We start from the raw sequence: 64,698 nt of genomic DNA on the forward strand, positions 1-64,698 counted from the left end.
AATAGCATGTACAAAATATTCATCTCAGAATTTTGATATCGATGACCTAAGGTCAGGTCAATTTTGCGACCTCCCCATTATAAGTCAATGGGAGAAAATTGAAATGCGCCTCTTTTGGACAAAAGACATTATAAACACTCCCAAACACCGAATTACAAGTGGTTTAGACACACTGAACATGAAAATGGTGTCCGTGACCCTTGTTTATGCCCTGAGGTCATCTTAGGTCACGAATGGTATCTAACAGTTTTTCGCAAATAACTTTTGATAGAGGCGTGCTAGAGCGATGAAAACGCCTTAGATGTGTTCAGCTCGACGATACGGATCGACTGATATGCAACATGACCCTTTCCGGTCAGGTCATGACCTTGACCTGAGGTCAAATTTTCAAGTTGACCTTTCAAGGTCAACTTATAGTTCATTCGATGCGTCTCGACGAGAGGAACACAATGCCGGTAAAAGTAAGCTCGTACAAGGCTTGGGTCAAAAGTTATTGCAGAAAAACTGTTTCCGAAAAAATCAGCTATTTTTGCAGTTTTTGCCCCCTGCAGGCAAAACCGTTGACGTTAGGTCAAATCTGAGAGAATTACTCAGAAAGGGCTTTAATAGGGCTATCGAATGCGCTTTTCCGCGGCGCTGTAGCTCTATTGGTTCTCGAGTTATGCGTTGGCTTCTTGGAAATTTTCGACATTCGACCAGGAAATCGGCGAAATTTTGCCTTCAATGACCTCTGGTGACCTGACCTTTGACCTGACCAAAAAATTGACCGAAGTGATTTCGTCATTATTTTTGACGCTCTTTCGAACGCCGCCTTCCGCGTATCGCTACGTGGCCCAGGAGCCGAGTTACAAGGGGGGTGTTCAAACCCCCCCCCCCAGCAGGGCGTGGAAATCCAGGACCCCCAGCCGGGCGCGGGTTAATGGGTTAAAGGCCAAGATGGGTCCTCAGAGGCCGATTCGGGCCCTTGGAGGCTGGTATTGGGTCTTCAGAATCCAGTGCGGGGGCCTCAGAGGCTAATGTGGGTCCTTACAGGCTAGCATGGGCCCTTAGAGGTCAGTGTGGGGCCCTAAAAGACCGGCATAGGCCGGCGTTGGACCCCAGAGACCAGCGGAGGGCCCTCAAAGACCAAGAGGAGCCCTCAGAGGTCGATCCGGGCTCTTAGTGGCCGACATCGGGTCTTCAGAATCCAGTGCGGGGCCCTCAGAGGCAATTAAAGGCTAGTCTTGAGACATAAATGAGGCCACCAGAGCCTGTGTAAGGCCCTCAGCCGCCGGTTGGGCCCCTGAGACCGGTTTAAGGGCCCTCAAAGGCCAGTGGAGGGCCCTCAGAGGTCACCGTGGGTCCTCAGAGGTCAATGTGGGCGCTTGACCGCCACTGAAGGGCCCTCAGAGGTCAGTGTAGGAACCTCAAAGACCGGTATGGGATCTGCTAATATGTAGCTGGCGTGGGTTTCTCGAGCCTCGTGACAATCGAATACGGGCCAGGGCCCCATACCCATGGGGGCCCATCGGTTGTTTGGGGGGGGGGGCAAATGATATGATGGCCCCCTGATTTGCCTTTGGGAGGGCATGGCCCTGATGCCCCCCCCCCCCCCTGCGACCGCCACTGCACCAATCTGAGGCTGTTGACAAAGCTGACATCTGGCGAGCAGGCTGAAAACCAAAACTTTAGTCCAGACAAAGCGCGCCCTTGAAGAAGTGCGCCTAAAGCGGTCAAAAGGTGTCGTCTGCCGGCGCAATCGTTGAATTTAGAGTGCGCTCACGTCACGTATAATGGCTGAATGCCAAATCGTTTCCAGACAAAAATATCGATCTTTTGAGTTGTTTCTTGTTGGACATGAGATTTAGAATATTTATAGAGGTTGTGTCAAAGCGGTGAATGGCAAAAACGGTTCTAAGCACCTTAAAAGCCTTTGTAGATTCAGTACTTTTTAAGCGCACCATGTTGTGTATCGGCGCAGTGAAAAGTCACGTGACCCGACCTGGTCACGTGACTGCGCTTAAAACCGAAATCGTGATCAGGGCAGCGACCGCGGCCGGTGGGGAGGAGCAGCCGCGGGACAGCCGCGGGACGGGTGAGGTCGCGGCGCGGTGGGACAGTGGTGGGTGATGGGTGATACTGGGACGCGGCGACAGCTGCAGCGGGGTCTGTCCCGCCCACAGGACGCAGGCTGCTCCTCACACACCTGTGTACTGCGGCGACGGCGAGCGGCGCGGCGAGGAGGCGATAGGTGGGGCCGATTACTCAGAACATATTTATCACATTGTGCTGTTTCGTAGTTTTTTTGCCTACACTTCTCCCAATGTATCACTCCATAAAGCTCTCTTAACTCGAAATATCTCGTCTCGGAAAATCTCCTCTGTCCGAAAATATGCCGTTTCCGGCCAGCTAAAATGCCGACTTCAATAATTGTCTGACACAGTGCGGCTGGTGAGCTCAAAATAGCTCCAACGATCTGCATTTCGAGTGGAAGCCTAATGATATCCTTTCCACCGTGCGAACACTCGCCGGCCGGCACTCACTGGAGTGATGTGTGGGAGTGTCTGTGGAGTGTCCATTCGTCGAATATTTGTGGTGGGGTGGGGGATGTGCTTTAGCTGTCGCCGAGCAAGATTCTAAGAAAAGACGGAGTGCCGCGGGACAGCCGCGGGACTGTGATGACTAATACTCACAATATTGATGAAGATAATTGAAGCGTCACCTAAGCAAGTTTCAAATACGATGCGTATCATACTATATACACATCACTTTCTGGATTGTAACAAAAGCACGGAAAGCAAACTTTAAATCTCTCTGCTCATGTAAAAACAATACAATATTCTTTTGATTCGACTGGTTAGATAATAGCTCGTGTTGTCCAACCTCGCCAAATAAAAAAGGCGGTATCGTCAATCAAAAATTATCTTCTGAACACCGCGCTGCGGCATATTCTCTTCTTCAGCTTGGGGGCGCCGATTGAATTGATGTTTACTGCCAGCTTTCGAAAAGAAGCGTGGGTCAAAATAGGGTTATTTATCTCGAATCGCTTCTCCTCCTTCGAATGTCTTGACTCGCTCCTTTGACGGCACCATTCAACCCGGAAGGCTTGGTCCGGCATTCATGTAAATCTTTGGCCGTTTCTGAAATGCGCGCTTTGCCTGCGGCGAACCGAATACCCTTCGTATTCAATAAGCTAATAACACTTTCTTCCTCGCCTGCGGGATATCGCCGCTTATCCGTCCGAGGACTAACCATTGATCATCTTTATTGGACAGCAATTTTCCCTCGGAACTCCTATTCCCATCAGCAAATAGCGGCCGATAAAACGGCCTTGAGCGGCCCGGCCCGGTCGGGTCTCGCATAAGCCACACACACCGTCCCTTGCGTCGCCTAATGAGGAAAATCATAGGCCTAGTGGAAAACATAATTTGTAACCGTCCTCGACCGAATGAAGTTGTAGCTCACACTGAGGATCGGCCTGCTCCGGGAGAGAGCGCCGGGTCGGGTCGGAGGGAGGACCTGTCCTCCCCAGCCATCCCTGCTCGGCGGGTGGTCCGCTCGGTCCGTCCGAGACACAGACGAGACGGACCGAGCCCCGCACAGTGCCGGCCGCGCGTGCATACAAATGTAACCACTCCACGGCACCGACTAACGAACGTAATGACTCCGACCGTCACTGTCCGGAGACACGCCCATCGGCAACAGTGCGGCGAGGGCTTGGCCTGAGGAGGTGAAAACTGGGACTTTTAGAAACGTGTGTCGCATGTCTAAGCGTTTCGTGGGAACGCAAGGACGACAATAAACTTTGGATTTGTGGTCATGTTGGTGTGACTGAGACTGAGATGCTACGATTGACAGGTCAATAATTCTCTTTTTACAGCAGATTCGGGTACACTTTGCAGCTACCTACAGTAAGTAATACAGCTAAGAGTTGCGTACAAATAATTAACCCTCGCCCTGGCAGGGCATTTTTCATAACACGGCCTGGCAGGGGGGGGGGGTCGATGCGACCCCCCCCTCGCGATTGGCTCCTATGGCACCTAGAAACACCAAATTTGGTAGGTAGGTGGGCCCCCTGGAGTTCTCGCCCCTGTGCAAATTTGGTTGATCTAGGTCAATATTTAGGGGGTTTTGGGGGGTATAAATGTAAAAAATTCGCTAAAAACAGGTCAAAAGTTTTTCGCTTATAACTTTTGATCTAATTAAGATAGAGCAAAAAAAAACCAGTGAACTCAGCACGTCAAGGCGCGTCGATAGATTTACTTCTTAGCTTGCTTAAGTGTACTTAAAGTTTTTTCTTAATTTTTAAGTAAACTTAAATTAATTAATTAAGTTCAAGTTAACCAAATTGCATCATATTGCATATCATTCGATTCGGCTGATCACCAGGAACACAATGGTACCATTTTTTAAGCTCTAGCGTCATTATGTGCCAAGTTATTGGCAAAAACGTCATTTGACCTCAGTTGACCTCATTTGACCTGACCCATGGATAAGTACACAAAACAAAGAAGCCCCAAGTGACCTGCTGTTAAGTACCGTGGTTTCAAAGCACAAAAGTTATAGAACGAAGCGGATATCTCCAGTATTTTCCGAATTTAGTATTTTCCCATGGGCTTAACATTACGACGTAATGACCTCTAACTGACCTCAGGTCAGTGACCTAAAAAACCCGGAATATATGTTATACAACTCGGTGAACTTAGCATATCCTGAAAGTTTGAAGGAAATCAGTCCAAAACTGTGAGTTGGACAGGTGCAAAAAGAAACTTGAAATTTGACCATGACCTTGTACCGGTTTTTCTGACCTGGTGACCTGACCCAAGGTCACCCGGACCTGAAATTTTCAGGTCATATGTAAAAAGATTGCCCCATAGCCTGTGCAAAATTTGGCGGCGCTGCGCGCCGCCGTTTTTACGCTATCTTCGAAAAACCTTAGGGGGGGGGGTCGCATCGACCCCCCCCTGCCAGGGCGAGGGTTAAAGGAAATAGTTCACTTTTAACATGGGGTTTTGAGCTGGAATAGCAGTTTCGTAGCTTGAGCTGAGACTAGCACAAATCAGGAGCTTTTACGGCTCAACGATCACCCTAGACGAAGATATTCCATTTCTCGTTCCGAAAAGAGTGCCTTGTAGAGGAATGCGTGCCTTGCACAGGAATGCAGCCACGTCATCGTCAGCCAATCAGCGTGCTGCTTACAGCCAATGCAGTATGCGTAGGTTTGAGCTACGCAATATGATTGGTCAATGCGTAATAAGCTTCCGCGTCAAACATTATTTTACATATAATAGTTCGTCCTATATTAAAATATAGAAAATAATTGTTTTTACAAAAAGGTTTTATTTTTTTCATGATTATTTTGAGCATAAAAAATCATAAATCAATAGCAAAATACTGATTTCAGGAAAGTGGACTGTTTCCTTTAAGCACACAAAACATTTGTAATCAACGATATGTAAGTAATTACGCGGTTACGTAAGAGTTAGTTCGATATTTAGGCTATAACAGCTGCTTTCACGTCGGGTTATCTGGCGAATGCACCAAGCTTGACGAAATCTGCACCAAATGTCTTTTGTTACAAATATCCTCAATCCTCATATCCTGAAGTTACTTCAGTGTTTCAAACATAATGTTTGATAATGCGAAAAATCAGGTACATATGCAGCCTTGCAGCACAAATCGATAACTTTTAAGGAACACAATACACCTTGTTCCCGCCTGCGCTCCTCGCGTCGTCTTAAACGCATCGCTGCCTGTTCGTGATACCAATTTATATTCTCTTCTAATGCGATGTCAGGCAATGCAATGCAATGCAATGCAATGGTTTCTGGAAAAGACCAGACAATCGTTACAAGATACAAATGAACTCCGAGATAAATAAACAAACCGAGAGGAAACAAAACAAGAGCAAGTCAACGCAATGATACAGCATGAAGATTTTAGTAAATAAAAACAAGTCCTTACCGACTGTATCGCAAATCACAGCGCAGACAGGACGTGGAGATACCGCTTAACAATGTAGCGGCCAAAAACGGACATATTTACGTTAATCGTTTAGACAACCTTTTTAGCGAAATAAAGCTAAAATTACAATTGACAATCAAACTTGATGAAAAACAGCTTTTGGCACATTTTAGCTGAACAACAAAAACAACTTTCTGTTAAATGGCACAATAAACGCAAAATGCACATGATTGTGACACCGACGGCGCTTGCACCCCGGAGTCGTGCGCATCTTCGGCGCCTCGGCGCCGCTACACCCTCCCCGTTCGGTCTTCAAGGCCGAACATACAAAACGAGAACACAAGGGGAACATGAAGAGGCAGTGCGCACGTTTGCATTTCCCCAAATCAACAAGTACCTTGCGCAACGCAGATTGCCTCAATCGAACTGGCACAGAGACCATCTGGCACAGCGTCCTCGCTCAGCTGGCGCCTAGCACAATGACACCAGCTTCGTGACTGGGCGCCACATCTCCCTTCCTTTCGTTTTCACCTTAACACTTCTCACCAGTCCGTCCTGGCTAGCACGCCTTTCTATCACGCGACCCAGTGGTCGCTGGATCCTTTGAAGGCCACTGTCAGCGATCACAACAGCATCTTCAGTCTCCAATGTTTTATCTGGCTTCAACCACGAACTTCTTTCACCACTGGCTTCCGCAGCCTGCCGCAGAGCACAGTCAGCTACTCCGGGTGAGGACCTGGCGCCGAAGGGAGAACGTTCCTCAGGCGTACCTCTGGCGGCTGAACTGTGTCACCGCTCCGCCATCGAGGATCTTCAACAGACAAGTGTCGTTCTCCAGTAGCCAGGCTCCCGTCCAGATGAAGCTGCTGGGGCTCCACTTTGATGCGATTCGTGGTGCTCTTCGGCTGCGTCGGTTTCAAGTATCGAACTCGGCCTTGGACCATCCATCCAAGCCTGGTTTTTACCGCGAAAGGGCCGCCGTCACGACTCTTGATGAAGTCGACAGGCTCCAGAGCAGCGGGGACGTTTACGCCAATCAAGAGTCCTACGTCAGCGTCTATGTCAGGCGGGACGACTTCCTGCAGGCGTGGCCAGTCAGAGAGATCGTCAACTCTACAGACCTCCTCCCGGCTGGCTGGGATGCTTCCCAACGAGAACACTTCAGGTAAGTCAACGGGGTCACTTTCGTCGATGCCACATATCGATAAGCCCTCAACGGGAGCCGTCCAGACTTTGAGCGGGTCCCTGGCCATGGTGATGACGGAGAGTTTGGTCTTCGCCGAGGTGGGCACCCCCAGCTTGTCCAACAACAACTGACTGCAGAAGGTTGATGAGCTACCGCTGTCGAGAAGGGCGTAAGTCTGTACAGTAGTCCCACCTTGGTACTTCACTTTCACCGGAACAATTGGCATCTTTACACCCGAATGTCCTGCTCTTCTAGAAGAGAGGACGTTTACTGCTGCCTGCGAAGCCCGCTGGTCACTTAATAGAGTCATCGGCGGGCTATCGTGGCTGACCGTCGCCGTCTGGTATCTATGGAGCACAGAGGGTGGCCCTTCCCGCACACCATGCATGTCAGACGGGACTTACACCATCTGGACCTGTGACCCGCCTCCAGACATCCGAAGCAGAGCGCGTGCTGACGAACAAGCTTCTCTCTTTCCACCAATGTTTTCTCTGCAAAAACTGGGCACGCAGACAAGTCGTGCTCGTGCTTGCACAATACACATATCTTCTTTTCGGTTTCAGCGTCTTTGGTTTTGACGTAATTACACTTGACTTTGGTCTCCTGAGACTTGTCGGCTCTTGATAGGTCTTTTTTGAGAAAGACTTGACGGCCGAAGGCAGCGTTTGAAGCGATTCTGGCTTCTACTTCCATCAAGCTGACCAGATCAGAGAACAGTGCAGACCTTCCCTCTCCTTCTGCCAGACGGTCCACTTCTCTCCGCCATTTTTCTTGAATTGCGAAGGGCAGCTTCTCCAAAATCTTCTTCATTGTCTTTGGATGGTTCAGCTCATGGCTGGCTCCCATCAGACTGTCCACTGCGTTGTGACAGGCTCTCATCTCCACCGCGAGCTTGTCGAGTCCAGCGACATCATCACCCTTCACAAGTGGCCAGTGCACCAGACGGTCGATGAATGACTCAGCCATCCGGTCAGGGTTGCCATACCTCTTCATCAATAGCCTCTTCGCTTCCTCATAGCCACCGGTCTTCATGAACATGCATCCCCGTACGATGTCTCTTGGTGTACCAGACGTAAACTGCTCCAAATAGCGAAGCTTCTCTTCCTCATCGACGACCACGCTAGCGACTCGTCCATCAAACGCTCTCAAAAACTGGTGGAATCTGGCAAAATCGCCTGAGAACACGGGAATGTCTGGCTTTGGGAGAACACACGAGGTGAGCAACTTCTTCATCAAGCTCGCCTGATGATCCTCGTTCTCGGTACGTCTAGCTTCTGGTGCCGGAGGGGGAGTGGCCGGTCTCGAAATGGGCGAATCCTTTCCTGGGTGCTGTTACCGGTTTCCTCCAACAGCCGTTGAAACAGTCGAGTTAGGCCCGCTTTCTGAAAGCGCGGCTTCAAAGGCTTCAGATTCTTCAAGGGCTTCACGCAGCTTCAATTCCTCCTTCTTCATCTTCAGTTCCTGCTCACGAAGCTCCAGCATCTGCCTTTCTTTTAGGAACTTCATCTTCACTTTCAGAGCAGCTCGTCTAGCTGACTCCTGGGCCTTCGTCGAAGCCAGTGATGATCTTGCACTTCCCCGAGACAAGACGGACCCACCATCATGGGCAGCACTGTCAGCTGGCCGCACATCTTCATCAGGACAGACAGCCGGCTGGTTTACCGGGTCCCGAACAACGTCCTGACCAGCAGCGGAGGCCCGCAAACGAGCACCAGCACCAGAAATCTCAATGCAGCAATCCTCGGGATCTACAGCGTCAATAGCAATATCTGATTGGCTGGGCCTCGAGCCTCCGTCGACGAGACTGGTCACGACAGGACTGGTTGCCGAAGCAGCTGACTGACCTACCTGACGTTCATCATTCTGACCCTCCCCGGTCACAGAGTTACCGATTAGGCGAGCAACAAATAGGGTAACATCAATGCCTTCCTCTTGAAGAGCTTCCCCTAACCTTTTTACAAGTACAGCCTTAGTGCCTTTGGCATTACGATTTCTAGCCAAAAGCTGTGCCCTTAACAATTGCACTGTCAGCCGCGACAAATTCATGATTCAAACGGTACGTATGATACAAGCGAAACGTACCTTTCAAACACCAATGCGATCGGCAATACAAGCCGCATTACATGACAAGACACAAGCCTATCGAGCTCAACAGGGTCACTGACCCCACTCAGCCTTTTGCACGAGAGCCAACGTACCGGCAAGCCGAGACTAGCGTTTTTCAATCCCTGACTTGACGCTGCAGCGGCGGCGATTCCAGGCCGACATCAGACAGCCGCCGGTACGACGATCCACTAGCGCCGAGACGAATGAAGTCGAACGGGTCTCGGGCGCTGTACAAACGACAGTCATTTCAACGTAGACGAAACTGTCATTTCAACTTCTTTCGAATAGTCGAAAATGGCGCATCAATGAGACGACAGTGTCGACCCAGTCGAAACTGTCACTTCAGTGTGCGACAGTCAAAACTGTCGACACAGTCGAAACTGTCGCTTCAGCTGACAGTCACTTCAACCTGCTCTTCAACATTCAACGAGACATGCAGTCGAAACTGTTTTCGACGTACGATCATCGACACTGTCACTTCAGATGACAGTTACTTCAGTGCGCGACAGTCGAAACTGTCGATGCAGTGCACGACAGTCCAAACTGTCGACACAGTCGAAACTGTCGCTACAGTCGAAACTGTATGTAGTTTTCGACATACGACTTGTCACACTGTCGATACAGTGTGATACAGTCGAAACTGTTCCCGCCTGCGCTCCTCGCGTCGTCTTAAACGCATCGCTGCCTGTTCGTGATACCAATTTATATTCTCTTCTAATGCGATGTCAGGCAATGCAATGCAATGCAATGCAATGGTTTCTGGAAAAGACCAGACAATCGTTACAAGATACAAATGAACTCCGAGATAAATAAAACAAACCGAGAGGAAACAAAACAAGAGCAAGTCAACGCAATGATACAGCATGAAGATTTTAGTAAATAAAAACAAGTCCTTACCGACTGTATCGCAAATCACAGCGCAGACAGGACGTGGAGATACCGCTTAACAATGTAGCGGCCAAAAACGGACATATTTACGTTAATCGTTTAGACAACCTTTTTAGCGAAATAAAGCTAAAATTACAATTGACAATCAAACTTGATGAAAAAACAGCTTTTGGCACATTTTAGCTGAACAACAAAAACAACTTTCTGTTAAATGGCACAATAAACGCAAAATGCACATGATTGTGACACCGACGGCGCTTGCACCCCGGAGTCGTGCGCATCTTCGGCGCCTCGGCGCCGCTACACACCTATTGTGACCGAATCTAAACCAAATCTGCACCAAATGTGGACCAAATATGTACCAGGTAGCCGTCGTGAAAACGGCTAATATCATGGGATGCGTAACTACCAGAGCCTAGCTCCCTTATCATTTTCCCAAAAATAAACTAACGAAGGAAGAAGTTCAAGACAGGTGCAACTGCAAAACCGCTCTGAAAATGCGCACATTGTACTCCGTTTACTGGACTGTGTGGCAATGAGTGGCCGGTTTGCCAGTTTGCATGGCACTGAGTGCGTTCCCATGCCCACACATCCGTGGCGGCCGAAAGGCTCTTAACGCAATTCTCCCCAGCGAGGTCATCACCATGGCAACGGGCGCGCGAGGGGCGGCCTGCGAGCCTCCCTGCGTCTCGTGTGGGCCCCACGCACGGAGCCGGCCGGCCCGGCACGGCTGCTGCGCTCAATCAAATCCACTGCAGCTCAACCGTGCCATCCCGGATAGCGGACCGAGAGGCAATGTGCTCAGCCGGAATTATTGGAGAAGTCGGAAAAGCTGGGAAATTGATTACAGACGAGACTGGGAAAATATCCCAGAAATGAGGTGAATAAACCAAGTAACTCGCAAACATATTAGTCAAAGCACCTGCTTGGAAGGTGCGAGCATAAAAGTTAGCCCGCCAAGCTGGCTGTTTTCTGAATATATCGAGGGAATTATGACAAAATCAACCAAAAGCAGTCACCGTACAGAACTGTGCAAGCATCGGAAAACTCCCCCGTTCCCTCCGCGTGTGCGTGTCTGTTCTGCACGCAATATTCCAATAACCGCCATTCCATATACAGTCGGCTGCCCTGACCGAAAATAACTCGGTGAGCGAGAAGGTATCTGCAGCTGTTTCAAGTGTCTGTTACGGTTTGCGCTGGGTCGGCACGCTTTATTATTGAGAGTTCCTAGAGCATTGTGCTTCGCTGGTGTAGAAAACGACACTGAACTGGGCACCCACTGCTGTGTGTGTGATTGAAATGTCAGTCGCAGGTAGCGGCAAGCTGAATTGTGCCATTCAATCGAATTTCAAGCAGGCGAGTGCGGAAGCTTCAACTTTCTAAGGATTACACAGAGGTACCCGGAAGGATGATTCTGGGATGCCTCTCCTCTGAAATTATTTTAAAAGAACCTTCCCGAGCGTACGGCACTTACATTATATCTCAGAGTACGTAAGCGTATCACAGGGGAACAGTCGAACTTAACCGAGGCATTCGAGGAAGCTGAATGCCTTCATATATTCACGACATGTTCCGAATTCACTTCCTGGCTGCAATACCTTAACAATTTAAAACAGTCATTCAGCCACCTTGGCGACTCAGTGCGCCTGTACCGCACGACTGAAGTATAAACTCATAAAAGGGCTTTAATAACCGATAGATAATATTCAGTGCTTCGTTGTATCAGCGGCTAGGTTCTCGAGAATGTAAATAAAAGCTCATCCCACATAATTCAGTTTATCTCTGACTTTCTTCTAACCCAAATCCCAGTCTTATTCGTATCTGTGAATGTCGCGGTACTTAGATAAATGATAAATGAGGTATTCTATACATAATTCAAGGCAAACGTCCCACTAAACGTTTGTGATCGTGCACTTACGACGATAATGGTTGTCGTATAAAGGACATAACTTCTTGCTCTCTGCAGCTTAGAGACCCGAACAAACATCCCGGACATATTGGTTCTATGAATTGTCCATCAGCCGGCAACTAGCCGACGCTGCCGTCTTTTATTAACCCTCGCCCGCACATGCCATTTTCCCATCCTAGAACGCACATGGGGGGGGGGGGGTGGTGGTTGCCACCCCCCCGCGCCATTTCGTTCCTGTTGGAGATAGAGCTTAGCGGTAAAGACCAAAAAGATTCTTTGGGAAGAGACGAATCCAATGATACCCAGTTTTACCTTCTCAGGTCAGTCATTGACCTTCCAGGTCAGGTCAAACTAAAAAATGTTGCTGTTTTAGGTCACCGTTGGATATCAAGCGCGCTGCTTGTCATATACCGATGACGATGCCGTTTTCTGGTGCCAAGCCAGCTAGAACCTCTTTGTCACACTACTCGACCAGGTTTTTGCTGCTGAGGTCATCTCAGGTCAAGTTAGGTCAAGGTCAATAATATGTGTTTGTATGTCTGTGTGTGTCTGTGTGTATACTGATGTGTGCACCGATTGTTTATGTGTCCATATTACATGAAATCATGATCTGAGAAGCTTTTACCAAAAATGTAGTCAAAAAATTTCAAAAAAAGTAAATTCAGCTTGCCTAAAACGCAATTATCTTAGATGACCTAGGTTGACCTTGACCCTGACCTTGACCTCTGTACATCGTCGAACAACATGTTTCATGATAGATGGGAGGTAGGATTGGCATAAAAGGCCGAAATCAAGTTGTCAAAAGCTCACAAGGCCCATAGCCAACGCAAGATGTTGAGAATTGGCCATTTGGGTCATGACATGACCTGAAAAACAAGGTCATATCTCCAAAACCAAAAACCACAGAAACTTGAAATTTTCAGTGGACATCAAGAAAGGATAGAGGAGCAGCTATACGAAAAATCAGCCTTCTAGCTCTAAAAATGTTGAGTGCAGAGCAGAAAGACTACCTGGGGGGGGTGGCAACCACCCCCCCCCCCCCCCCATGTGCGGGCGAGGGTTAACGGTGTTACGTAACCTTCAGTCGATGGAGAGCTTCATCGCGACACGTCATTAAACTCGCCCGGATTGTGACACAACTTGTGCCGTGGCCTCTGGGATGATAGAAAAAGTCCCAGAATCCGCCCGTGCACGAGACATACATATTTACAGGAACGCAGGAAAAGTTCAGAACTCAATTTGGGATGTGCTTTGAGATGCATTCGTCAGTACACAATGAATACAGATGTCGTGTACGGTGTAAATGACGTTTGAACAACCTAAGCTCTAATTGCAACACGACACGATAAATTATTTTTTACCGGATGCAGACCCAGTTTCGTTGAAAAGTCTTGTATGTTCTCTCTATTAATGTGAAAATTACGCAGCTCTGACAAATAACTTGCGTTCATTTTAATAGGTTGCGATCTAAAAACCAGTATAACGCCTTTTGGGGCGACTAACGGAGCGAGCGAGAGGGTGAGCCTTGCACGTGCGAAATTTCGAGGGGGTACCTCCAGCTGACTTGTGCAGTGTGCACGGCACCCTACTAACCGGTCTCTAGCGATGTGCCAAATTTGAGCACAATCGGCCCAGCCGTTCTCGAGATCTGGGAGCGGCACCCTGCACGTGCGCACGTGCAAAATGGGTCCCAACTGACTTTTGCACGGCACCCTACTAACTGGTCCCTAACCGTGTACCAAATTTGAGCGCCATCGGTCCAGCCGTTCTCGAGATCTGGAAACGACCCCTGCACGTGCGCACGTGCAGCAGCACCCCAACTCTGGCACATGGATATGCAGTGCCTAGTGGGTGCCTACTTACATGCCAACTTTCAGCGCAATCGGCCAAGTAGTTACCGAGATATTGCACCAATTACAAAACTGACACCTCTTCGTTTTGCACGTGGCACGTGCATAAGGGGTCACCTATATGCATCGGGAATAGTCCAATACTTGGTAGAAGGAATGAAGTTACCCTACAAAAATTACCGCGTGTAAATCGGTCAAGTGGTTGCTGAGATATAAGCCTCGCAAAAGCGTCCGCACGGCCGGCCGGCCGGCCGCTCATACTCAGAAATTTCCGTTAATCTAAGGAAAGACTTCGCTCGCTTCGCTCGCTCCGTAATAAAAAGAATAGGGTAAGCTATGCAACGGCAAACAGACCAATAGGTTGAGTGACATATCTGATGTCAAAAGCAATACACAGACACCCCAACATCACGGCTTCTGTCACGAAAGAGGCAACATGGAAAAGAACAGCACACATCCGTCGTTGCATGTTCACCTGTTTGCCATCCAGTTCCAGCCTGTCATGTAACCGTGCTATCTTGTAAAGATCGTTACCTGCCTGTCCCTCAACCATCGGTCTCGTCTGTCGATCGGTCGGTCGGGCGGTTGGTCTGTTGGTTTGTAAATCTGTCGGTCGAGTTATTTGCTCTCTCGGCCCGCCTCTAGGAGCCGCAGTCGGTCGATCGGTCGGTCTGTGTGGGTCGGTCTGTCGGTCTGTCGGTCGGCCGGTCGGTCTGTTGGGTAGGCCCGCCCCAGAGCCGCGGTCGGTCGGTCGGTCTGTCAGTCATGGTCTGGAGTAGTTCGCTCTGTCTGCCCGCCCCAGAGCCGCGGTCGGTCGGTCGGTCTGTATGTCTGTCGGTTTAGAGTTGTTCTCCCTGTGGGCCCGCCCCAGAGCCGCGGTCGGTCGGTCTGTTGCACTGAAAACAATTTCACCCAAAACTGGCGAGTAAACCGGTGCCTCGCGGGTACCCCTATCCGCAACCATTTTTAACCACCCTCCCAGGAGTCAATTTAGGACATAACACTTTCGCAATTCACTCTGGAGAGTAGTAACCCTCCACGACTATTCGCGCACCAGTGGCTCGCGACCCCTCCATCGAAAGGTATTCATCGACGCCTACCTGGCAGCAGCGCCCCACAAACCCCTAGGAGAGGAGGTTACCCTCCACGCCTACCCTTCGCCGACCAAGTCACGAGGGCCAAAAAAAAAACTCCCACGCTTGACCATATTTGCGGGAAAATATATATTATGGCAATCTAACACCTAGAAAACATCGGTGAGAAAGTTTCACATCGGTGGGAAAGGTCAAATCGAATTCCCATAGAAATTCCGACATGACTCAGTCACCGGCAGTCATGCAGACCGCCCGAAATCAAGAAGATGTGTCGCCACTGCTTTCGTGACCTATATAAGAATCAAAATGGCTTCACTTGATAGTTTCGGAAGAAAAAGCGTTGCCAATCGTCCCGTGATGAACATTGCAGAGGTTTTAAAGATGCACCCTAACAATTGTACTTTCGCCCCCACTTGAAAACCGCCAAACAATGTGCCAATATATCATTGGTTCAAAAAAAGTTAAAAAATTGCTGTAATACAAAACTGTATGAGACAGCGCCATCTAGTTGTAACAGTAGATCCAACTCCTTCAGGGCAGGTTATGTAAAGGTTCGCCATCCACGGATACGCGTTTTACGATACCTCGAGTAGTTCCAACTCTTTCAGTGAGGGCTGTGCCAATGACTCGACACCCGCGGGGACAATATCCGGTGCTGGGTAGCTACCTTACTGCAGACTGTGGGTACAGTGCATATTTACGAGTAATAAGGCAGGCAAGTCTGCTTACCCTCTAGCTAGAATCTGGACATGGCGAGTTAATACACATATACCACCCGCAGAGCAACGCTTAATTCGCCAGCTTCGGGTGAAATTGTTTTCAGTGTGGGTCGGTCTGTTGGTCCGTCGGTCTGGAGTTGTTCGCTCTGTCGGCCCGCCCCAGAGCCGCGGTCGGTCGGTCGGTCGGTCTGTCGGTCTGTCGGTCGCCCGGTCGGTCTGTTGGGTAGGCCCGCCCCAGAGCCGCGGTCGGTCTGTCGGTCTGTTAGTCATGGTCTGGAGTTGTTCGCTCTGTCTGCCCGCCCAGAGCCGCGGTCGGTCGGATGCCAGGTTGACACAGGACGCCGCTGATGGGGAGATAACGCCGACCGACCCGCCGCCGCCCTCCCCTCTCCTCCGTCAGCCGGTCAAAGACCTCCCGGCCTCCCGGCCCGGCATCCCGGCGTCCCGAGATCCTCCCACGGAATCCCCAGGTCAGAGCCGCCATTTGACCAGGGTCTGGTCATTGGAAAGAGACCTTCACCTCTGATACGACCGGCAGGTGACCAAACTGGAAACTTCAGTGCATGTGATCCAAATAAGAATGTTTTTTTTTTGCCTGCCACTGCGAGTCACTTCTTTTATTGCCAGCGTGACAGGGGTAATTGATTATTAAATTATTTGATACATTTTTCAAGGAAGGCTTCTCAATCTTTACATTTCAGCTTTACCAACTCAGGACATCACAATTTAATGTCTATTATTGATCATTATAGACTGTTCAAAGGCATTGATCAAACATTCATTAACGTTATTATTTGTTGTGTTGTGGTGATCCATTTTAACGTTATACTGACATGATTGTAGCCATTATGACCATTAATTTATCGACGGATTGCGCTAACTGGCTGGTGAAACGTTCAAAGGACAAATTGTGGCACCTCTCTCGCAGCTGAACAGCCAGACTACTGCAGCCGTAAGAAGTGATGTGTGTTGAAACAAAAATGGCGCTGGGCAACCAGCATAATGGAGAAATGTTTGATCGAAATTATAGAGTGGTGTGCTCCTTACCTCTTTTATTTCTGTTACGTTTCTTTACTTCATTAGCAATTTTCACGACGGCCATCTGGTACACATTTTGTGCACATCTGGTGCAGATTAGGTGCAGATTTGGTCAAATTAGGTTCAGTGTGTCTCTTAGTAGCTATCAGCTAGGTTTGCATTAATTGCTTATATGCCTGCTTTGTCATAAGAACAGAGAGCATCATCGATTAAAACACTGAAATAAATTCATAAAATAAAGATATTTGCTGTAAAAGAGATTAAGTGCAGATTTGGTCAAATTAGGTGCACTCGCCGGATAGCCCGTCGTGAAAACGGCTATTGTTTGTTCGACAGAAAGGTTTATAATTATTCGTACTACTTATCGGATTCGAACCACCTTACTCTACCCGTACACCGCCTCTCACCTCACCTCTCACCCCTCTGGCGCAGCTCTCTCACCCGCCGCCCCCGCTCTCTCACCTCCAGTTGACATGTCACAGAGCGGGCCGGTGCGGGGTCATTATCGCAATGTCATTAGGGTCGTCGCGGGCGGCCTCGCGCTAATGAATAGCGCCCTTCCTGCCCGCGCGATCGTGGCGAGATAACGATCTGGGCCGGCGACAGTCGCCGCCGCATCCCACGCGAATGTGGCGCACCGGCGGCAGACGCGGTGGGTCGGACGCTAACGAGATGCACGCGCAGCGCTGACCGCGGCGGCGGCGCGGACCGGGCCTGTGGTGGGCAGCGCGCACCGACAAACAATCAGAGTGGCCCACAGACGGCTCGGGGCTGGCTGCAATCCCGGACAACGGCTGCTGAAAGGACGAGAGAAATGAGATTTTCATCGGATGGTTTCCCTCTAACCTAAAATAATTTCAGAATTGGAAGCATAATCCTTTTGCGAGCACGTATGCTTTCAGTGAACAACCTAATTTGGTTATCCTGAATAGGTCGCTTTGACGTCACTCGCTTTTATTTTCTTAGTTATTTCTTCAGCCTTTTTATTTATTTTATAATTTAATTCGTTTTCGCTGCCGTGCCATCTGTACTCTGTGATAAGTTTTATGCTTTTAGCATTAACCTGCCAGTATTCTCGTGCAGACATTACACGAGCTCTTACGAAGCATCAATCAAATCGTTTATTTCTTAGTAAAGAGAATCATTAAAAAATATAATTACTTAAAGGGACCCTCCCACCTTAACATTAGTTTTGAGTTGAGATAGCCAAGTTTGCGGCCAGGCTCAGAAACCACCATTTATCCTGGTCGCAACCCCCGCAGCTTTATGGTGTTCAAGAAATTTCTTCCCTTTACTTGCAGGGTGGGACCAGCGTGGTCCCTATCTCTTAACCATTACGGGAATCTGATGACGTCATCAGGCTTTCGAACGTCCGTTAAATGTTTGACTAAAACGTTTTGTAGCACGCGGTGGTATATGCAACTTTGCGCGCAACAAATGCCGCACTTTCAAATAAAGTCGCTAGGAACAGCGGAGATCCCAAAAAGTAAACAAAAGTAAAAGTCTAATATCTTGAAAATCGGTGAATATTTTTCGATGAAATTTGGTAGATATTCGTTTTTGCTCTTTCTGAACCGAGCGACATCACTTTCATGCCAATTCATTAACTTTTTTGAAGGTGGGAGGGTCCCTTTAATTCTCTCACCTTTTTCTCCTTCCAGGGCATTTATTTTTCAGCTCCCTCGTTAGCGCTGCCAGTTCCCACTGATACCATGGCGGTGCGCGGCGTGCCTTAGTGTCACTCATCCCCACCGGTGACCGCCCACCCATCACCGAAGGTGTGCCACCCTCCCACGGCGCTTCCGCCTCACAAAAAGTTCCTAACACCCTCACAGGACCCGCAAACCGCTCCGACACCCCTGGCTAGCACCTCCGGCATGTCACCGTTCGGGTCGGCCGGCCGCGTTCAAAGTAACGCATTCCTGCCCGTGTTTGTCGCTCATTATCCGTGCTCCCACGGGGAGCCAACGGTCCGATTCTCCACGCGTGGGCTCCCCGAGGGGCGGCCGACCCGGCGCACCCCGGTGCACCCACCCCCTCTGGAGCGCACGGCCCGGCAGATTTGAAATCCCCACCGCGGCCGGCGGGTGGGGGCGGCGGGCGGCCGGCCCGCCAGGCTCCGCCCTCCGCGGCACTGCGGCACAGCATCGCGGCCGGCCGGCAGGGGCAGCGACACAGGTGCTCGGCGGCGGCGGCCGCCCAAATCAGTGCGCGCACAGATTTGGTGAGAGGGGGTGCGCGCGGAGCGCCGTCCGACAGAGCAGCGGAGTTGTGGGCGGGGTGCGTGTGCGGTGGAGAGAGGAGCGGAGCGCGGTCGGCCGGATTTCAATGGAGCGAGTCAGGTGAGTGCCGGGCCGAATGGGAAGTGATGTGCCGGTGGCGTGTGGTGGTGATGTTAATGTGCCGCTGATGACACCGGTTCGTTAGATTTAATGGTGCCAGGCTCCACGAACACTGCTCCACATGTCACGGCTCGACTTATGTCAGCCCAGAGCCATTTATACCTAAACCCACATATTTAGTGCAATGACTTCAATTCATTTCACCGTAGGTATAATTAAATAAGGCTGATGTGCATCTGATCCTCTTATCTTTACAGAGGCCAAAGAACAGTCCATGTTGCAGTAGACAGCCCTGATATTATATGCAAAATGGCTGCGAGTTTATCCGCTCATTTTCCGTCAAAGTGGCGAATTGTTTAACGGAAATAATAACGCCTCACGACGGAACTTGCTCACCTTGCCCGAAACGTGGCTACCTGGGTGCACCTGTAAAATTCGTATATGATGTAAGATAAAAACACCAAAACCACCCAACGTTACGTGTTATTCACTTTTTCAAGGGTGATATGACACATTTTACCATTGACCTATAATAAGTATAGACAGACTACTCTGGCTTAATCAGCGCCTGAAGGCCGTTCCCGCCGAGCGACACTAGCGCCACCGTACGTGTAAGGGCACGAACTAATGACACAATGCTTTGTCTATGGGAAAAACGCGAAAGTTTATCAACTTCTTTCTCGTAAATAACACGACGGAACGGAACGAGACTACGTCTACAATGAAGAAGCGTCCAAGCTAAATCACCTGAACATAGCACAAAGTCATAGGTTGAGGGGCACGGCACGCGCCACGTGCCAAATAAGTGGTGACAAATTTGTTCGATCTATGTACAATAACTTTACAACGACTGGGTTGATTGAGCTGAAACTTGGCATGTCGGTGGACACGCAAATGATAATGCATTTCGACGTGTCACGGTTAGGGTGCTGCTGCACGTGCGCACGTGCAGGGGACGCTTTCAGATCTCGAGAACGGCTGGGCCGATTGCGCTCAAATTTGGTACGTCGTTAGGGACCGTTTGACAGGGTGCCGTGCACAAGTCAGTTTGGGTTCAGCTTGCACGTGCGCACGTGCAGGGGTCGCTTCCACATCTCGAGAGTGGCTGGGCAGATTGTGCTCAAATTTGGTACACCGTTAGGGACCGTTTGACAGGGTGCCGTGCACAAGTCAGTTTGGGTCCAGCTTGCACGTGCGCACGCGCAGGGGTCGCTTCTACATCTCGAGAACGGCTGGGGAGATTGCGCTCAAATTTGGTACACCGGTAGCGACCGTTTAGGAGGGTGCCGTGCTGAAGTCCTTTTGGGTCCAGTTTGCGCGTGCACACGAGCATCTCGAAAGCGGCTTTGCCATTGCGCTCAGAATCATCATTTATTGATCCGTTAAAGGAGCATTCGGCTTCCCTATCACGTAGTTTGCATGTCTCATGCGCGTTTCTCTTCATGATTGCGAATTCGATTAATACAGTATGTTAGTTGATTTAACAATATGTATTGTGTATTTAAGATAAAGCTCAGCAGTAACATTCATGACATCATCAAAGCATCATCAAAGCATATGAAGATAAATATAATGTTCATGGTAGTAGAGACTGGGATGAGTGAAGAATACTCATACCGATCTGAGTGCACATAATGATGCATCATTTCAATCACCCATGAGCCTCTTTAACCCGCGCCCGGGAGGGCCTTTCAGCCAACTTCGCCATGGAGGGGGGACGTATTTGTCCACGCCATATTATCTCGCAAAGGAAGAAAGGTAGAAAGATTAAAAAAAGGGCAGGATGTAGCTCGCTATAAGAACTTTGAGAATCATCAAGACAATTTTTCTATCATGTCACCGCTAAAAGTCACTGGTGATCACCAAAAGGTCACGAATTCTGGTTTCCGATTTTAACAACGTTCCACAAATCAGCGCACACACAAGTAAATGAGGGGCCTTCTGCTCTTGAGCACTTATGTTGAGGCTTGCAAGAGATATTTAAGCCATTAGCAGGTCACACTTGGTAGGCATTTCGACTGTTGCAGTCTGGCTGAGCTTACATTCAGTTTTCTTGACGGCTCCAGCCTCCACCGTGTTTAATTGCAGTAGCAACTTACAACTGAAGTTCGTCAATCTTTTTTACTTTATATGTTGGCCATAAGTCGGGTTATGTCTGATTCAGCTGGCAGATGAATTTCAGCACACACCAGAAGCCTTCTAGCAACGGGAACATGGGCAGGTGCCTTCTTAGGTAGACCTTGGGTAGACCTATCATCATCATCATCATCATCATTTATTTAGCATCGCATTGTGCGACAATTGATAACAATAAGTAATAACAGAGTGTAACACGTCAACTGCACTCTATCTTTAAGAATCTTGGGTAGACCTCTTCCAAACCGTTTCTTATGACATTTGTGAAGATTGCAAGTGTCCCTCAGTTTTTTTTTCTTCTCTTGACTCTATCCATTAATAAATATGATAAAATCATCAGTGTCTGACTGCTCTAGCAAATAACCAGGATAAATTTAAATAAAATGACATAAAATGCTTTAATTACATAAATGCCAAATATCTCAGAACACACTTCTTGAAATGCTTGCTGTAATAACGGAAGTCAATTTTATCGCATTGAAATGATTCACTTATCACGTGCAATATGTGCTTGATATTTGTTTGTGCTCTTTATTGGTGACAAATCATCTTTTCTTGTTTAATATGCACCGGACTGTCAACACACCTTACGCAATTTGCAATGCGGCATCAATAATTAATGATGCCGAGGACTTTGTTTATTCCGTTACCATGGAGACGATTTTCGTGAGGCTTGACTTCAAACCATAAACGTTTAAATAAATGTTTTGTAGTAAATGTTAGCGTTCTGTTACACATTTTAAAATAAATTAACGCTAAATATTCAATAAACTTTTATTTTTACGTCCGTGATTAAAAGTTAGGATTGCCCTTATCCTGCGCTGTAAATTCAGAAAACAATTTGCTTCTTTGGTCGACGAGGAACGCCGCAAAGACGCGAGTAGTTCGTCTATACTTATTATAGGTCAATGCATTTTACCTACAGAGTCAAGTACGTTTTTTCGGTTTCGTTCGAATATAGCGCGGGCACTTTTTCACAAATTTCCTCTGCCTTGCATGACATATTGACATATACATACACACATACTACAAATTAACGTCTTTCCTAGCCAACAGAGCAGACACCGAAGCTAGTCTGAAGAATCCACTCGAAGTGTTCAAAACATCACCTTTCGCAATAAACGCCGCTTCTATAATTCTCCGCTGGGTTTTAGAAAAGTTTTGATCCACATGTGTAGCCCGCGTCCAATCAGGTAAATGCCCTTCTTTCTCAGCGTGAATAACAAATGCATTAGAAAGTCTGTGATTACGTAAATCCCCCCTGTGTTCACGGACCCGTGTTTTGAGACCCCTACCAGTTTCCCCGTAGTACACCCGCGGGCACCCACCACATGGAATTTTGTAAACTACGCTGTCTCTGTTGCGAGGCTGTTTCCTTTTTTTACGCATTATCCCACCTATCTTCTGCCCCCCTACAGAGACTATGCGCAGCGCAGGACCTATCAGTTTCTGAACCGTTTCATTCAAGGGAGAATGCGGAGCTATTACCATTGGTTTGGTTTCTGCCACAGGCTGACCAGCTACAGCTGAGGGCTGGTTATCTGAGGTGACAGATCGGGACCTGTAAAGCTTGCAAATTGTTCGAAGCTAGCTTTTGACATTCATTTGCAATCAATACAAAGAGATAAATGCTCAGTTAAAATTTGTTTGTATCCTAACGCTTATGATTACGCCTGATCCGTGGACAAGCGCTTTAGCCCGGCAATTTTTCATCATGTTTTCTGTTTGTTTGTTTTTTTTTTTGCTGCCCTAAAATCTGATCAGCACGGGACGATCAATTACTTATGTTGCTTAGGTAGTAATTTCAGTAGGAATGGTAAGTTTCGCCGAATACGGCTATGTTGCGATGAAGATTGCCCGCATTGATACCTAATGAAAAAGCATCTCAGGATTTTCATTTTTCACTTCTCATATTGTGGTGCAATGTAGATTGGTTACCACTTACCTTAATAAGTATTTGAACTTGTAAACGACAACTTTTATGAAGCCTAATTTATATGACAAAGCACGCCTTTATTTCCCAAGCGATTTTAACTTTTAGCAAATCCAATTTCTAAAACACACTTACAAATGCAAATCATGCCAAACTATGCGACTCTTTTCTAATGGAATCATCAAAGTGATCGATTCGTCTTCAGTATGCATTTGTATTCTATTTATGCATCCCATCCAACCGAAGAATTCTGAATTTGGCTACGAAGGTCACTCGCGGCGCAATGTGCGTTCCTGCATGCCCAAGCCAGGTAGTGTCTTCAGCGCAGTCATTATGCAGGGCGCACCCCGCCTGTCTGTCAGCCTGCCCCTTACCATCTAAAGCCATCGGCTGCCGTTCTGCCCAGGGTGACCGTATAGTCTCCGAGCGATTTGCTGCTCCCCTGGGCTGCGCCATTCTCTGAGCCTCTAGGACATTTCAGACAATTCTGCAATACCCATGCAGACGGCTCGTGACAGTTTTATCTGCGGTGGGGGCCCATCGAGATTGCGCTCCGCTGGGTTTTCGGCCTGCCTCGCGGGGCTCAGGCCGGACGGTGTGGTGTCGAAGTCAAACACGGAGGCAGTGAAGGTGATGACCGAAAACCGTTGGAGTGTCTGATGAATCGAGTAGCTGGTGCCGGCCAATTCAGCGGGCAGTTCTCACGGTCTCCATTATGGGTGCTATTAGGGCACGAATAGCGCGGCAAAGCCCGACTCACGACCTCGACGGCAGCCTTTTCTCCGAGCATCACGCCAGCCCTGCTTCCGTGCGGCCAACGGCCGGAGTGCCGGTGATACTTCAGACTGAAACCGACCCTCGAGTCGCCCGCCAGCGCCCGCAGAGCGGCTGGGACGGACGCTGAGAGCACCCTCCACTCGACAGAGGTCTCAGCCGGGAGACCCGCCTGCTGGAGACGTAACAAGGACGGTTTTAGGAAGGAGCGATATAATGCTCAGTCGAGTTTCTCTTTGTTCTATAAAGTAACTCTCTGCTCTCGCGATGTTCGTCGTGGTTATATCACGTTATTTGTGTGTGTTCTGGTGGTCTGGCTCTCTGAAACGACTCGTCGGCCGTCTAGCTCCTCTGAATGACAGACGAGACGGAGTTGTACTGTCGTTACCTGATCTGGTCGGTAATGAGGGCGGTACGTGTACGTCTCAGTAACGACCCATACACACCGTGTGGTGTCGGAAAAATGCGCCTCTGCCGCCTCCCCCGGCGCCGTTTCCACGGATGTTCGTTCTGTCTCCGTCCTCATTATAGCGCAGAAAGAACGGGCCGAGACGGCAGCCAGATCCAGACGAGATGCCGCGCCCAATAACGCAGAATCCGCCGCCCCGCGCCAGCGCCCGTCCTGATACGGGCGCTGCTGTTTACCATGTTTGCTTGGGAAAGCAGGATTCCGAAGAAATCATTTTGAGATCCAGTGATTATACCTTCTTAGAATTGACACTCCCCAAGCGCTCCATGGCTACTAAGACTTTTTTATAGTCCAAGTCAACCTGACACCTACATATATTTAGGGACATTTTCCTTCAAAATGTAGACAAGTACGATGACTGAGGACTGAAGAGGATGCCTTTGACGATTTTCTCGCTCCCTTTATCACCCTCTTTTTTTAGGTACTCTTCTTTCCTCTCGCCCTCTCTCTTTTCCTCTCTCTCTCTCTCTCTCTCTCTCTCTCTCTCTCTCTCTCTCTCTCTCTCTCTCTCTCTCTCTCTCTCTCTTCTCGTTCTGGTTGATGCGTATGCATGCATCGCTTGCAACTGCTTCAATCCAGTGCAATATTGCTGCCACGCTGGCACTAAAACCACAACATTCTGAAAGGATTTAAAAACGTCACTCGCTGGCAGCTTCTTATGAGTTGAAAGTGCAGTCTGCTGCTGTGAGTGAGGAAAACACATCTATTCTCTTTATAGGGAAAAAAATATTATGGTCAGGTCCAGAAGGCGAATAATGGGAGCCTGAGCCCAGAGAGGTTATGAAATCCCGATAGATATGAATGATTCACATTTGTTTGGCTTTACGGAATATATGGGTTTGCATCCATCTGTATCATAGGTTTTCGGAGCTTGAAAGAAAAACATCGAGCGAAAATGTCCAGAGCGGACAGCTTCAGCTGTGAAAATTAAGAAACGAATGGCACCTTATCTTTCCTAGTCTACTACTGCGCCAAAATATTTTGAATAAAATTTGTATTATCTTCAAGGTATATAGCAGCATACGATCAAATACTGCGATGTATTATTCCTCTATCGGATGTATTAACTGCCCCTTTCACTTCCACTTACCCACCTGTCGGCGTTTTTTTTCTCTGAGTGATTCGCCTCCCGTCAGCTCTCTCTCCTCTCTCCATCCGCCGATCACACCACCACTAACCGCTAAATCAATCACCCGTTACCGCTGACAAAAAGCACGGCCCGTCCAGCCCTCCCCGCCGCCGTGTCGGAGCTGTCGGCCGACAAATTCGACAGGTGTCAGCTGTCGGCTGGTTTCGGCTGGTCGGCTGGTAGTTAGCACGGGCCGTCCCGTCTCACGGCAGGCGCTTCACGCTCTCCCAACGGCTGCAACTTCCGGCACCGTCGCGGGCGGCGGGCGGCGGGCGCTCAACATCTGCCGCAGGGCGGAGGGGGGGGGGGGGGGGTCGTCGGTCATTGTCGCCAGCTGGACGGCGGTCCGTGGACCTGCCATTGACCGCAGCCAGTTCCGGCGACCACTCTCTCTCTCTCTTTCTCTCTCTCTCTCTCCGACAACCAGATGCACTGAGCCGCACTGATTGCTGGGCTGAGTGGCCTGAGTGGGACCCATTGAGTCGGACCCATTGAGTATGACGCGTAGAGAGGTTATTGTGGGGAGTGACATCGGTGTGAGATGATGACGTTGAAGCACAGATCATTGGGTGGCACGAGGCCTGTGCTGCATGACACGACATCCGGCTATGGAAAATTGATGCGGTGGATGTCGTACAGGCTATGATGGTCGTCATAGCGCAGGTATTTCAGCAAGATTGAGAGAAGACGTCGGGGATCAACACCATTGCTGCGACATTGCACACATTTACCTATAAATAAACAGTAAAGAATGAAGCCGAATGATCAACATCAAGGTTAGCAAACTGATCCTACAAACGTTTTCCACCAGGACCACAGAAGTCAGCTTTCGCTCCTTGTTGACGTGTGGAAATTCCCGCCGATCTTGAGGCCAGGACTGCTCACTCGGCGTCCTGTCTCCGAGTCTCCGGTTTCTGTTAGCTATAAGAAGGCTAAGTGGTCGTGATGTGCCACTGTCCAACCGACGCGGTTCTTTGTTCACCCTAACGAATAGACTTCAAAGGGAGATAATGCCTTTTGGGGATGTCACGCCCGCGCCGGTCCCAACCTTTGGGAACTCTGTGTCGGAGGAGATGGCAGACAGGAAATGATCAAGGTCAGCGCTGGCCATATGGCGTTCGAACCCCTAACAACCGCAGTTAGTACGGAAAAACGTAAATTGCCCACCGAAGTCGCGACGCTGGCGCCTTCGGGCGATTTTTGTGTGCCTTCCTGATCGCAGCATTCGCAAATGACCGAGCCAAATGACGTGGAGAAGCATTGATGGTTCGGAATGTTATAAGCGTCTTATAAATGTCATGATTTGCTGGTCAGTGGTAGTTATTGAAAGCGAAAGGAGCAATTTTGATAATGATGCTTTATTGTGGGTATCAAGTCATCCGTATGGGCTTCTAAATCTACCTGCCTAAGTATTTTATGAAGTCATCCACCAAGCACTATTCTGAGCCTATAAAACTTTTGATAATTGGCTGAGGACGCTAACTGAGCAGCTAGCCAAGATTGATGCAAGACGACTTGTCCAAAAAACATTCTGATTAAAACTGGTATTAATAAAACGTCCTCCTGCGCAATTTTGTCGATCGATAGCCGCCCAATCCATCATTATAATTGATGTGAAATATCGTCCTCCAGGTGTGTGACGTTTACCTCCCCGAGTGCTAGGGCCGGGGAGCAGTCCAGTCCCAGGACCAGATCGTGGGCTGGACCAGGTGTAAGAGCTGCCCTACAGGCCACACCTGTATGTGCGTGCTGGGCGGGGCCGTCTCCGCCACCCGCCGCACGGGTCCTCAGTCCGGGGACACAGGCCCCGCTCAGTCCGGTCAGTCTGTCCGCGCTCGGCCGCCGCCCTCCCGGCTGTCAGCGCACGGGACCTTCCCCCGGGTCACACTCACCTGCTCTGCCGGCTACCTCGCCGGCCTACTCTGTATGCTAATTCCGGTAATCGATAGGCAAACTGCGGCTCCGACCCCAACGGACGGCTGTCGTATCTCTCGATAAAATACGGCGGGCACTCAGCCACCACCAAACACGGTCAGTCGGCTCTCTGCTCGGCTCTCCGCCGCTCCAGTCTGTCTCATTACCTGCGCGCTGCGGCCAGCTCCAGTTTACGGCCAACGATAGCCGCTATTGTTACGCAAATACCTGCCGTCCGCCAGAGTTCAAACCGCTCCCGCAGGCGGCCGGCAGACCGCCGTTTCCCCGACCGCAGAAAGCACCGAGCGCTAAACTCGGAACGGCCTCTCCGCTGCACCGCTGCACTTGCATGGGATCAGGGAAGAAACGGTTCCGGCTCGACGGGAAGTGAGAGGAAGGGAGGGAGATAAGGAGGCGGGAGGAGGAGAAGAAGTGAGGGAGATAAGGTAGAAAAGGAAAGAGATGGGGATTTCATTTTAGTCTCGCTTATTTGCGCGAACTCAGCGACGCTGTGACGGTATAAAAGTCTGCCAGAAGATGAAGAAATTAAGCTTCGGGCAAATAGGAAAAAGTGCAAAAGATATGAAGTGAAGACGAGCTATGTTTTGATATCAGAGGCCAGAGCGGCAGTTGCTGACAAGAGAGAAGGTAAACACGACTGAGTGAAATCGAAGCGGAATCGGAATGTCAGGTGAATTTGAAAACCTAATAGTTGGCTGAGCCGAAGTCGGCAAGGTGACCGCTACGACCGAGACGAATGCTGTGCGCGTGTTTACGACCGAATTTCCCCGCCGGCTTCTCGGCGCAGCGCTATTAGCGTCTGCGTGATGACGGCCTGCCGCGAGAGGCAGTCGCCGGCGGATGACGGCCGAATGACGCGGCTGATGACGGTGTAATGACGCGGCCTTCAGTGACGCGGCGTCAGCCGGAGGGAGGGGGAGGGGGAGCGAGAGCGACAGTCATCGTCATTGATGGTCGATGTCATCGGAGGGTGATGATATTGCAGGTCCGTGGAAGTCCTGTCGTCAGCAGGTAGTATAAAACACAATTTATGATTGAACGATGGGATAGGAATCCTATTGCCTTTTGATATAAATAAGTTAGCGTTCAAGGAAATACTCTAGCGACAGATATACTTAAACTTATGAATAATAAAAGCCAATTTATGAGAAAGATAGGCTTATGAAGGACTTTTTTAGGACTTAAGGACTTTTTTATTTAGGCATTTTTAGTGTGTCTTGACTGGGGATGTCTGTCTCCAAATCCACTTCTTTCGCCGCCGCGCCGGTCGATGTCAGCCGTCGGGCCTCGGGGGCAGCACACCGCCCCCCGCCGCTGGGAGCCCATTACCTCTCCGTAAAGGTGTGAGCGGCGATGACGCGCGGAATCGGAGCCTCATCAGCGGCTGATGACGCGCGGCGCCGGCACCGGCTGCTTGTTTTAATAATGACGCCGGACAGGAGCGCCGGACGTGACCGGGGAGCCGAGCTCGGTCTAATGACGGCTGTCAATGGGTGACCGCTGCACTCTCATCGAGGGAAACGTCCATTAGAAACCGACACCGACCCTGCCGGAGGAGTGAAACGACTAAATTAAGTGCAGAGCGTGATTACGCAGAGTCCCGTGTGAGGCCGCGTTGCAGTTCGTGGCGCCTTTGATGCTGTAAAAGTTGGCATGAATTAGACGGGCCGCCTGGGTCATACACAGGTAGCAGCCAGTGGGTATGAGGTGTTGCGCTCTTATCTAGTTATTCTTTTCTGGGTAGGCGAAAGTGTTAAGTAATCTTGGGCGAACGTGAGCCTGCAGTCACCATTTGCAGATCTATTCTTTACCATAGACACTGAATCATAATGAAACGTTTAACAAATTTTAGATGAGTCATTACTCGATGCAAGCATATTGTGCATTTATCAGGAGTCAAAAGGCATATGCCAAATTCGTCCATTGCAAACTGGTAGACTAATGTTGAATGTCAAGGATCAGAGCTGGTTTGCCTCATTACTGACTGCTACTGAAATCGTTACGTAATGGTGAAGAATGGACGAGCTATGCATTATGCATTTTCCACGGCGTTAATGTCAGCTGTGCGCCGTCCTGCATTTATCACCGACAGACGGTGACGGGCGCCGTCAATTCTTCTCCGCTCGGACAAACTTCACTACGCACCTCGGGGCAGCTAATTCTTCCTTTGACGTCATATATCGGCAGCCAATCAGCGATGTTCAATATTAATGCGGCTGAAGTGGACCATTCTTCACGTCTAATCGGAGCACGCAAGAAGGCAGGCGCGCTTGACGCATAAAGGGCCTCGCGGAAATGGAACGCCGAAGACCACGCCCACCGGCCGAGGCATCTGGTCGTACGCTGAACATATTGCAAAGGGCCGTTCGATAAGTTGCGTGTAATATGTGCGCAGGTCGCGATAATGTCTACCACCGTCATTTATTTCATTTCTGCATAATTTGAATATAGTTAGTATTGTAAGTGCCAAGACATATTTGTATTTGACCTAATGCAGTTTGTAACCCCGTCTCAAAAGTTACACATATCTAAACTCACGGCAGCAACTTCCTTCGTGCCCGAGTTGCCATCAATCAGCCGACCTCGGCCACCTTTCTGAGAGCCGCCGGCCGCCTCTGATCCCTGATCCATTAGCAGGGCGGCTCGGAGCTCCTGCCGCAATCCGGGATTCGGGCGGCGCCTCTGGGCGGTCCCCGGTGGCAGCGCGGGTCACCGCCGCCGTGCGTGGCTCCCCGCCACCTCCCGATGATGGAGCAGCGACTCCAGTGGCCTCTCGGGACCGGTCAATTACGTTACAGAGCGCCGCGGCCGCGCCGGCAGCTCCTGCAGGTCAGCCGGGTCGACCCGGGCGCTCAGGGCGCGCCGCCGATCGTATTTCACGGACCTGGGGGCCGACCGAGATTGGTGAGGTATGGTAATGCCGCCGCCACCGCCGCCACCGGCGCCGCCGCAGCGCCGCCGGGGGTGCAACGAACGCGCCCATCATCTGAGAGACGCATCAACGCGGCGGGAGGAATCTCAATGGTCGCCGGTGCGCTCACGCAATACGCAGAGACGCGCTGGGGGCGGTCAGCAGGCTGGTGCTGGCGAGCTAGATGGTAAGAGAGATGGTGAGCGCGGGGGTTCGAACTGGGCTCAAACCGAACGCTGCGGTCGAACTGGGACCAGGCTCATTTCTCAGCGAGCGGCCGGTCCTCGCCCGCCGCCGATCTGACATCGGAATGTGACACGTCAGACGGATGGCCGCAGCTCGCAGATGCTGTCTGCCGGGAAGCGCCCGGTGCAGCCGCGCGCAGAGAGCGGCGGGGCAACTCGTCACGCCCTGCGAGCCACCGGTCGGCTTGTACCGGCCGCCGCAGCACCGTGTACCCTGTCCGCCCTGTGCGCGATGCCCAAGGTCGTGTTGGGGACAGTGAGAGATGCGCCCTGTCGGTCGGACGTCCCGGCAGGGCTGCTGCCCGCGACAGGCCGGTTCCCAGGGAAGGCGCTGGTATGCGGCGGCGCGCAGGGTGGCTCGGACGGGAGGACGCGGGCCGGACTCACGGACGAGGGACGGGTCGAGACATCGTCCGCTGTTGGTCCGGGGTCGGCTGTCAGCTGGTGATGTGAAAGTCGGAGTGACAGCGCGCCCTGGTATATCCTGAAGCAGTGCACTTCCATAAATAGTCCTCTCCAGACTGCCGCTTCGAATGAAGCTGCTGAGTTGACTTTGATGCGCGCAAGACGGCCCTGAACGCTGGGACGACATCGAATGTAATGCTTTATTTCATTATTACAAAGCTATTGTATGCCTGACGCTTATCGACAAACAAGCGAAAAACATTATTTTCTCCTGTAGACTGCTGTAGGCACTTTGCACGTAATAACACCACGATTCTGTCAATTGTCATTAATATATATTCCCGACCGGGGCTGGGAAAATGCGTTTTATTCACCGAGGTTTTTGTGCGGAGGACCGAGTGCCGGTAGGCACGAGGTCCGTAGCCAAAAACCGAGGTGAATAAAACTGCATTTTCACAGCCCAAGGTTGGGAAGAGATTTACCACATGCCGTACCGGCGCAACAGTTAATATATTTATAGTCACCGTTATTATTTTTTGTGTTTTTCATTATTGGGCTGCGTTGAGCATGAAAGATGAAATTCCTACTTCCCCCTTATTTAGGGTTTGAAAAAGCTGAGGATGAAGATGGTGAAGCGCCAGAAGTTAGAATAAAGATATGGAGTCCAGCAGGAGTGAGGAAACCGTGAGGAAAACTGAAAATTGGGTGAAACGCTGAATCAAACGCGTCTTGGATCCCAGCCATGGAACAATATCAAATGTTTCATTGTGGCGTTAAATTGTTCGTTTTTTGCGTGCATTATGTAGAAATAATGATTATTCCGACCATGTTCTGCAGCAATAAATACATTGGCATTGGAACGATAACCTTGTTTAGTTGAATTACGTTGACAGCAAAAGTAAGTTAAATACGCAGTCACTTACTTTTGCTGTTGCTGTTAGTGAACACACAATCCGTAAATATCTTCTTTGAAATTGGTTCTTCCGCTCAGATTATTCAGTAAAATTTTGTCTGGGAAAATCAAAAAGCCCTAGGGCCGAATCGTTTCCCAAATACCTTCAACATTAGCCGAGGCGGGCCGAAGCCATTTCCCAAATGCACGTGCTAATGTTAAAGGGATATCTCGGCATGTGGTAAACTTTAAATATGTTCCTTGATAAAAGTTGCATCGTTGCAACAGCTCTGTAAACCTTGTGTTGCCCAAGTTTCACCCAGATAAACTGCGCAGAAGGATCCCCTCGGTTTCTCTTCAATCATACTTTCTCTCGGAGATCAAGCTATTCGCTTCAGTTCAGTGTGTCTTGCTCGTGCAGCTATTGGCATATAAAACAGACCCGCATATGTCTCAGTCGGGAATAATTCACATCTATTCCAGCTGAAATGAAAATCCATCTATCCGGCGTCTGCCAGCGGAAAGTTTGGCGTCGCAGTGATGATATGACCGCTGCGTGCTCCGAGCGGACGGCTCGGTAGGAGATCGGGCCGCCGTACTCATGGCTGGTTATTGAGACAACTCCGTGCGCAGCTACCGTGTTATTAGATGGCACATCTGGAGATTTAGAAACGCAGTGCCGCTCGGCGCTCTGAGGCCTTGACAGAATATCTCAAGCTTCGCAACCGCCGAGTAAATGAGTCGTCTGTCAACATCTTTAAGTGCTACTTTTGTGAAAAGTTGAATTAGTTTGCTCTTTTTCGTCCACAGTCTTACACACCGTCTCAGAGGACGCGATAAGTTTGGGCAAAAGTTATCGCTCGTATAACTAGCAAATAACTGACTTTCTCTCCTGAAAAAAAAAACTTGAACCAAGAACGTCAGCAAAAAATAAGACAACCATTAGGGATCTTATCTTACCTTCAAGAAACGTCACATAGTTTCCACATTTTAGCTCAAACACGCTTTTTATCATTCCTGCCGTCATCCGTATCATCAAACGATATCAAAACATACCTGGAGAGGAATCCTTTCTGAATTCCCACGTCGTATCAAACATGCCAGGAACGCACAAGCCATTCGTGTATTAAGCCCAAGTTTCTGTAAATCTCAGACCTGGATGGGACTGGGTGAGGCCAGAGGCGCACTGCAGGACCGGGTGTGTCTTGTGATGAGACATGCGCGTCTACTTCTAGTCTTGTGCTTCTTAGTCTAGTCTAGTCTAGTCTTCTAGTCTTCTAGTCTTGTAGTTTAGTCTAGTCTCTTGTGCTAGCCGTGCAAGACGTGCTAGCCGTTACTGACGAGTCTGGGGTTAGGAGTACGAGTCGATCAAGAGACTGGTTGTTGGTAGACGAACCAGACGTGCTGGTTTTCGGGGACGTGCAGTCTCTCAGGGACGTGCTCGGTCGCTCACCAGACGTGCCGCCTATCCCGGCCCGCTCAGAAGTCGGACGAGCCGGTCGGCCTCTCCGTCTCTCACCCCACGGCCACGGCTGGCGTGGCCAGTCTTCTATGTACCGTGGCGTGGCCCCGCCGCCGCTCCATGGTCGCCGCTCTAATCCGTCGGGACCTTTGGTGCGCACGCGGACGCACTAATTTGGCGCGGGGCGGCACAGACGCATCCAACACGATAATGGCCCGACCCGGGCAGACACAATGGCCGCCCGCTCAGCCGCCTGGCAGAAAGGAAACTACCGATTCCGCGCTATTTGCCGATTCTTCCATGTGACGGACGACTGCGGAGCATTTCGAATGGTCCAAAGGGAGTCTAATTTGAAGACGGCGCAGCCGCGCACGGTGGGTGAGAGCGAAACGAACAAATTCGAATTTCGGGAGATGCGGATGAAACTGCGGCGTCGGGAGTTGATTCGAGTGGGCGATGTGAGAACTAGGTCTCATCGGACCAGCCCGCGAGACGCCTTAGTTTGCAAAGTGAAAATATCAGGGAGCAAACATCATCCACTTGAAAGCCGACAGGGCGTCAGATGGCTCTGACACACGCCAAGCCAGGCTTCCACACAGATGACACACACAGACACACAGACATACAGACAGACCGACGCACACACACTCACCGGAACCGTTGACAAAAGACAGACAGAGAGGGTACCGGCGAACGGTCCGCTTTGTTCAGTTATAGTGGCGGTTGGCGGCGGTGGCGACCGTGGGCAGGGACACAGCGACTGGTCAACGGTGGCCAATCGAACCGACGACGGGCCGCCGGTCTCCATTGGAGTCGCCGGCCCACAATCGTCTGGCCAGTGTCCACTCTCCTCCGTCGCCGCCGCCGCCCGCGCCGGCCCCGCCTGGGGTCCCGGCTGCGACACGGTTTTTGTTGTAGCTCGCCCATTTTATGACTGTCATTATTCAGCGCTCTCGGAGCCCGACTGCGGAGCCCCGGGCCGACCGGCCGACCGCGGGCCGAAAAATACTGGGGGCAGCCGTCCCGCGGGCCCAGATAGATCTACCTGCGGACAAAAAGGTGTGTTATGGTCCACCAGCCTTCCAGGTAGATTTAGAGCCCGTTTCGCCTCGGTCCGGGGTTTCGTCCCTGGCTGAAAGGGGTGGTGGCTGGTTTGCCGTTTGAATGCGGGCCACGTTCTTGCGGGGCAGTAAAGACGTTCGCTCCTCCGCGCCGAGATTTGAAGACGCGCCGCTGTGTTCTCACCCTGTCAGTGCTGGTGACATCAAACAAAAACAGATGAAACAGGTACAGTGGATCTAGTAAGGATCTCCAGACGAAACTAGATGGCGTTGAGCCTCAGTCGAGTCCATGTGAGATTCAAGGAGAGGTCACTAGCGAGCTGAGCCCGGTGGGGAGGTGGGGAGGGAGGCGGGGCGGGGCGGGTGGCGAGGGCACGGTACGGGTGACCTGTCAAACAGCCCCGGCGCGGTGGGGCACTGCCGCAGGCAAATGGCGCAGTCCAGCGTTATTCCATATCGCGGTGGTGGGCCGGGCGGCCGGTTAGTTTGGCAGTTGGCTGCTTGGAAGGAAAGGATAATGAGGCATGGGTTTGCTGTGGCCGGTTCATCTACTGTCAACTATGATGAACCCAAAGTAATGCGAATGTTATGTTGGTATAATGCAGCTGGCAATGCAATGCTAGGGAATACTCCGGGCGCCCAGTAGCTATAAGGATTATATTATTTATGTCTCCTGAAATTTTCATTCAATATAATTCAAGCAATAGAAAGATCGTATCGTTCGCCAGTTTTTTGACCGGCTGGCGTTTCTTGCGTAGAGCGCCCTTTGGCAAATAATCATCACGCAGGTGATTTTTTACTGGTAAGATTTAAGCCTTTAAGGTCAAATCAAGTCGCTAAGAGAAGATGAGGAAAAGTAGACGAATGCCACATTTTTGTGCATGAAGTCTCGAGTCAAAAAAGGTAAAAGTTAATATACGTGTAAGCTTAAAACAATAAGATCAGTTAATAAAAATATTTGACCCGAAGTTAGCCTCTGTTTTGTCTGACCATGATTGCGTGTAAGACACCGGTCCAACCGGGTTCAACCCGGCCCAACCTGGTTGGGCTCCCCTTTTATAATATTAAATTTGGCCCGAACCCTTTGAATGAAAGGAATCACAATGACAGAGTCCCCGCTAAGCTGAGCTTGTTGCGTTGACCCGGCTCTCTACCTTCCGATCAAACAATTCCTGGTCTATGGCAGAATTAGAGTCAAAATTTTAACGTGCGCACATAACCGCGCACGGCCGGTCCCCTCACTGACTTCGCCTGGCAGCGGCCTGTCACCAACCACAACCATGTTACCATACCCGTCAGGAGGCTCAAAAAACGTCAAACACACGTCGCGTTTCGAACCCGGACTTATGCAACCGGGACGTGCGCTCTCACCACATGGCACATGGAGTCCAACGCTCTACCGACCGAGCTACCGGGACGGACATTTACCTTGCGGTTTCGCCTCGTGACATTGACAGACGTCAGACACTTTGGCCGAACTCTAGTCGAAACACTGAGCAAGCTGCGCAGGGCGATAGGTGCTCGTAGCGTTGAGGTTGGGTAACCTGTGAGCTGAATGCGATGTCGTGAGTTCGAGCCCCAATCCGGGGTCTGGTTTTATCTCGACACGAACCAAAATCTTTCCTTCTACTGCAACACAGATAAGCACGATGACATCTTTCCCCAATATCTTTCCCCAATATCCTCTCAAAAAGTAAAAGTTATCACTTATAAATTTTTAGCAAAGTTTCATTTTTAAGAAAATATTTTTGGACATTTTTCTGGAGCCATTTCAAATCTTTTTTCTTTTCTGATTCTTTTCGGCCCGATAAAACCCACCAAGACTGAACGTGCCAAACGAAAAATATATAACTCAAATAACAGTTTAGAACAGCCTCATCATGCATCATGAAAAGTATCATGCAACTATCGACTGAATAGTTGCATGCTATGAATACGTCCTAGATTTCAATTACTTAGGTATCATTGTTCAACATTTTGGCTGGAACTGACGCTGCTTCTGGCATGCCCGTTTGTTTGAGATAATGATTCCCAGTTTCAGTCGCATTTTTGCTGGTTCCACATGAACAGGATACCACCATACCGGAGTGAACGCACCCGCAACCACCATCCCCTCCCCTCAGCCTCGGCGCAGTGGCGGGCGGCCCTGGGCGGCCCACTCCAACTCCCGGCGCTACGCACGCCCCATGCGCCGTGATACCGCGTCACTCCCCCTCCCTCCTTCCCCCACAATGACCGGTGACCTCACTTCCCTCGGGATTTGGACTCGCCCTACCCCGACCGTAGCGCCACGTGGTGGCTCTGGAGATCTTAAATAGACCCACTGTACAGTGGCCGGAACATCGGCGGCCATTGCATCGGTAGGCCGTGGGCGGTTTGTACCATTTCGCCGACTCGCGACAGCGGCACTGTCCTGGCGACAGAACACAGTCGAAAACATCCCAGTAAAGCAAAATTGGGACCAACTGGTATACTGCCGACGGCCAAATTGGCTGGTTTGCTTCGACAGAAATCCCCTGAGACGCGGATTCCCAGGATTTGTAGGATGTAAACAGCATCAAACAGTCTCCTCTGCCGTCACAGTTCCGATTGCACCTTCAGTAGCAGGGATGTCGGACCGACCAAAGCGGCGCCAACTACGAAATTGACGAGGGGAAGCCCCTGCTTTATTTTTACACTTAAAATGCGCATATGCGCATATACTGCTACCGAATGCTCAGTTATTAGCGCACACAGTAGAAAATTCTGTCATGCCGAAATAATTTCTTTTTTTTCGCTTTCATACGCTTATAAACGCTGCGATCGTTTCCTCAAAGTCTCCACTTTCAGATCATTATCATTCTGTGTGCCATCAGCGAGGTGCGCGCGCCTCGAACGGCCGCCCGGATGGCCCGCTGCCGTCGCCGCCGTCCCCGTTCTCCGGTCCAGCCAACGTGCCAATCTCCGTTAAACCGGCAAAGCTCGGCAGGAATGCAATATTCCCGTGTCGGCCGGCGCTTGACACCTTCACCGGCCCCTCAATGTTTCCGAATTTCGCGTCACGACCCCTCAGCTGTCTGATGGTGGTGCCAGTATGCCCGGCACGCGCCCGCCATCGTGACCGGCTCCCGGCTGGTTCCGCCCGGCGCCCGAGCGGCGTCCTCTACGGAGACGGATGCCCGTTTATGCATAGTGGCTGCCTGCGTGCCTGCATGTATGAATGGCGATGGGAGCTTGGGGAGGTGTCGGTAATGTCGGAACGGGTTATGGTCGGCGGCGTATGGTGCACACTTAATAACTTCGGTGCCGTCTATATATAAATAGAACGAGGAACAATGTTAGACATGAATACGTCGTGCATATGCTGTTGGCAGCTCATATGATGCTAAGTAGCATCCGCGAGAGTTCACATCGTGTTCTGTCCATGTTTCTCTTCTAAGGACATCACCATCCTTTGACATCAGAACATGGCCACAACATTTCGCCGGAGTGTCAACATGTGATACCTACTACACCGAACCTTCTGAGGGACGTGTAAGCTCGAAGTTACCCCAGACCACCCACCACCGCCAAGGTCCTTCTCGCCTCATCGGGTATGCAGATGACAACGGATATGTCATGTGTCACCTGAGCTCCGTGTCGGATGACAGCCCTGTGATGAAGAGGAGCGGTGGGGCGCACACGTGCCAAGTGAGAAGATAGGGTGACTGTGGCAACTCGTAATAAGTTCTGGAGGTACTCACTTTACATGCAGGAGTGTCATGATATAGGTATCATACCAGAGGGTGCTGACTGCTTATGCCATCCACCCGCCGCTGCAGAGGTCGGTTCACACTCGGCCATTCAGTCAGTCTGCTGACTCACCCTCGAGGCTCTTCAGCAGCAGGGGCAGTGGCCGCGCACGGCTCGTGCTCGGGTCAAGAAGCGCCAGAGATAAATCAATGTCTCCGGCGCCAGGCCAAGCCTTTTTTACCCGGCGCCCAGTGATATTACGGCGCCGCATCTGAAGGGGCTCCTGCCGGGAGCCGACCGGCCCGGCGTGCAAAAACGCCGCATGGCCGTAAGCAGCCGGACACTATCGCGCTGCGCATCATAATTGCGGCGATGACGGCGCAGCGCCCGCGCCACGCTCGTCTGCCGTGTTTAGACAATTATGGCGTTGATGGCACAGCCCGGGGTCAACTCTCTCCACGGGCGACTTGTTGCAAAAAACAAGTACGTGGAAGAAGCCGTCCCGTTTTTATCTTGGTAGGTACGGTTGTGCCTCCAGGGCGCAGGCAGCAGTGCCGCTCTATCTGAAATTGCAACGGAAGAGGCAAACACTGGCAAACCGAGACGCAACAATCTTAACATGAATGCATGTATGTAATTAAATAAGATAAGATAATACAATTGGAGTTCATTATGTTCACTTGAAAATCCATTACGGTTCCGAGGTTTGGAAATAGCAAGGGTTATAAACGATTCATACTTAATGAATTATAATTATTTTGGTTCAGTTTTATTTTACTGCTAAACTAGGGACAAAGGGACAGCAGAGGGACGGCAGTAAACTAGGGACAGCAGAGGATCGCAAATAGCCACGAGTAGCTTGACCGAGGCTGAGCTAAACCACAATGCAAGCTAAGCCCATCGGAGGTCCAACCAGTGACAACGTAATACCAAAGTTTTCAGCCGTCTTTTATGCTTCTTTTCTCACGTTGCGGGTAACGGCTCAATACAGTTGAAACAAATGCCCAACCAGCCATTTCATGTCCTTGGCTATATTTTATTCACCTCTTTGAAACACTTCGCTCGGGCTGCTGGGTCGCCAGGGGGCCATAAAAACACACTCGACAACAGCGCTCGCACAACATCCCACGCCACGTTACAACAACACGCATTCGTCACGAACCCTTTGAAGCGAACCCGTCCTCGCGACTGGCTGCCGCCCTGTCTGTCCTGCATTGTTGTTTGACTTTTTACGACCGTCCCGAACGTATCTCCGTCACCATCACTGTTCCACTGTCACGGTCGGGCCTTCCGTGGTCCGGCGACAACAATGGTGCGCCGGGTCCGCCCTGACCGCTGACACCCCCTCTCTGTGTCCCGCAGGAGCGCGCCGAGATGCTGAAGTGGACGCTGAGCAAGAGCGGTATGGACCGCACCTCCTCCGACAGCGGCTCCGGCAGGTATCAGATCAAGCGCGCCTCGGTGCGCGTGCTCAAAACCGAGAACGACAAGGAGAACCCCGAACACCTGTTCGGCAGGTGGCTGCACCGGGACCGGCGCGCCGCCGAGCCCGTCAAAAAGGAGGCCGTGCGCAGGGGCAAGGTCAGGTGCAATCCGTTTGACCCGAGGAGGATTTTCGGTAAGGATGAGCCGGAGAGCGACTCGGGTAGTGTGTATATGCGATTGGAGCGGCTGCCGGCGGCGGTGGACGGTCGGCGCCGCGCCGCCCCCGCCCCAGACCCCGCCTCGGGCGGTCTCAGGGATGTGACCAACACGCAGCGAGGTGACGGGACGCGAAACCCCGGAGATGATGCTGCGTGTGGTGTGTCAGGTCGCAATCAGATGGCTCTGGGCCGCGTTGGACGCGACTCGACGAGAGACGCGAATCGAGCCCCCACTCAAAATTTGTCCCGGGACGCGACTCGAAACTCGAACCGAGGGCTGAGCCGAGACACCGCAGCACGAGCTTCTGGTCGCGGCTCTTCCTCTGTCGGCGATGTCATCAAAGAGTTCACCAACAAACCGGGCGCCGGTCGTGACCTGCGGAGACCTGTGGCCCTGAAGGGCGACTCACCCGAGGCACAGCAGCTGACGGAGGAGAAGAGGAGCGAGCGGCAGCTGACGGCGGCCAGGGACGACGGTCGAGATGTCAATCCCAGAGCTGATGCCTCGAGGAACGAGGAAAGGATATACGGAGTGATTCGTGACTCGTCGGCAACTCGCAGCGACCAGCGGAAACCTGTGAAGAAGGCGTGTGTGAGTGCGGGTCGGGGCGCACCATGCCACGCGCACACCACCACAGGTCAGCACATACACCACGACTACGGCCAGCGGCCAGTGTCCGGCGCGCTGCAGCTGCGGCTGCCCACCCCGCGACCCACCTGCGCCTCGGGGCACCAGCCAGGTCACGGCTCGGGTCACTCCTCCGGCAGCGTCCCTGTCAGTCAGTCGGGCCGCGCCCTGTCCGTGATCCACGAGGGATCGGAGCGGACTCGGCGACCCTCGGGGACCACCGAGGCCGCTGATCCTGCCGCGATAGCGACCCGTCACAGCCGCGCCGCAGGATTCCCGACGTCGCTGGCGGCGCGGCGGACGGCCAGCAGCGTCTCGGCGTCGGGGGCGGCCGCCGGGCAGGGCCGCTTCACGCCACCGCCGCCGCCGTCGTCGGCTCTGTCCCTGACGGAAGCGGTGCGGTACCACCTGACGCCGCAGCTGGCGAAGCTGGACGGCCAGCACAACACGTCCAGCGAGCGGGGCGACAGCGGCATCTCGGAGGGGCTGGTCAGTCCGCTCAGTGAGTCGCAGGACTCGCACGAGTGCTGGGAGGAGGGCAGCGCGGCCAGCGAGGTCTCCCGCGCCATCCACGCCCAAGGACTGCCGTCGTTCTATTTCAGTCGACCGGGGCACCTCAGGACGGACCCCTCCCTGCTGGAGGCGGTGACCGCGCCGTACCCCGGGTACCCCCGCGGAGACCGGTCACGGGCAGCTCCGACCCCGCGCAGGGAGCGGCACGCCCGCCGACCGCGCAGTCACGTATCGGTGGCCGACGTGCTCTCGGCTCTGCAGCAGCAGCAGCGCGTGGTGGCGAGTCTCCCCGGCGACACAGAGTGCCCCCAGGGGTCGCTGAGGAGGAGCAGGAGCTTCTCCGACGTGTCCACCCTCTCGAGAGACGACCAGACCAGCGGCGGTTGGGGCGAGCAGTTCGCCGAGAACAGCGCCAACACGGTGATCGAGCGGACGCAGAGGCCACCCAAGTCGGTCCGGTTCGCTCTGGACTCTGACGACCCGATTTATCACGAGGTGAACGGGTCGTACGCGGGTAACGACAGCGACGCGCTGCGCCGCTCGCAGCTGTACCGATCCTACCAGAACATCGGCGCCGTGTTCGTGGGCATGGAGAGCTCGACGCGGCCACCGCCGCCCTCCGCACGGCCCCAGCCAGAGGACGAGGAGACTTATCTGGTGATGCGATCGCCAATAAAGCGGCCCTCGGGCCCGGCGCGTGCCAATATCGCGGAGTCGTCTCGCCATCAGCCGACATCCGGCCACGTGCGACCACCGTCTGCCGCGGCAGGTGGCTCGTGCGGTGCCGGAAACGGCAGCCGGGGGACCAGGTGCGCCGAAAAACTGGAAACGTCGGAGTCTCCGGCGGTGCTGGAGCCGCGGGGGCCCGGCGGACGCCAGCGGCGGCAGCGCGAGACAGTCACCCGGCTGTCGCTGCTGCTGGAGGAGCGTCCGTCGGCCATGGAGAGCGACGAGTCGGCCGACTGGTCTCTGGAGGCAGTCATCAACGACACGCTGCAGCGGGACCTCTCCGAGACGGAGACTGGAGACGCCGACGGCGCCGAGCGCGACGCGCCGGGAGGGGATGGTGTCAGTGGTGGTGACGGACAGTTTTGGACGGTGGAGAGCGGCGAGCCGTGCAGCGGGGACAGTGGGACGGAGAAGGAGAACACCTACTGCTCGCTGGCGCCGCCAGTCAGTGATGTGAGCACTCTGGACTCGTGGAGTTCTCACGCGCGGCCGCGCATGAAACCTCCGCTGGCGGCGCCCCGGGCCCTGCCGCCCCCGCCGCCACCGGAGCCCACAGAGCCGGTGTACGCCCGACTCGACCCGGCCAAGCTCAGCCCGCAGGTGGATAAGGTGACCTGGCACGGGCCGGGTCGGCCGACCGTGCGCTCCGTCAAGAGCCGGCACAAGTCGCCGGCGGCGGCCGGAGGTCGCATCTGGAGGCACCCACGCACCTCGGCCGCCAGCCACTCTACCCCGAGGAAGAGGACGGCCCGCCACCTGCGCGACGACTCGAACGACTTTCAGCTCGGCTCGCCGGGCTCGGAGTCGTTCGCCGAGACGCTGGGACCCGGCGAGACGTACAGCAACCAGCTGCAGTTTGCGCGCACGGCCGACTCGAGCCTGGCCACTACCGTTTGGCTCGGACTGATGGGTAGGAAGAGCCGACGGGTAGTCAGCACACAGCTCAAGACCAGAGACCTGTTCCAGCCCAGAGGTAGGTCACAACCCCCCCCCCCCCCGGGGACGGGGAGGGAGATCAGCCGAGCGCTGGCGTTAAAGGTGAGATCTGCCCCACTCATAACGACTGGAGCAATAGTTGGCTCTGGTCAGCAGAAGTGAAACGCCGCCGGCTTCTGGTAACCTTAGAAAGTGAGATGGCGGCTAAATTAGCATGCATGAATATCAAATCAGATGAATACCTTCGACTGAATGCCAGTCGGTGGTGGCCTTTCGACTGTCGATGCCCGTCGGCGCCCGGGGAGGCTGAGTGGGCGGCTGGGGACAGCTTCTTCCCCTGGGTGTGGACGGCTGCGGTCCCCGTCCATAATCAGACGCTCGCCCCGGGGGCACGCGGCGGGCGTAATTTGAATTCATAGCATTTACATGCGGGGATGATAGGCGGACGATACGGCGCCGATAACGACCGACTCCGACCGGACGTCGCCAGCCTAATTGTTTTCCATGCCGACAGATAAATTCCACATGTGATTAGCATAATTCTGGGGCGTCTGACGGATGACAAACGTCCGGGTACACCGTGTCGCAGGGGACAGACGTCAGAGGCCGCAGCAGAACCTCCGGCGGTGTGACTATCAATCGCTGTTTGCGACTCTACTGCTGACCTTGTCCCCACACCGGTGTTCGGCTGTCTCCTTACTAGACATCGGAGTGTGTTCGGAAACTCCCAGACAGGTGACGGGGCTGCGGCCGGCGATGCGTCAGACTTCTGACGGGCCGCGCGCGCGTCCGATAAAAACCCGCCGCCGGAGGGTCGCTGATAAACCGGCGGCGGAATGCCGAGTATGCTGCCGGGTTTGTGAGTGCTAAGGTTTGTAGAGCGCCAATAAGTCGACTATGTGTGGCCGCATGCCATGTTTGGTGATATACTATGGAATAATGGACACACAGCATTGCTTGTGGTGATAAGCGAAATGTGTTGCCTATCTTTTTTCATTAACCTGTTCGAAGCCGATCAAAAGCACCAATAAGAACGCACGAAACATATTGCAATTTCAGGAAAATAATTGTTGAACAGAAGCACTGAAGTGCACACTTTCCGAACAGTTTCCGGGGTCCTTCTCAGTTTGCCAGTATCAAGCTTTGCTAACTTTTAATGGTCCGGTCGGAATATGTCAATTGCCGAGTCGCAAATGAGGCTGTCGGCAGTCGGTGGTGACTTGTCTCAATCAGGCCAATGCTGTGTCGGCGCTACAAAGGTCCAACAAAGTTAGTCCAAATGCGTACTGCACTAATTGACTAAGTTGGATTCATGGTAACACGGTTGAAGGGATTATTTGAAAGTCTGCTGAAGTTGTCTCGCGCTACGAACAACTTCTCAGATAGCCCATGTATGATTAAGTGAAACTTACGACTTACTGGAACCTGGAAAACTAGAAGCGTTTAAATTGAAAGACAGATTTAATCTCTTCATTTCTGAACAGCCATGAAACACTTCTAGAAGATTACCTTTGAAAAGGAACAGGGACTAACTAATTATCTACTACCGACGAATCCATAGGTAGGTGTGGTGGTTTCCACAACTTACCTTTTCATTAGGTCGGCCAAGTACGGAACAATAGTTCTCAAAGCATCTGAACAAATGTTGTAAACAGCTGCCTTTATTAAAAGTAGCACAGACACAGAGTACATATATTGAAGTTCAGTTTTCCGCCTGACATGTTCGTGCGTCACCGAAAATCGAGCCCGCTCACCTCCGGGTAGCAGCTGAATTATGTAGGCGTCCTATCGGAGACGCGCGTTATTGGATGTAATCGAGATAGGGATTGATCGCTGCGCATCCACCGAGGATAATTGATCGGCCTTTATGAACCGCCAAGATATTGGAAGCGCTACGCAGAAGATAGGCGTCAAGAGTCGCTTACGTCAGTAAAACGCTATTTTCCAGCGTTAATAACAGCGAAACAAAACTAAAGATCCATTTCAGCTACAAAAATAAGTTACTTTATTTCGATGATACAGCTAATGGTGAAGCCTGTAAGCACACCATCTCCCAGTTGGCTGGAGTCTTTCTGATGACCTGCAAGGTATTTGAGATACATTGCCATTGTCGCTGAATTTTCTCGTCCCTGTCTGAAGCTATTTCTTTTTCTCAGCTAGATTTGCTAGTGTGGTTTTGTGCAAAAGCCTCGTACCTAACAATGCTAACATAATGTTTCATGAATGGCGGAAAAACTGCACTGACGCATTTGCTATTTGCCCATGACCCGCAACCGTATCCGTGCTGTAGATATGAAGACTATCGGTATAAGATCAATGGGCGAGGACCCGATGACCACGGCCAGCCTGATCGTCTCATGCGTCCATGGAAGAAGAAGCTATAGGCTTTTCGTCTCTTCTGGCAAAAGTTCTCTTATTTTGGGCGCTGGCGCCCATGAGTTTTCCAATACTCTAGCTGACGAATTCCCGGAGAGTTTAGCATAACACCCGACTGCGCAGCATGTGCTTACTTTGATTTGAAAATGTGACTGGGTACGACATTTCATAACCGCACCAGGCCGTGTGAATCCAATTGCACTCTCATTTCGAGCCCGCCCTCGGCCCCTATCCCAACACGGCGCGGCCGGGCTCAGTGACCTTTCTTACTACCCACTCACCATCCGTGACGGCCCAGGTAGGCCCAATGACCCTTCCTTTCGGCGCCATCCGGACGAGTCCCATCCCGGCGCTAACTAACAGAGCGCAGTCGCCGGAACGGCCGGCCAATTGAGGTCAGACGGGTCACCGCCGGCCTCCCATGACTTCCTTCCTCGGCCGGAGAGGCGCTCACGGCCGAGGGCCATTGTTTCCAGAGCAGGCCAGCCTAATTGGCGGCGGCGTCCACCGATGTGCCGGCCGCAGTGCCGGTCGATCGGAGAGGTGTGCCGCAGATCGGCGCACGTGATCCAGGCCCGTCCGACGCCTCAGAGAGATCTGGAGAGAGACCGGCGGGTCCCCATAGACCGCCAGGTCCCCAGAGAGACCGATCACTAAGAGAGTAGCGAACGCCGTGAATCCAGACGAGCCGACGAGGGGCTCATCAGTACGATTTTAGTACGCACTCGTCGTGCCGGTTGAATTCGAATGAGGCAAGTGGGTGCACGGTTAAATGAAGCTTTCTCATCAAGGGTAACTGAACTGAAGATGATCGAACTTTCAGTTACTAGCGTAGCGTTTTAATAGTCCCTCTTATAACGTTCTAGACTTAATTTCCTATTTTTAGCCATCCAATGCACTATTCGATAATTCAGCTGATCGGCAACAGTTGAGAACCACAAGGGAATCTTTCTTCGGGCCAGACAGAGAGCTAAATTCATCTGCTCTCAGCTGGGTCGCTGATGGCGCAGGAGGAGCTAATCGATACAGACGCACTCACAAAGCCACAGGCGGACGGGTCGGGCCGGCCGGGACCGCAGGGATTGGAACGGCCGACTACACGAATTGGCGGTGACTGTCACAGCGAGGTTGGATGGTGGATGTAACTACAGATCTGTTGCTGTCTCGGTGAAGCTCACTGTCGCCTGTGGCTACTGGTGGCTTCTCTCGGCAAGTTTCAGCATAAAAAGGACGTCTCGTTTCAGAAAAAGCTTAGCAGTCCGTAGGCGGGCCACCGCGGGTGCAGGCGGCCCCGCTCTGACCTTTAGCGATCCCCCATACGGACAGCATATGGGTCGGGCGATACGATACAGCATACCTACCTGAAACCACCGTCCACCAGCCGGTGGTGGTCAGACGGGACCCGCACCCCCAGCGCGGTGTCCGCTACTCAGACCTCTGGACAGGAATCAGGTTTTTGTCCGCCTCTGAGGGGCAGTAAACAACCTGGTGGGGAATTTATCGCACCAACACTATCACAAAAACGGTCCGCGAATTCCGATCAAACGAACGGCCGCCGAAAAAGCGCGTGCCTGAGTTTCGCCCCCGAAGGTGCACTCCGCCCCTCGGTCGGGAGGGGAAGGGGCTGTCGGACCCGATGTCAGACATGTCTGGGAAGGGGGAGGTGGTGGTGGGGGGGGGGGGGCTGGGTGGGTGGAGGCATCCTTCACCGAACGGCGGCCAGTGAGAAGCGTCCGGTAAAAACACCAAACACCACCCCTCCCCTGTCTGGTAGTTGGACGTCTTGATTGGTGCTGACAAAAGTCATTTATTCACGACTTCTTATCGTGTCCGGTGGGCGGGAAGAGTTCAGCGGCGCCGGCTTTAATTTGTCAAACGTCAGACAGCCCTGAGTGAGTGGGTCCTGTGGGGCTGGACACAGCTCTCCGCCAGCGAGGGAGATTGTCGAATCGCCACAATGATCCTCCAGTCATTCTCGCTGAATGGAAGCACGCAAAAACATCGTGACTGACGAGTTTTATATTTGCGATCTGCTCGATCACCCCAGCAGAACTAGCATGCCAATTAGGGCCATTCAACGAGCTTCAATAAACCGGCATAAATCACCGGTAGACTTCGACTACTGAACGCATACTGATTGTGTCTGCACGCAGTGGTGCAGCGTAAAATAATTGCAGCTTCGATGCGATGCTAAATAAGAGCCCCATGCAATTACTGGCGAGGGTTGGCGATCAGCTATTACACGGTAATCCAGTATCGGCTACTAAATACACACAGATACTGTAGAGAAGATTTATTGTCTTGTAAACCCGTGCGCTCAGCTCGGTAACTCGAAACGGAAAATAAATCATTTGGTATGCCGTGCAGCGAAGCAATTTCGCTCTGAGATACTTTGTGCATGACCAGGGACTTGCAATGTAAATGAAGAACGCTGGAACGCTGCAGCGTTTCACGCGAAATCCACATTCGCTGTTTTGTAAGCTAAACGCTATGTCCGAGAAGACCACCCATGAACAAAGCAAACGAGTTCATTAGTTAATGTGGGGATAAATCTTTTGTAAATTAGACATGCGCCTTGCTTCATTGCTCCTAATAAAGGAGCAATGAAGGAAAGTAATATCTGCCGGCTACCGAAAAGAGTTACAAACTACAGTCCTGAGCAGACGATTTCAAATCCAGTATCGCCGACAGTGCCGGTTCCAACGGATCCGTTCGAGGAGCGTTTCACCTTCGGCGCAGTGTTTTTGAGGCGTTGCGAGATCTCGGCTGCCGCAGGTGTGACTTTGTCACCGTCCAAATAAAGTCGCCGCGGCCGCCAGGGACAGTGTCCAGCCTCCCAGCTCCGGACAGACCATTAATTACAGAGAGAGCCAGAGTCGGTCTCTGCGGAGCGGCTGCCGGCAGCTGGTCGCTCGGCTCTGTATCTGCCGGTCCCGGGCGCGGGTCCGCAGATCCATCGGCATTAGAGACAGATACCATCGGCCCGGCGCGCGGCGGAGGCCGTTTTTCACCCGGTCCAAACCTATCGCGAGCATCACACCTTCCCGACAGTGCCCGCTCCGGGGAGCCATTTTTTATCGAGACTCATTGTCGGCATATCAGTCACCGAATCGCCCCGGCGGTTTTTTATCGTCGGCATTGGGTAAAATTCGTCGTTTATCAGAGGTCGCTTCTGAGGGCAGGATAACCTTGATCGTGAACCTGGTAGAAATATTTGTGGTATTGGGCCCGCTATGTGGTTCTCCCATGACTACAAACCTGCCGGGAGCGGCGAGAGTGACACGGAGCTGGACAAGACCAGACGCGAGTGGATGGTGAGAGAATCAACTCTGGCTGGCATTCCATTCCAAAATAGCGCGGCACAATGGCCCGAGTGGCGCGGCGGGCGACGGAGACGAAACACAATCGCGGCGGCCGCGCAGAAAACGCCGCTGTGCGCGGCATCCCAATGTCTGGAGGAGACGGGAGTCGGGCGGAAGGCCGGCCGGTGACGCTGGAAGCCGCCGAGACAATGGCACCGGCCACCGGCTCCGGCCCCGTCTCCGCGGGTGACACCGGCGGCGTCTTCGTGTGCGGTCCGCCGCATCTCCGGACCGCCGCGCTCGGGGGCGTGCGTTCGAAACAAACGGCTCCCAGTCACAGATGAACGCCTCCGGTCACCGGCGCGAGAAAACAGCACTGACTGCAGACAGATGGAAACATGGGAAACGCACGCACAGGTGACAGGTACCGCGCGTCCAATTACTTGAGCGAGAGAGGAGGGAGGGGAGAGGAGGGAGAGAATAGAACCCCGAGACACCACGGACCAGCGCGAGGCCTGGGTCACTCCGCGCCGCCTGAGACCTCGCGGCTCTGCCTTCTATTGGATTGCTATTTCAGCGGTGCATTCTCCGGCGTTATTTAATTAAACTTCTTGGCGTCTCGCCAGGCCCGGCGTTGATAAGAAGCGACGGCGTCTTCCGTCCCATTGCGCTTTCCAGTGGTTAAATGTGGCTATCATATAAATGTTACGCTGCAGGCGAGGCTAGAAATGTACTGAAGCCTATACATTCGCGCATCCATTTATACCGATCGGCACATTTGAGATAGCATTGCCATTTGCAGCACATTTTTTCCCTCCGTCGCGATACCAGCCATTTCACTGAAAGCTTTGTGCTCCCATCTCTGTAGCACAAACTCATATCCGGTGATATTAGTGTTAGTCTGATGCGGTTACATTTTACATTTTCACAAATATACATTATACGCTAAGCGTGATACACACCGGTCTTTCGGTGCCTAAATTTAGCCCCAAGCATTCTCTTTTCTGCAAAGTTCAGCCATTATTTGGATTCAGTTTCGTTCACTTCCCACGCTTCAATGTAACGCTTATATGTATGTATGTATGTATGCATGTATCATGTATGTATTTACGATCGGATCGTGGGCGATCCACACATGGCGTGGCGATTACTGCCCCCGTGGTCCAGAATTAGGAGGGTGTGAGTTTTGGTTTCAGCAGTTCGAGTAACTTCTCGTGGAGGGCCCACATCTGCAAACACTCCCTGGGCGTCAGAGATAGCGTTATAGACTTCCCAAACCAACTGGCGGGCGACCCACAGGAGATACGTCACTTCCTCCACCAATTTCACTGTTTGATCGAGCCAGGATACCGCGGGTCTGAGTAGGCCACCTTCGGTTACCTCCCGAGGTTCTTATAGTGCAGCATTAAATTTCCTATGGTAAAGTATATTATAAACGTATTATCCAGATTGCGTGTTTAAATACAAAGCAAATAAAAGATGCTTGACGCTATTCAGCCTGCACTTTTAAGCGACTTGAGAAAGTTTTCAAGTAATATCACCAATCACCATCCTGCTCCTGAAGCGGCCTGTCGTCACGCAGCTCCAGCCCAGCCCTGCCCTGGCCGTCCTCGGCTCCTCCTCTCGCGACGACACCGTTCACTTCCGCTGCCGCCAGCGGCCACCCGGCCGGCCATCGGATGAATTGATTACACCCGCGGCCGTGTAATTTCGATCAAACGCCGGCGAACCCAATCTATTGGGCAGGAATCCGACGCCACCGGACGGGCGTCCCGACTCGGGTCGCGCCGGAGTCACGAGAGGTGACTCGGGAGGTGACTCGGTAGGTGACTCGGGACGTGACTCGGTAGGTGACTATGGGAGCTGTCATGGAGGGTGACTAAGGATAGATTAGGAGGCGATTTGAGAGTTAAATTGGGGATCACCGGGAGCTGAATTGGATTGCTAGGTGAATTAGAAAATGAATTGGAAACTGGAAAGTGAATAGGAATTAACTTGGAGTTAGCGTGAGAGCTCGAATGTGATTCAAGTTATCACCAGAGAGGCTACCCAGTAGTTAGATGAGCTTGAGCTACGCTGCTTATGATCTCGAAGGTTTCTTGAATGAAGACTGGAGAAAATTTTAATGATGGCTTTGCATTCGAATCGGCTATAGATTGCTTGGAAGTTGGAACATCATATAGACGGTGACTTGGTACAGTCGTGTACAGGTTGATGGTCCGCCACTCTTTATCCACCGGGTTCCTATGGCTCAGCATTGGCAGCAGCCGCCTGGTACCGGTAGGCTGTGCCGCATGACCCGAGAGTGAAGCGGCACAGCCTACCCACACTGTATGACACCGGCTCGGGTCGCCTGGTAGAGCGATTTGACCGGACGCTGCGTTACACCGGCTGGGGGGAGGGGGGGGGGGGTAAGGGTCAGGCCTGTCTATTTGGCTCGGCTCGGTGGATGAGGCGGGCTGGAGTGTGGTGTGGGGCGGGGGTGATGTGGGGAGTGAGTGAGCGGACCTGGGGCTGGGTGTGTGTGGTCACTTGTCGCATAGAACCGATCGTAAACCACCCTAGTCCAAAAATTCGCTTTAGAGATATTCACAAAACCCAGGGGGGTTCAAACACCCATCTCCCAAGTGGAGTGCGGAAGGACAGGTAAGGGTCCATATGGCCTCCTCATGAATTGCAGCAAAGAAAGAAAACAGACCTGTCACCAAATAATCTTTCTGAAAAGTGGACTAATCGCATAGCCTCGGACACAGAAATAAACATCCAGCACGCGAAGCGTCTCGAACCGGGCCTCTCACTACCGGTCAGTTTGACAGTCTAGCACTCCTACGCTGAGCTACACCGGATGGTGGCCACGGCTGGGGCAAAGTCTGGCCGGGCGGGCGGCGGGGCCGGGAGGTCGGCAGCAAAGTCAATGAATGTTTTTGTGGTTCCGGGTGCCGGTCGCTCTAGCTTGGTGGAATGATGATGGATCATTGGCAAAACTTTCAACGTGGAGTCCCGGTTCGAGCCTCATCGGGGCTCCGGCTACTTTTCCGAGTTAGGATCTGGTTTGATTTTAGTGGTTGCGAGCCATTTATACGGTTTTATATCTACATGTCGATTGTCGATTGATTGATTGATTCATTCATTCGTTCATTTAATACATGTCGACATTTAACATACGAATTGACATCCAGGATCAATCCGATCAATCTACTATTTTCATAAGCGTATTGCCTAAATATCATGCATATATGTGGCACAAGACCTATGGTTGCCTCGATACCGTGCCAAATCACGTTTTGCACAATGCACAAGTAAATTATATTCGCTGGGTCTTCCGTGCATTTTGCTTAGCAAAAACAGGAATGCAATTGTTAAGCGACGCAAAATGTGCAATGCAGCAAGTGACCACACACACCCGCCCAGCCCCCATGGTCCACCAACACGCCCCACACCACTCGCCAGCCCACGCCAACCACCGAGACGAGCCCCTCCCCCCGCGCTGGTCTGACGCGACAGCTGGTCTACAAAGCGCTCCACCCGGCGACCCGAGCCGATGTCAAACGGCGTGGGTAGACTGTGCCGCTTCACTCTCGGGTCATGCGGCACAGCCTACCGGTACCAGGCGGCTGCTGCCAATGCTGAGCCATAGGAACCCGGTGGATAAAGAGTAGGGGACCATCAACCTGTACACGACTGTACATACCGAGGAAGTGATGGGCGGCATGGGAAGCGACACGAACCGTGCCTTTGAAGGTGACACGTGTAACAGCTCGTCGGTGTCCGTCGCATGACTCATTGGTGACTCAGTAGGCCGGCGGCGGAGTCAGACGCGAGGGACGTGCGTTCGATCCCCGGCAGGAGCTTATAGTTCCCGCGGCCGCAGGACGTGCCGACCGCACCGGGACGGCGCTGGGACCCGGCGGAGACCCACTGGAGTCGTCGTACGCCGGGATCAGTCGTCCCCACTGAACTAATTGACGTGTGGAGCGGATAATGGCGGGTGTGGAGCGGGGAACACAATTCGGCGGCCGGCCGGCGAGGTAATTTGACTGCACCGTTAGCGGGGACCGGCCCGGTCCCGGGCCTTTGACAGAAAACGGCCGAGAGGATTTTGAACATTACAGGTAGACGCGTGGAACCAAGGGCGACGAACTTTGTGATTTGTGTCGATGCGTTGTGGGTGATACGCAGGGGCCCGGGAACGATTTTCAAGTTGGGGGGGCGAGCCTAAAATGCCTGACATGATGCATATGAAACAGTGGCATAGCTAGGGGTCTAAGGGGACACGTACCCCCCCCCCCCCCATCGGGATAAAAGGGACCCTCGGGTCCGAGGGGCCCTGCGGCGCCATTTGACCGCTGGCCATATTTCTACTCAGAAGGGCCCCATGGGGCTCGTTAGAGCAGCTCAATGGCCCTAAATAGCCATATTAAGATCTCCATAAGGGCGCCACGCCGGCTTCTCAGAGGGCCTCTTGCGGCTTTTAAGGGCACCTTGGTGGTCTCCAAAGGCCCGTTACTGGCCTCTGAGAGGTCTTCCCGGCCTATGAGGGGCCAGTTCTAGGGGCATTTCCCGCCTGTGATGGTCCCACACTTATTTTTCTGAGGGCCCCATAACGGCAACTGTGGGGCCCTCGTCGGCGCCTATGAGGGCCCACACCGGTGTCTCTGAGGGTTTCACACACCCAATTCTGAGTGCCTACACCAGTGCCTATTAAAGCCCTATCTATGTATATTGGCGGCTCTGAGGACCCAACCAACACCTGTTCATCTAAAGGCCACCCACTGGTGACTTTTGAGGGCCCCACACCGGTGACTAGTGAGGGCCCCACCGGCGTCTGACAGTACCATGCCGGTCTCTAAGGACCCCACAGGACTTCTTCTGCCGGCCTAAGGACCCCTTGCCGGTCACTGAGACCCCCTGCCGGCTTGAAGAGAGTTCGCTTCAGCAGCGCTCTAAAGGCCCCACACCCGTCTGTAACGGCTCCACACCAGCGGGCTATGAGGGCCCACAGCAACGCCTGTAAGGACACTCATCGGCGCCTCTGAGAGAATCACACTAGCACCTCTGAGCGCCCACACCGGCACCTGCATGGCGGCCCCACACCGGTGCGTCTAAAGGCCCCTTACCGGCGGCTCTGAGGGCCCTACGCCGGTGATTCTGAGGGTGCTACCGATAACCGAAGACACCACACAAGTTATTAGTGTCGCTGAGCTTTAATCCCATACCGGCCCTCCGAGGACGCCACGTCAGTGCACTCATTGCCCCACACCCCTCCATCACACCCGGAGCGGGTAAACTGTGTTATATCACTTATACCTATTAGCAACGATTTTACCACCGTTGTACGTTTTGTATTTCTCAAAGTTGACTCAAGCTGGTGCAGTATAAAATCTGGCCTGCCAAACTTATGGCCAAGGTCAGGCCCAAATCAAAGCGGGATGACAATAGCAGATGTTGTCAAATCGATATAATGTATAAGCAGAAACAATTCAGATGGCAAGGGAAATGCCGTGTGTTGATGTGTAGATGTATAAAGGAAACAAGAAGGAAAGAAGTCCGGAAAAGGGAGGAAAAATCTTTTCTCGCTGCCTCAATGTTGAGGGGGCGCCGCCCCCTCGGCTCCCAAGTTGGGGGGGCAAGCGCCCCCGCTGCCCCCGCTGTTCCCGGGTCTATGGTGATACGTGCTGTCAGATTCGACGGAATAATGGAATGTTACAAGCTTCTTTTCAACCTCGGTGGATCAGCTGTCTTTAATTAACGGTCGAATCGTAGCATTTAATAATTTGAAAATGGTCAGCACTCAGCAGCGCAGCATGGCTGTAGGACAAGTTTTCGGTATGAAATGTGTAGCATTTGGATCCCAAATCACATAAATATTGCATATCACCACGGCCGTCCTGCTGATCTCGTGCTGCTGCTCGACAGGTCACCTGAAGCTGCGGATCTACGAGAACTGCGGCCTGCTCACCGTGCACGTCATGCGCGCACGGAAACTGCGCTCACGCTCGGCAGAGCTCTGCAACGTCTACGTCAAGGTATAGTGGCAACAAACTTACGGTCGACCTCATACGTGACATAACCTCTTCTCGTCAAAACACGCGTAAAGTAAAACGTCAATGGCATCTGTATCGATGCCAGACGGACTTGTATTGAAACGGTGCAGCAGGCGGCCAACACAGATACAGGATATTAATTAATTGTGACATAATGTAAATGAATGAAGAAATGAAAACACACCCATATAACTTTTGTCTAGCAGGGTCAATAAGGAATGCACTCTTGCTATCAAGCTACTGGTACAACGAATATAATGTTCGAGATCGAACGCTAAGACAAATTGTTCCTCAGTACACACCTAAGAGCGTACTGTACTTACGTAATGCATCTTGCTTAGCATGACATGGGTGGCCTATCACGGTATATCTGCTGTGGTCCGATAACGGGCCGCTGGAGCTAAATATCAATTAGCTGTACGCGATATTGCCCGCTCAATACGCCATCAAGGCACCAATCAATAAGTATAAGCTGCGTGCGCTGTCCGTGAATTAGGCGACATCCGGTACCTACAAATCACCTGCCTGATGACTGCAGAACTGGTAGTATTATTGATCATTCCATGGTAAAAGTGAAATTAAAAGTTGTAAGATTCTTGTTTCTGATACCTGCTTCCAGTATCGTCTCCAATGAATTCAGCACTGCTTCACCGTCCCATGTTGTCTGGCATCTTGGTACGTGCTCATCCATATTCATTAGTTTATTTTTTAGCGTTCAGTTGCTTGCAGTGTTTTGCAACTATTTCAATTTCTTTATCACAATATAGTGGTTATAAATAGATATATAGGACAAATTGGCTTTTATTTGCCCACACAATGCATTGACCCAAATGTTATTTTAGGCGGTGCGATATGTAAGCTCTTTGCTATACATCTTGGCTTTCCCACGGCATTGTTTGTGAGGATTTATTTTGGCATCAAGCTACTTTTGATACAAATTAACCGAAACTTTCTTTTTCTATACACACCGGTTGCATTTGTATTGAATAATTATTTCATGACTGTCCTAATTAACTTTAAGACAACTCGAGTGTCCAACCGCATTAACGGGTCTTTTCGCTGACAGACCGGACATGAGTCGGTAATTAATCAGAGACGATGAACTGAAATGCTGTGTAATTCAACCCGTCACATTTCTACTCTAATTGTTACTGTTATCCTGCCACCGTGTAGTGTTATTAATACGAACAAGATTAACCGGCAATGCTAGCACTGAGGCGATATAAACAGGAGGAGATTGGCTGAGTCAGGTTGGAGACCCGTTAACAGAAACTGAAGTTCCATAATCAGGAGCGGCTACCCAGTTCGCGTTTCAGGTTTCATTTGGAGCGCCGGCCACTTATGACGCAATTATGGTAAGCTGTTCAAAACAAAAGCAATTATTCTCGCGAGGTTGCTCCGCACTTTTATTTATTCATAGTTTCGTCCGGAGGGTTAACGCGGAAATTTAGTGCTTTAGGAGAAAATAGCGTGGCCATTGATAAAGGCCTGCATCACATTATACATTCAATGTGATCCATCTGGCACCAGTAACTACACTATTCCTGTGTGACCGAAATCTGCCTGTATTGCCCCGTTACGTTCTTGATTTAGTCTTGGACTAGTGACTGGTCAGATTTCATTCCTCGAGTTGATTGCACCTGCTCAAAAAGACCGGTTATTCACTTTGGTTGATTGCAATGAATACCGTGATATGCATTTCAGACATGACGAGCATCAATCAAAACGAAGTGAAGTCGTGCGTAAGTGATGGGACCATATTTTATTCTAATAAAAATTGAAACCAGACACCAGCGGGGCTCAGCGTAGGTCGGCTTATTCTGCAGTGTATGCAATGCGGTACATATAATTGTGAAGGCTCATGTCTTCTGTTCTGTTGCCATGTCAATGTATACCTAATCAACAGGTCGATGAGGTCATGACTGACATGATTCGCTCTACCAGTGACACCAATGCACCAGCCTTTCTCTGTTTTTCCTTGTCGATGGTTCGTATTCCTTCCGTCTGTCTGTAATAAGCTATACGCCGCCCAACAGGGTATGCCGATATTGGCGAATTCCGCCGGGACGCCGCGGCACGCGGTCCCCGGAGCCCTTCCTCGGCCCTCCACAGTATGACCCTGTTGACAGCACGCGACCTGCTCGTTATTGCGGTCACGCGCCCTTGGTGAGCCGATGGGCCACCGTGCCCTTGAGACGCCCTAAACGAGTACGTTGCCCGTCAGATGCCCTGAAAGAAATTTCGGCGCCCGCCAGACGCCCCGAGCTAGTTCGGGCTGCGCACGCCCTAAGCGAGCACGGGCGCCTGGTATGCGTCGGCAGTTAGCTCGTCTACCGTCAGGAGTCCAGTGTTCTGAAGCACTTGCAAGGCGCCCATCAGAAGATGCCCTTTGCGACTTTGGTTGTCCGTCCGGTTCAGTCGGCTCTCTTTCGGCCAAACGGCGACCGGCATCCTCACCATTATGTTCCTCCCGTACTTCGTTCAATTCAACAGCCCCCTCTAGGTCACTATCGTGCCTCATCGATCATTTACACTGAACTCGTTCACCACGCTGCTCGAGGCCCATTTCGCCTCGGGGCACTGGAGGTCAGCCGGAGGCCAGACGGCGCCATTCGACCCCTGAGACTAATGCAGCGCGGCTCCAATGTCTCTGTGAAGTGGTCAAGTGCTCCTCGTGCCGGGAGTGTAACTGGGCCCCAGCGCATTCGGCTTTACTTTCTCCACGTCCAGTGTTTTCCCCGGCGGTCAGATTCCGAGAAAGGTTCTTCACCGGTCAGAAAAGAGCCGGGCGAGGTCAAATGGCATTTCGAGAGGTGCTTAGTCTGGCCCGTGAGGTCGTTTGGTCTCTCTCTCTCTCTCTCTCTCTCTCTCTCTCTCTCTCTCTCTCTCTCTCTCTCTCTCTCTCTCTCTCTCTCCCTCTCTGCCTCCCTCCCTCCCTCTGTCCCTCCCCTCTCCCCATCTCTCCCTCTCACTCCTTATCCAGCCTTCTTTCTCATTCTTCTTTCCATCTTTCTCTAGTTTCCTTCTCTATCATTCTCTTTCTTCTAGCTCTCCATCTCTCATCCCCCCCATATTTCTCTGCCCATCCTACCATTTACTGTTTCCGGGCGTCGGTGACGCCATGAGCAACTGTTGCCCAATAAACCCGCGGGCCAGGTGGACATTGAGTAACGTGGGCCCCACTCCGGGAACACCTCGGCATCACTCTCACCGAGTTGCAATTTCCGAGTGCCTCGGTCACCTTTCCGGCTAATGGTCCCCTCTCCAGGGTGATCCGGCCTGTAAATAATTTGCCAAAACCATCTCGCGTGTGTTACCGAGAGAATTCAGTGCACTCAGAGCGAGCTTATTCAATCGTCACGATTTGAAAAATTCAGCACACACGTTTACGGGTTCTTGAAGGTCACAATGCCCGCACAATCTACGATAAATGTCACTTAGGAATGTTCGAATTCATTGACCTATTGGCACACAACTAAAGACAAAAGTTGCCATGCACCATTTACGTAGCACCATTTTTTGCACCAACGTGCAGCATAATTCATTTATTTTCACTTGAACTTGCTTATGAATGCCGAACACTAACCTAATGTAAATATAGTCGTTTCGAAGCAATATAAATCAGTCAAAGAACGTTGAGCTGTAAACAGATACCAGTAAAGGAAAGCTTTTCAATCACCCACTAACCCGCCTGTTCACGTTTCAGGTGTCGCTGGTTCCCGACTCGAGTGAGCGCTCCTTCTGCCGCACCCGGCTAGTGAAACAGACCAACGCGCCCTCCTTTGACGAGCGGTTCTCGTTCGACTTTCTGCCAGAGGACCACAGCAAGAGGCTGCTCGTATCCGTCTGGCACCGGCACGTGCGACGAGGGTGAGTTGGTTGTCCTCGGTACGCAATATTTTTATTTTTTTTGTCCTTAGTAAAGATCTGTCATTCCTTATCTCCTAAAACTGTAGGAAGAACCAACCATGTTTGACGTTCACTGGAGATACCCACTGTCATTGCACTTATCTATAATCCTTTTATTTCTCTCCCGATGTCTCCTATCAGATAAGCCCGGGTCTGGCTATAGTTTTAGCGATATAACCCAAGACTCTGACCATAATTTCCTTGGACGTGCAGTGCGCAATGCGTCAGGGAGTGACCAATTGAGGAAAAGAATCGGGGCTCAGAATGACCCGATATGGCGCAGAACTGCGAAACTTGGCTGCGCTATCATCCGTAAATGGCGGCTAAATCACGGCTGTTGCGTTAAACCCACCCGCCCGGAGCGGACGCTCGCCTCGAGAGAACCGCCCACGTTTCCGGATTTTGTCTGGATTGCATTCTTATGGAGGATCATACGTGGGATTCCGGATACCATATCCGCTCAATCGCCTTGTCTCGGCTCTCGAATAGCGGAGATGATAAGCTGTTCCATCAATTTTTCACAGGATATTAATCGTAGTTTCATGGTTGCACTGACTGAGCCAGCTGCATTTTCGCAGCGGTTCCTATAAATAACAAACATTTTGGGAGTGACATCAATCTATCACAGCAACATAACTCATCGGTCATCGCTCATGCCGACAGGAGCACATGGTGTTTTCAATCATGCAATTTAGACGTATTAGGTACCCTGCAGTTAGTGCACTGATGCTCGCGTGACTGCTTCTTGTCCAAAGTGAAATTATAGTAGTGAGTAATGACTGCAGTCTGTACAGCTGCTTACCACTGAAGACCTCATCCCATCTCGCAGGGTGATCTCATTATCTTCATACATCTTCATCGCTCATTTTCACTTGTCTCTGCTCTCTTGCAACTTCCACGAAACGCCACATACAGCGAACCTTTGCTAGCAGTCGACACCGACATCTTAACACGAGCCGGCCGAGAGCTCCTGCGGCTCTCCTGTCAGCCGATTACCGAGAGGTTCCGCTGATGAACCACTGAATCCCCACGTACTGACTGAGGGCCTCGCTAATGTGCCGCTAATGTGCCACTGAATCCCCCACGTACTGATGACTGAGGGCTCCCTTTCCTACACCGAGTCCCCACACTGACCGACTGCCGCCTCTGACCCCCCCCCCCCCCAGGCGCAGCGAGCTGCTCGGCTGTATGTCGTTCGGCGTGTCCAACATCATGACGACCGAGATCAGCGGCTGGTTCCGGCTGCTGGCCGAGTCCATCGGTCGCAGCCGGCACTTCGCCGTCCGGACCCCCGCGGCAGCGAGAACCAAACCGGCCGCGGTCGCCGGTAGGTAGTCGCCTAAAGTTGCCTAAAGTCGCCCGCGTTCACCATTTCTCCGTTTGGTCGCTGTGTATCCGCCGCTCCGACCACTCGACGGCGAACGCCTTGGAAAGGGCTCTTCTTTCAACTCCTAACGATGTGGCAAACAATACACTCGACAAACGCTTCAGAGAATTATTCTGTGAAGTTTGAACGGTTGGCCATAAATTGGATTAATCACACGGGAAGTTATTTAAATTCTGGTAACAGTTAAGTTTTATTTTCAAAGTGAGCATTGATCCATGCTATTCTGGCCTTTTACTTTCGTTGATTTACAGGGTAGTGTGGGGTTTGATGTGACGGTTATTTTCAACTGTCATGCGGAGTTATGACGGCCCATTGTTGCCAGATCAAGCATACATCTCAGTATGACTTCGCTCTCAAATTTCTGACAGTGATGTAGACTTTGGCTCCGTCGGCCACCAAGGTCACATCTCCAGATCCAGTGATTGTCGTTACGATGATCCTTGCACGGTCCAGTGACCAGCGTAGACCTCCTGCCGCAAATCCGCGCCGTTATCTGTGGTGATCCAAGGACGTTAATTTTCTCGTTACAGCGGACAGTGGCGACTGGCAGGAGCGGACCTGGGAGGAGCCCAGGGCGGTCGAGTCAGCCGTCACCTACCGGCGCCCCGAGGCCAGGTCAGGTCAGCCGCCGGAGGCCGGCTGCGGGTCAGCGGTACAGCCAGAGACGGCGAGGGAGGCAGGCGAGCAGCCCTGGTCTCTCTCCGGTCCGTCCATAGACCAGGGGGACCAACGGACCACCCACCACCAGCAGCCGGCTCACTACGGCTGGGGCGGCCGGGAGGGCGGGTCAGCCGGCCAGCAGAGGTCGGGAAGGAGACTGGCGCCGGCACCGCCTCCGTCGAGCTCTGCCCCACCGGGAGACCGGGTCACCGGTGGCCACCCCAGCCAGCGCTCCTCGGCCCCGGCGCTGGCCACACACCTGCCCCGGGCAGGGGACGCTCACCGGTCCGCCCCGGGTCGCAGCGTGTCCTGCCAGTCGGTTCAGGAGGCGCGCCGGTCGGTGCCTGTCTGTGAGGACCAGCGGCGGACGGTGGCGGCGGGACCGTACCACAGAATCACCATTCAGCGGCGACAGAAGGGCTTCGGCCTGTCGCTGGCCTGGACCTGCCCGCCCAGGTCAGTCTGACGGGGAGGGGGATTGGTGCATTGGTTTGGTAAAAGTCGTATGGACCCTTTAGACAGTTCTCACCGGTATATTTAAATCGATGGTGGTGTCCTGTGGGTGAGCTATGGCTAATGTCGGCTGCGAAATAATTGAGGCTGGGAGGCTGGGGGCTGGGAGGCTGATTCATCGACCCCTCATTACAGTTAGCGGATTGCTTGAAACTTTCATTCAAAGCTGCTGGAATAGTGCAGATCTGCCATGGAATTACAAAGAATATATTAATTATGAACTGCAGACGCAACTGTAATTTTCTCAAGTGAAATGATTGCTATATGAATTTCATCCTCTCTGCGAGATTATGATAACCTTTCAACTCCTGAAAAGATGACCGGCTTATAGCGTCTTGAGGTGAGCAGTTTATTTAAGCCGCCATTAGGACAATTCGTCTAACCTGGAAGCGCTCAGTCCGTCTCCATTTATCACATGGAGGCAACTGAAATGCTGTATCCATGGTGGGCTGTAGTGAGATTGACACATTTAACAACCTCCCGTGGGACCCACAGAGCGAGTCAGTGCACACTGGTCGGAAACGCCCTCACGAGAGGCCACGGGCGATTCCGGAGTTTCGGATCATTTTTTATATAGATCGATTTGAAATTGATCAAATTATTATACTTAGGCCAAAAAACTAATCCGGGTGACCAAAAATAACTGTAATCAGCCCCCGAAGATGGGGTATCCCAGAATTCGAAAACTGACGCGAAGCAAGAGGTTTCTTGAGCCGGATATTCAGAGTCTTATTGCTGATAGACACCAAATTGAAATCCCACATATTATGCATCAAAATGTTCGTTATGAAGCTGCCGACTGGCCAGTGCAAAATTTTTGGTAAACTTTTTCCCTAACTAAGATGTACTGTAGCTTTTTTATGAAGGCTCTCCTACAGTGATTCTGGAATATAACTGCAAAGTTTAGGTAAGGAAACAACAGGTAGTCCCATCTAGTTCCACTCTGATTTTTTGTGAGATGAAGCAGGATTTAAATTTACACCAGGGCAACATAAAAGCTAACTGCGCATATTTGCGCAAAATTTGCAGGAGCCGCTCTTCCTACCCAACTACCGCCCGCCCCGCCCCAGTTTCGGCTCGGCCGCCGCGCCCGGCTTACGCTGACCTGTGTGGCCTGCACGCATCCATGCGTAGTTGACTGGTCATTAAAAGCAGATGCGCTTGAGTTGATGAATTTTGTGAAAAGCGCGTTTTATGTATGCATCTATGTATGTATTTATATCAAAAGCCTTCCACATATTGCGTGGCGATTACGGCTTGCATTTAGAGAGCCTTGCTATTGACAACCATCACTCGGCTGAAGAAAGTGGAAATTGAAACCTTCGTGAATATAAGACGCTGCAAATATAGGACACCTGTCACTGACGTCGGGTTACCTTGGGCCGTCTTTTTACATTAGATCACAATTCCGGTATTTAACCCTGGCCGGACCGATTGGTTTTCTATATTGACCGGGGAGGGTTGGTACAACTCCCTCGCCGTTTCGCCTCTAATTGAGCTAGAGCCTCGCGGAAAAAACAAGCTTGTGTGCCGTTATAAGACGCAACAATTAGGTACTACCCGATTTTAAGGTCTTAGGTCAGCCAGTGACCTCTTAGGTCAGGTAAGTGCCACAAGGCACGGGCTCGGTTTTAGGTTAATTACTTTGCCAAAAATGGTCGCACTGCCACGATTTTGACATCATTGTGTTTGTCTGGCTCAGGCGCGTTGAATACTATACTTGGTGCTCGGGTGAAGTCAACTTATGGTGTTCAGGTCAAGGTCGGTCGGGTCAGGTCAAGGTCAAGGTCGGGTCAAGGTCAGGTCGGAGCCCCTCAGGTCACGAAAATGGTTGAAGGAGGTCATATCGCATATCATTCGATTCGGCAGGTCTTCCTGAGTCCAATGGTGGCTTTCCCGGCTCTCTAGCTCCATCTGATCAGGAGTTATTGACGAAAAACTTATATGGCCTTAGTGACGTCATAAATGACGTCACGCAAAGTCAACAATGCTAAAGTGAAGCACTGGACCTTGCAAGGAGTGCATGAAACCATTCCCGGTGCCCGAATAGCAGCTCCCAATTTCCCTTGTTGACTTAAAGTGGTGCTAGATCCTGTAATATACTCAATTATGACGTCATAACTTAACAGATTCACGTCATATATTTAGTGTTTGACATCCAAATGATAGCTTACCTATGAGAGAGAAGGTATGCAAAGTTTTATAAAGTTTGCTTCACTAGTTGTGGAATAACAAGCAAAAAACTTTTGCGGAAAGGCCGCTGGCCTCTCGCTGGAGCGTTTCCGACCAGTGTGCAGTGGTGCGACTGCGTCCACCTGACCCGGGGGCGCCAGTCCGCACCGTTCACAGCTTCAACCGGACGCGGGAAATCATCGCCCTGCTCCTTTACGACCCGTGGCCGGTTGGCCATCTCCTGCCCAGCCCGAAGGTGGCCGGTGACTATGACCTCGTAACGCTAGACCGTAAACTTTTATTGACTATCTCCGCCGAAATCGAGCTTTGCGGCAATACCGCCGCGTTTGGCCGGGGGCCTCGTCCAGTCTGGGGAGGAATGTCCCCCCTTTTATTGGTCTCTCCCGTCTCGTCTCCGCGTACCGCATGCCGTCTATGGTATTTTCACTTATCTCTTTCATCTCTTTCTCGTGCGTCATCTGATTTTCTTATCGGTCACTGTTATGAACGTTTTATCTTTGTCACGGCTTCTCTGTGTCGGACGTGCAGTTTCTCCTAATTAATGACGTTGAATTTTTCTCTCGCGAGCAGCGCTGCTCGCATTAGTGCTGTTGTTGCGTTTCTACGGTCTGTAATTGAGCCAACATTCCGCGCTCCGGTCCTGCCAACAAACACAATTATAATTATCATCAACGTCATTTGTGCAGTCATAATTTATGCTCGCCTTTAACAGCGCGGACTGAGGCATTGAAAACAGCAATTATGCTATTTTTGTCCCAATTTCCAGACTTATTTACTTCGCTAGCATAACTATCTTCCTCGCCGTAGTTGGGTGTCTTATCTTATCTCAACCACCAGAAGTTGAATCACGTGAAATTGATTTCGTCACATGCTAGTGATTGCCGTCTGTATTACCACATCCCGTTCCCCAGCTGTGTTCTCCCGCCCGCCCTCAGCGCTTCCTCCGTCCGGGATAAACCATGGTCTCGCGCCACCACATCCCGGGTCGTCTCGCGTTTTTGCAGAGCTCTCCCGGCGGCGGCGGCGCTGCTAATTCGCGCGCCGCTGCCGTCGCCGCCAGTGGTCATTAGTGTCCAGTGTGGCCGGCAATTACACCGCGGTGGCCGCGCCGAGCTGCGCGCGCCGGCTGCCAGCCGAGGCAAATTCGGCGCGCGGGGGGCGGGCCGGCATTCCTCGTCCTCACGCCGCGGGAACGCCCAGCGCAACACGCCGGCCGGCTCCCGCCTCGCTCACCGGTGGTCAAGGATAGAGTCTGTGCGGCAGCTGCAGTTCCACAGTTTAGACCACAGCGCTACGAGACGGTATGCGAGCTCCTTTCTGCGGTGGCACCTTCACAGGGGTCTGGAGGTCACAGACGCTCCGCTGTGTACGCTGAATGCCCGAATACCCATCCCGCGCTCATCCTGGCGGCATTCGACCGTAGCGTCCGCACAAATTGAGCCGCAGGGACTGGCGCTAAACATGCCGACCATGAAGGTACGGACCAGGGCGTCATAAAACGCACCTCGGAGCCCCGACAGGCTGCGAGATGCGCCGTGTGTCGCACAGAGCAGATATCCAGAGGGCTGCGCGAGCGTCATAGAGGTGCAGGCCGCCAGCGGTCGATAGATATTGCCAGCCGCACGGCTTCTGGGGCTCAGCCTAACGCACAGTCAACAGAACCGTTTATTGGAAAGGCTTTCTTTCCTGTTGTGAAGCCCGGGATCTGCAGAATAGTTGGCACGCCT

The 64,698-nt window shown here is 51.8% G+C and overlaps 1 protein-coding gene across 1 annotated transcript; it reads left to right on the forward strand.

Moving 5' to 3' along the window:
• Positions 1-18,963: 18,963 nt before the first annotated feature.
• LOC122387136 lies at positions 18,964-60,721 on the forward strand (the record flags this gene model as incomplete). The annotated part of the gene is made up of 6 exons (XM_043377031.1): positions 18,964-19,075; positions 39,501-42,624; positions 54,182-54,291; positions 58,016-58,179; positions 59,385-59,545; positions 60,136-60,721. Coding segments are annotated over exons 2-6 (4,133 nt in total), but the record flags the coding sequence as incomplete, so codon positions are not given.
• Positions 60,722-64,698: the final 3,977 nt, after the last annotated feature.

Source organism: Amphibalanus amphitrite, unplaced genomic scaffold, assembly GCF_019059575.1.
Source record: "Amphibalanus amphitrite isolate SeventyFive unplaced genomic scaffold, NRLGWU_Aamphi_draft 000274F_arrow, whole genome shotgun sequence".
NCBI classification, from domain to species: domain Eukaryota; kingdom Metazoa; phylum Arthropoda; class Thecostraca; order Balanomorpha; family Balanidae; genus Amphibalanus; species Amphibalanus amphitrite.